Below are 70751 nucleotides of genomic sequence, written 5' to 3'. Positions count from 1 at the left end.
TTGAGGGGCAATTGGGCCCCCTGTTGGAATAAAAAGACCACCCTTCGGCATAGAATTCAAGGGGTTCCAACCCATTTCGAAACCTCTTTCGACACCAATTTCTCCCTCTGTGGCCAATTTGGGGGAACCACTAACAATTTCTCTCATGGCTGTGGCATTAAGACTAGAGCTACTGGTTTGCAAGCTGTTTTCATGGAATGTCAGATTGTGTGCCATTGTAGAGTGAGAATCCCATATGTGGGGGTTATCAGAGGAGACCATGTTTAAAGGTGGGATTGGGAATCTCCACATAGGAGGAGCTGTGGAGCTTGGATAGTCCAAGTGATCAGTGTTTCCCTTGTCTAACCCAAATTTATCTTTATCACTTGAATCCATGTTCCTCTTAGAAACAATGGCAAGAATACCAGTTCAAATCAACTAGTTTTTAGCAAAGATCACAGTCTTTTAACACACCAACAAATGACAATAAGGACTTAATGGCATTCAATTCAGCTATGCAACTCAAGAATGTAAGGGTTCATCAGGGGTGCTGTTCTGACTTGATCAAGAGATGAATTTTTGTGGTAACCACGAGGAGAGAGAAAGGTGACCATAGTTTTTTAACCTCGTTTAGGAGAGTTTAGATTCAGAACAGTGAAAAGAAACAACCAGAGAATCTATCGTCTTGAATATCTAGAGAGAGAGACAGGAGAGGGGAGGAGAAAGAAGGTGAGTGCAGTGCAGATTATGAATTATTGCAGTAATGAGCAGAAGAGAGAAAGCGTTTAACCTCACTGAAAAGCGTAAGAATCAAACCTCAGCAAGGTAAAACAACAAATATGTTGCTTGGAAGCGATAACTGACCCTAGAGAGAGAAAGAGAGAGGAGGTAGGAGAGAGAGAGAGAGCTATTGCACAGTAATAGGATGATGAATTCTTGAAGCAATCAACAAGGAGAGAGAAACCCAATTGTTGTAAGAACCAAAATCAGTTAAAGAGCCTTTCAAGGAATGAATACAACAAGTCACATAGAATGGAAAGAGAGAGAGAAAGAGATAAGTCAGTAAAAGTGGCAAGAGAAAACCAAGTAACAGGGAGAATGAGGAATGAAATAGAGCATAGCGATAAGAGACTTGATCCTATATTCAGTACTAACCTCCATTGGAGCTTTACTTGAAGTGGTTTGATTGGGGTTTTGTAATGGATTCAGGGGCTACCATTTCTGGGGCTCTGAAGCAGAGAATCAAATCATATAAGGGCTCTGGCCATTGGAACCAGAAAGCTGAAAACTTTGGGGAAAAAAGAGAGAGAAAATAGCAAAGGTTTCGTATTTATATCCACGCCTGCATCAGTAACCGAGCCCTTGAATGATTAACCACCGCCACTGCCTCTGTAAAATATTCGTCAAAACACCAGCTTTACTCACTTTCTCTCTCTAAAAATAGACGAGCGAGAAAACCCATCTCCCCGTTTTCCCTTTTCCCTTTTCCAGCGTTGATCCTTAGTTTTCTTTATTAGTGTTTCATCCTTTCTCTCTCTAGGTTCCCTAACATTTTCCTGGTTCTGTCAAGTTTTTGCTTCACTTTTTTTCTCCAGGTTTCTTTACCAAATCTGATAATTAAATTTTTCCACAGTTTCTCTCTCTCTAGAATTGTTCCCCATTCCTTGACTTATTTCCCCAAGCTTTTATTTTAACTTCTCTCTTTCTCTCTCTAGCTGTCTTCTTCAACAGTCGGCCTTTTCCTGTGTTTTTTAAACTTCTCTCTCTTCGATGTTTGTGATTTGAGGGATTGGCAGTGGCAAGTGACAGAGAATTCAGGGATTCATGGGAGCGAAAGTGATCTTTCAGAGTCCTAGAGAGAGAAAGCATTGAATTTTTGAGAGCTTAACTTTGGTCAAGATCCGGGAGAAGGGATCTCCAGCTGCCAATACCATGTACGGCACACACACTATGAGGCCATTTTCATTCTTTACAAAGAGAGGGGTTTATGCTCCATGCGCACTATTCGATCCCTCTCTCTCTCTCTACAATAACCTCTACAATTAGGGGTGGCAATGGATCGGGTCGGATCGAAGCAGACCTAGATCTAAATCCAGGTTTTTGACCCAGATTTAACTTGTTAGGTTCGCAAGTTAAACCCATGCCTGTGCCCGTTGGGTCTTGGGTCTATCTTGTTTGGCCTTAGGTCTAGTCGGGTCAATCGCCATCGAGTTTTTGCTTTTTACCTTCATATATTTACAATGAATCCGTTTGCCCTATATATTTTTTTGTGAAATTCATTTATCTTTTATACAAAGCGGTCACAATTATGTCCAACCATCCGATGTGAAATATGATAGCTTGGATGTATCAAAAAGTTCGAAAAGATTTTTTTTGAAGTTTGAGTTTGGTCCATGGAATAAGTTCAACAATTTAATTTTATATACAATGACAAATATTAATTATAAACACCTTGTACAAAAGATAAATGGTCTCATTGTATATTTTTTTTATCTATCGTATTGGCTACAAGGTCACAATCACTTGCCATTATATTTCAAGTTGATATGTCGTTTGATAGCTAAAAATAACTACGAGTTCTTATTATGTACGATCCTTAATAAACCCAAACAAATAGGACTTGAAGTATTTTATCCCTAACAGTTTACAAGTATAGGTACGGGTCCAAACGGTCGGGATCTATACCAAAGTAGTGTTCAAGTTAAAAAACTCTGAACCCAACCCATGAATCCAAATGTTGAACCCATACCTAAACTTGTGTCGGATATACCCGGGTGGGTTTTGGATCTATTGCCCCCTATCTAACACCCATTTGCATTGTAGCCCTTACGACTTGGCATTCAACTTCTTGTGGTTCAAATTTTTGTTCTCTCTCTCATCGACTCGTTGTGGTTTGAAATTTTTTGGTTCAAATTTTTGTTCTCTCTCATCTACTCGCTGTGGTTTGAAATTTTTTGGTCCCTTTGTGGTTCAAAAATTTGTGCTATCTCTTGAATTTCTTGTGCCTCAAAATGTTGTTTCCTTATAAAATGGTTGTGATCCAAATTTTTACTCTCTCTCTCTAAAATATCAGTTTCAAAGGTGGGCCCAAGACTTTTCCAAGGCCCCCATTACTCAACTCTCTCTCTACATGCTTATAAAATTTTATGCTCTCTTCCAATAGGCCTCAATTTTATGCTCTCTCTCTCTCTCTTTAAAATTTTACTTTCTCTCTCTCTCTGAAATTTTACTCTCTCTCTCTAAAATTTTGCTCTCCCTTACGTGGATATTTGTATCCGGTTGCGGGCCATGCAGGAGGGTGACATGCCGGGCACGAGAGGCTGTTGCCCATTTTGCATTGCAACCTTTCATAAAATATCTTCCTATATTTTGCACGGCCCCATCTACTCTCTTTCTCTCTCTAAAATATCCACTACCATCGTTATCACACACTCTCTCTCTCTAGCAGAATGAAAATTCATTTTAATGGTGGTCCCATTGCCTTTTCCTTCTTTTCTTTGCCTATTCCAAGCTTTGTGTTCTTGACTAAATAAGTTCTCAACTCTCTCTCTCTAAACAATTTATCAACTCTCTCTCTCTCTAAACAAGTTTATCAAATCTCTCTCTCTATCTTTGTGGTCCTCAAGGATTTTTTTTTCCTTATCAAACTTTAAAGAAAGCATTTCAAATCTTGTGTAGATGGGCCCATTAAAAAATCTCTCTCTTTCTCTCTCTAAACATTATTGGTTGGCATCCTAAATGGCAATTAGAAACCCACCCTTAGAAAAATCAGAATATCACAGGCTTTCACTTATAGAAAAATGGGTGCGGTTTGTATAGAGCCGAGGCTCTAAAAAATCATAGTAGAACGCCCCTTGAAATAGTTTCAAAAAATGTGTTTTCAATGTTGGAAATCTTTGTAATAATAGCCTTAAAATATATTTTCGTATCTAATTATAAAATTTAAAGCTTAAAAAATAGTATATATCCAACAGATTTATGAAAACTTAAAAATTGACTGTAAAAAAATGCGTTACAAGATACACTATTTTTAGAACTTGAAATCTATTTTTTTCTCACATCCAACATCTTGATGTTGAGATGATCAATTTGAAGATATTTAAGCATCAAAACAACATATTCCAAAAATTTTTGAGGTAGACTTCAATTTCATTGCTTAGAGCCTCAGCTTTATATAAAGTTATTCCTAAAAAAAAAAATAGGTATATAAGAGAGCAAAAATGATTATTGTTGATTGGGAGTTGTTTCCTAGGTAGTTTTGTGGGGTTCCATGACTCCCTCTTTCTCTCTCTACAACTTCCAATCCCCTCCTCTTTCTCTCTCTAAAAAAATCTCTCTCTCTCTCTCTAAAAAAAATGCCCCCATGGAGAGGAGAGTCCAAGGTAGGAGACAGTGGGCACAACCTAATCTTCACTAAACAAAGGGAGGTTAGATTCCTATTGAACCTTTTCCTCCAATAGACTATCTGGAGGTCTCATCTCTGTCCAATCAGAGACCAACACGTGGGAAAATGCTCATCGATTGGTGACGAGTTGCAGAGAAAATTAAACATAATATGGGTTGTCATGCCTATGCTTTTGGGAAAGCTAAAAAAAAATAAAAATTATTAAGCAAAGTATAGATTATATAATGGAAATAAAATGAAAGTCAGTATTAAAAAATGAAAAAAAAACAAAGCAATGTGTGGATTATATAATGGAAATGAAAGCTAGCATTGCATATAAGCACTGGATGGGGGCTTGGGATTCGAGAATAGAGAGAGAGAGGGAGGTTCAGAGAGTTAGAGAGAGAGAAAGAGATAAATTTAGAGAGAGAATGAGATTTTAGAGAGAAAGAGTGGGGTAATTGTTAACTGGAACCAAGGAATGCATCATTGACGAGGGGGAGACATTCATAATGTGATTGAATGCAGGGCTTGTGAGAGAAGGAAATTGAAGGATGTGGGGTTGGGATTCATTGTTCCCACAAAATGGACAGATTTTAACTCATTTACTTCAAAGTTGGTGTAACTACTTGATGCATGTTTGTCTCTCCTAGAGAGAGAGAGAGAGATCATCAACTCTTTACTCCCAAACACTGTAGGATTACAGGACCCGGCTGCGGAACCCGGCCATGGACCGGTTCCACGTAACCCGGAACTAGATTGGGTAACTGGCTTGAGTCGGGCAGGTACCCGCTATATATCAAACAAAACACATGTAAATGGGGTTTAAAAAAGTAGTGAAAAAATATATTTTAAAAAATTAATTTATGATAAGGGGTATTTTAAAAATAATTCAAAAATAAGAGAAGATGTAAAAATGAGTATTAATGGCTAAAATACTGTATAATTTTTGTCAAAATAATAGAAAACATATAAAAACACATTACGTATGAATTTTATTTTTTATTTTTTTTATTTTTTGTGATTTTTTTCAAACTTGAAAACTTGACCACCAAAACTTGGCTTAACTGGACCTGGCTATGGGCCGGTTCTAGGTAAATATGTCTGGATCCGTCCGACCCGGGCCGGTTTGTCTAACACTGTTCCCAAGGAGCATCTTGCAACTAGGTTAGGTTAGTGTTGAGAGAGAGGGGATCGAGCATTATACTCCTTTACTCTAAATATCATCAACTATCCATATCTGTAGAGAGAGAGAGATTTAAGTCCTTACTTTCTAGAGAGAGAGAGAGAGGTGTCAACTTGCTTAGGTGAGAGAGAATTCATTCGATTCTTTTACTCCAGGCATCATCTACCAAAAGTATTAATATTTTACAACAAACACATACACATTTCATAAAGTTTGGGAGCACTCCTATATGTGAAAATTGCTTTTCAAATGGGACCACGATAAAGGATCGGATGGGGCTCCAAAATGGGAGTAGGAGAGCAATTAATTTGGAGGTCGACACAATGTCACAATTTTATGTTTTCGAATAGTTAAAATCGAGGTATTAAAAATTGTCGAGCTAACTCAGAGTCCCCCGATTTGGCTTGAAATTGAAAGGTGGGAGATTCTAATTTGAGAAACGCTCCTGGTATTATCAAGAATGGACAGAACACCTAGCCAGTAAGGGGTTCAGTGAGCCAAAATCGGTCAGACAGCCGAAGGAACAAGTTCAACCAAAATTTAAGAAACAAAAGAAATAGGGAGAATAATTTAAAATATGAAATATATTTTCTACCCAACTTTATTTAACCAGTTGAATCGGGGAAAATACTCAAACGAATCCATAAAAGAGGACAAAACCAGTCACGAATTAATTGCGTTTTTTTATTTTAGATCAAACTAACCAAAACATGGTATGAAGTTTTTAAATTTTTAGCTATCAAACTAGCATGGTGGGGCGAGCTGAAATTGTAAAGAAAGAGATTAAATGGAAAACGTTGCATTGCATTAGTGCATATCTGTAATTGAGAGGACAAAAAATGTTTGATAGAGAGAGAGGGCTTCTTTAAGAAATGAGTTCATAACAGCTGATAGGTATGAAACTGAACGAATTGATCAAAAAGAATTAGTCCAACTGGTCAACACCAGCCACATATAAATTGGTTAACCAGCCACGTATAAATTTTAACCAATTTTCGATGAAATCCCGTTTTTATTTTAGACCAAACCAACCAAAACACCTATCTAAAGCTTTAGATATCAAATCCCCATGATGGGACAAGATGAAATTGAAAGAAAGAGATTAAACAAAAAATATCACACTACATTAGCGCTTATATGCGATTGTGGGGACGGAACGAAATCGTATCCGACAGAACAAAAATATCTTAGAGAGAGAAAGTGAGAGTGAGAGCATAGGTTGAGAAAGAGAGAGAGAGATGTTGATTTAAAAAATCAGTTCATAATAACACATGGGTATGAAAATTGATAGCATGGTTTGGTGAGAGATTGTGAGCAGTGGGCCTTAGTAAAGACTTTGCTAAAGACATGGCCGCCTGCATTAGATTAATAGATTTTTACAGGGAGAAACATGGCTCCACATCATGAGATTGTGGTGAATAATCCCTTGAAGACTTTGTATCATCTTTTAGGCTACTTTCCTCGAAAGGTAATTCTCAAGGGCACACACTCCCATCAAAAAGGTTGTTTTTCTCTCTAAAATATACTGTTTCTCTCTCTAAAATATACGTGGACTTGGTACGCTTTTGATTTCATCTCCTGCAAAAATAAAAAAGAGAAGTTGATTCCTATGTCAAGTGAGAGAAAGTTGGTTAAGGTAAAGTTGATAGGTCCACCACAAGTATGCAAGAAAAAGAGGTCCCTTGCATAAACAAACAACCAATGAATGCCCCACGCTAGGACCTATCCTTCAATATGTGGGGTAGGATGACCCTTAATTATGGTGTCCTCAATTATGCATAAAGAGTAGGGTATTCCATATTTTTGAAGGTCCGTTCTTATCATTAGAGCCTTTTTCTCAACATTTTTGAAAGTAAATGATAATTTGGGTAACATATGAGGGAGGTGAGGAGTGTATAGGGCTGGCAATAGGTCCTGGACCCGACCGGACCCAACTCAAAAATCAAAATATCTATATCTTTAAATATGTTTTGTAATTTGAGAATAAAAAATGTAATGTGGGACTCAGACCTGGATCCGGATGCAGACTTGGACCCAATCGAACCCAGACCTAGATAGTGTTCGCTCCAAGATTTGGAACCAAACCCGTCGGCTCCAATTGTTGCACCCATACCGAGACCTACATTGGGTCTACATGACGGGTCCAGGTCCGTTACTACCGCTAGGAGTGTAAGTACTTGTTTCAAGTTCAAGAACACGTTGCGTTCTTTTTGAGCCCTCGATCCTTCATTGTTGGTGCGCGTATGGCCATGGGGCATCACATATGCCACATATTTCATTGATTTACCTTAAATTAATGTTTTTTTCCAAAATATTATCTATTATTTATTATTTATATTTAAAGGGGATTTTAAGGAGAGGAAATATATTCTCAAAAAATTAGTGGATAACTCCCCTATCTTTCAAATTTGAAGAGTCACTTCTCATATATTTCAGAAAGAAAAGTCCAACAAGTCAAACATTGGAGAATGATCTCCCGGCCATAAGTAAAACACCAAAAAAACAATTTTTGATAAGTAAAACACCAAGAACACAATTTTTGATCGTTATGTGATATACAATCTAATGACACTGCCCCATCAAAATCTGGAAGACCATCACTCTTTTTCAAATCGTGGTTGTCATAAATTAATAAAATAAATAAAATTACAGTGGTTACTCTAAGAGGGAGAGAGTCACTTGTGGTACACACATAGTTGTGATGGTTTGGAGCATTTTCATGGGATTTCTACTCCTGCAATTCAATGCAATGTTATTAAATTTGCTTAGGATGCTTTGTTTTGGCTGGTAAAAATATTTCTTTGGATGCAATTTTAAAAATAAAAAAACTGAAATAATATTTAAAACATGGAACTTTTGAAAATTTTAAATATAGAGGTATACCTTATAAAATCATGAATATTAAGGAGTTAATTTTTTTGAACTCGTTTGTAATTTGTGTCCAATTTCATGAAATTTCAAATATATAGGGGCATTTTTAAAAATTGTATATTCATTTTAATAGGAGAGTGAATCACTTTGTTTCAGTTTAGGGCCTGAAGTAGAAGGTCATCAGTTGGTATTGTTAAAGGAAAAGGGTTCATTTTTTTGAAAGATTTAGGGCCACTTTCATAGGAACAAAAAGGGACAGCTTTCCCTTAAGATAGAAAAACAATTTACTATTTATTTATTGGATGGGCAAAGACTCCCAAATATGCGTATTAGACATCAATACAAACTAGTGACAAGAAAGCGACATTTAACTTAAGCCAGTTAGGGGTGGCAATGGACCCGACACGAGGGGAAGACCTGATCTAGGTTTGAATATGGGTTAAAAAATTGGACCAGATGAGTCAGGCCTGGGTCTAGGTATGATATATGGTCTCAATATATGAAGCATTTTTAAATATACTTGAATATATAAATATTTTAATTTTTGGTTCGGGTTCTATCAGGTATGTTGCCACCCCTAAAGCTGGTAGACCCTGAGAAAAAAATGCACAAAAATTAAGCAAGTGGTCGAAATATGTAATTTCTTTTCGAACTGGGTTAGCATATCACTCATGATCTGAAGCCAAATTTTCTCCATATTTCTAAATCAAAAGTAACTTTCGTATGATTGAAATAACCATCATTAGCTCTAGACCCAAAACCATGAAATGGAGACCCTTCAATCGGGTTACCCCAAAAGGATGAGATCCAAATGTTAGAGTTGTAAATACTTTTTAATCCAGTTTTACCCGAAGGTCATGATACTTGTGTCAATTAGTCTGAAGTACGTAGATGGAACCTCAACAAATATTCAATTTCAAATAAGTGAAGTTTTCACGACATTGTGGTTTTCATTCTTACCACCAAGACCACTTCACTAATACTTACAAAAGTCTAACTCCAAATCTACTTAAAAAATGGATAGGGGTCTGTTTTCCCATTAAATTACCCAAAAAAAAAAAAAGATTTTAAGAGGCAAGTGATCTTGCTTTCAAAGTGTTGAATGCCGTAGACTAAATAAAAGCAATAGGATTCAGATAAGCACACTCCCATGATACAACCATCTAATTAATCATCAACCAGTCTTAGAGTTGTACTCTCAGGAAAGCTACTATATCACTATTTTTGTCTAAAAATCGATAATTCTTACCGCAACAGATCCCCAAGCTTACCCTTTCTTACTTTTTTTTTATGTATACAGTTAAATCTCAAGTGATTGATGTTTGAAATTTGACTGATGGATAATGCGACTGCTGTCAGGTCGGTCGATCAGAGAAGGTGTGAATCAAAAACAAAAACACCAATTCTCGAGTCAGTAAAAGGTGGGCCTTTTTATGGGTGGGAATCGGCCTGACACCCAAGGGGTGGACCCGATATGAGTTCAGGTATGAAATTGGATCCGGCGTATCGGGTCTGGGTCCAAATCTTTCACCCCAAATACTATTCGGGTCCCGGTTTGGTTTCATTAATATTTTTCGTTTCTCAATATATGAAATATATTTAAATATAGTTAAATACATAGGTATTTTAATTTTCGGATCTGATGGTCGGGTCTGGGTCCCATGCCATTTTTATGGGCCTAACCCGACAGGACTTGTTGCCACCCCTGGGCTTTTATGGAGATGAAAGAGGTGGGCATGTGTCAACTTTATGTCGACATTTGTCATGGTAAAGGGTCTCCACTTGTCCGGTCCATTTGATCCAAATACGAGGCTGTTTGACATGGTGCACAAATGAGTAACATGCTCCTTATTATGAAATTGAGCAATGTCATCTAAAGAAAACTTTAGAAGATGGGTTGTTTTGAAACGTCGTTTTTCATAAAGTAATAATGGGTGCGATTTGTATAGAGCCGAGGCTCTAATGATCAAATTTGAGCCCACCTTCAAATAGTATTGAGAAGTATGGTTTCAATGAGGAAAAATTTTATGATAGTCTTAAATTATATTTTCATCTTTAGTTTTAAAATTTAAAGCTTCAAAAATAGTGTAGATCGATTAGATCTATGAAAAATTGAAAATCTTAAAAATTAACGGTCGAAAAATACGTTATAAGATGCACTATTTTTAAAACTTGAAATTCATTTTTTTCTCATGTCCATGCATCTTGATGTCAAGATGATCAATTTGATGATATTCGGACATCAAAATAACCTCTTGTAGTGAATGTTTTGAAGTAGGCTCTAATTTGATTGTTAAGAGCCTAGGCTCTATATAAACTTTTCCCATTAATAATTCCCTATATGTTTTAAAAAAGCTTAATTCTAAATAATCTCCTCAACTCGCATATCAAAAAAGACGACTTCAAACTTGAACCTCCATATAGTATTATACATAATGTTTACTAGGGGAATGAGCATACCACCCTCGAATTGTGTTTAATGTCCGGTTCTCATAGAAAGTAGCTTTAACTTCTATACTCATACAAGTGCATACATAAAGGACATGTGCAACTCAATAACTTAACCTAGGCTTTACATCATCTAGACAAATGGATTCATTAAAAGCATAGCTCAACCTCTATATTTGTTGCAAACCGCCCAACGAAGGATAAAGCAGAAATACACAAGTTTCCATGTAATAAAGTTTATGGTACATTACATCTCAACATCTTGGAAGTAACTAATTTTTTCCTTTTTAGCCTATAACTTGTGATCTCTTTGTCCATTTGGGTTTTCATCAGTCTGTGTCATATATCTTATGAGGGCTTCAATCTCATCCCACTAGCTAATTTTTAGACTCTGTTCTCTGCAAGGTCTCTTGATAATAATTTAGTCGAGTTTTAAATAGATCTTACAAGGAGGATTGAAATTAATAATTGTCTTAGATGATTGTGCTTCAAGTGAATATGTGTTATTCTTCGCTCAGTATATCGCAACTTCATGATCACTATATATGGAAGCTGCAAGTACAAGCCTGTTACAAGAGGTATCTACTAGAGGCTACCAAGACTATTAGCTCCAATTCAATATTGGATGTTGAAAAAACGTTTGTTTATTGGAACCCCATGCAGTAGCACCACCACCATAAGTGACTATCCATTTGCTTATAGACCGGGATTTATTAGAATCTATATATCCAATTTGCTTTCTTGTATCCTTCCAATACAGCAGATTCGCCCACATATAGCTTTTATTTTGATGCTCATGTCCTTAGTTGTTGGTAAACCTACTCTGAATACCACAACATAGGTAATTTATAATCCATTACATGTCATGGCCAACAATAAGTTTTGAACTTGTTTTCTGAGGTGCAACCCATGTCAACAAAAGCACCATTCTTGTTGTACTTGAGCTTGAATTCCCCCTAATTAAACACATCTCTTAAGATGCTATTTGTCCAAATCGAGCATTGTTAATCTCAACTGCTAATCACTTAAGCCCAAGCCCAGTTCCTACCAAACAAGTACATATTGTCAAGTCATGTCCAGTTGCTCCTGAGTCTAGCCACTGTTTGCTAACGCTTCCTACTAGATTTACCTTAGACATCACATTGGCTTAAGTCGACTGCTTCTTTTAAATTATGCAGAATTGTTGCATGTGACCGATATTGCCACAAAAGTAGCTTACAAGTATTTGCTTTCCTTTGAGTTCCTTTTACTAAAGATGCTCCATTGTACTTCTCATTGACCATGACTCCTTCCTCCTCTTCCCATTGTTGGGCTTCAGTAGGTTGGTCGTGACTGGATGATGGTTCAAGAGTTTGTTTATCCCTAATTAAAGTGTGTGTAATGCCTTAGGAGTCACAAATTAAGGTGGCAACATCAGTACTGGCCAATATATTATCGACCCTCAAGGTCTACGACAGAAAATAGACATTGGACTCTAACGTTCTAAAATTTACACCTTCAAAATGTTCTTAGCCCTTACAAAATCTTGGCTCATAGCTTTCAGTAATTTAGCAGTATCCATATCGTCCTTAAGCATTTCGACGCTTCGAAATTGTAAGTTTTGTAATCTTCCTTAGAAACAATTATGCATAGTCCCCCCTAGACCGAATCTAATTTTGGGCCTGACATTTCAAATTTCTGAATTGGAGTCGAGTTTTCTGTGATCTAGAGAACTAAAAGAATCCTCATCCATCAATCCTAGAACTGGAGAAATGAAATCCCTACAGTTTGGTTTCCCAAAAAGGATGAGATCCATGTATTACACTTAGAAACACCCTTTGACCCGATATTGCTTGCAGGTGAGGATACCAGAGTTGGAGAGTTTGAAGTCTGTAGACGGCACAAAAAAATCTTCAAATTTGAAATTGTTATTCATCTCGTCAATGCAAATTCAAAAAAGGTTTGATATCCGGATTTCCAAGATAATTGCCTTGCCGGTCAAGGTCGTCAATCCATATTCAAATAAGGTTCACTATTTGGATATATGAGAAATAAAGGGGAACAGTGCCAAATGAAATAGTGATTATCATCACACTCTTCAAGAGACTTGAAGGCACGAGACGATATCGCTTTCTTCAAAGTGTTGAATACCCTAATTATGTAAGAATACTAAGGTACAAGTAGGTTCAAGTGAGCACTCTCAAGATACAACCATCGGATCAATCATCCTCGGTTTTATGAGTTGCACGACGTGGAAGCCTTTGAAATCACATCTCTTTCTCAGACTTCATCGACGAATCAGTAGCTGTCATTTTGAACTTCAGTTTGCAACCATTGCATGGAAAACATAGGGTTAAATCTCAAGAGGTCACAGTCACAAATTTGACAGTTGAATAGATTCGACTTAGCTTTCAGTAGGTTCAATGAGAGCTGTGATTCAAACAAAAACAACTGCCAAATAGGAAAAAGATGGGGCTTTTATAGAGATGAAGGTAGTAGATTTGTCGATGATATGTTGACAGTGACACTGGTCATATTACTCAAGCGAGTCCTGGAGTCTCCTAAGTAACTTGGCTTGGGCCAGGACCAAGTCCTCGGCTTGAACCGAGCTCTAACACACTACTTTCTACTATTCATTATCATTGTAACCTTTTCTCAATTAATTGGGGTCGGCTATATTATTTTCTACTAATCATTTTAATTATTCAAAGATTATCCGTCTACATTGTTTTTAGCTCCAAATTCATGGACTTGAAGTGAAAATACACTAGCCGTAAATTGAGAAATGTTTCCTATCCTTAATTCTCTGAAAACCAGGATGGATGCATGAGCTTGCCTAGGGGTGGTAATGGACCTGGACCCGAGCCTAAGGATCGGACCTGATCCGGGTCCAAGTATGGGTCCAAAAATTGGACCTAGAGCCTGAATCCAAAACATGGACCCGAACACTGGACCCGACTCGGCCCAAATAATATTAATATTTAAATAATATTTAATATATAATTTTTAAATAACAATACCTATCTATATTGAATATAATATTTATTTTTATTTTTTTCCTATTTTTGGGTAGGGTCCAATAGGGTCTGGTCAGGTTCGGGTCCGGCCCGAACCCGGCCTATTGCCACCCCTTTGCCTAACCACATACATTAGCTTTAATATATTTTTTCTTTTATCAGGGCTTGAAAATGTGCAATATGCATTTCATCACATATGAATGCCTTACTATGGCGGGGATATGTAAAATATGGCATCGATACCCTCAAAACATTCATGTGCAAGAGGATCCATGACATGGCCCTTGGAGGAGAGAGCAAACTCCAAGCAAAGAATATACAATACATCAGTGGTGCATGGTATGTTACTGATGAAGTATGAAGAGAAGTGGAATGGTAACCCCTGATGATGGATGGTGCACCATACGTTATATGCTGACCACTGGTGTAAGGTGCACTCTCCCTTTTGGAGGGCGCATGCTTCCTTGTATGATAAAAAGTCATTTGCTTTATGAAAAGGTAAAGGCGTTAGTCACTTCCATCTATGTATTTGTGGTGTGTACTTTCATGGGAAAAGAACCATTGGTTTCCGGACCCACCAAAATGCACATTGATCATGGTTAGGGTTGGTCCGGCTCATTGTCAGCCCTATTAAGTCGTAATGTTCTGCATCATTCTTTTTAGTTGGACAATATAGATCTCAAATATCTTTCAAAATAGAGTTAAAAAATAATGGATTTTTTATGATAATATTGAATCTACATTGTCCAAATAAAATAAATAATGTAGATTACTGCAAATTTACTTGTACAAATAAAGTTCCAACCTTATGCGAACTTTTTTAAATCATAACATGTTTTTGGAACACTATAGCACCCTCTTAGGTGCTACAACACTTTTTCATGAAACTTAAAAGCGCTTTCTCATGAAAATACACTATCAACATGTTTTTAGCACACTGTAGCTCACTCTTAGGTGCTAAGGTGTTACCACTGTCTCATGAAACTTGAAAGGTGCCCTCTTGGGTGCTGCAATGTTACCACTTTCTCATGAAACTGAAAGGGCTTTCTCATGGAGATGTATTACTAACATGTGCAATGTTACCACTTTCTCATGAAACTTTAAAGGGCCTTCTCATGACCATATATTACCAACATGCTTTTGGCACACTGTAGTGCCCTCTTAGGTGGGTGCTATGGTGTTACCACTTTCTCATGAAACAAAGATGAAAAGATTGTGTGGAAAATAGCTTTCTTGCCAAACAACTTTACCAATAAGCTTTACTACCAAGGAGAAATTGGCAAGTTTTGTAGTACTTCCCCACATTTGAGATAAATTTCAACAAGAAAAGGAGATTTTATCAAAAATCGACTCATGTTATGGACCCCATATAGTAAACTAAAAAAAAATAGGGCGACTTTTGGGTTACTCAAACCTCCTTATCCCAATCAGGCAGCAATATTTTATTACTCTTTGCTCTAACTAAGTGTGTTTCCCTGAGAATTTTACAAATTAAAATAATTATCCTTGTGCCCATTTTGATTTTATGCGCGCTCCAATCAGTCATTGTTGAGAAGAATGATTGCATTACCAAAATTGAGCTGGAAGAAGATCTAAGTAACATAAATGGTTTTAGGGAGTTCTAATTTCCAAATAAGAAATATTTTTTGCCTAAGAAATTTAATAAGAGATATTGGGGTATTATTCTTATGTCTATTGTAGGGATTGAATTTTTTTTGCTGGGTTATAGGTTGGCAATACTTTAATGGTGGAAAGTGATTCACAGAACACAATCCAATGGTGTCGCAATGAGTAAAAAATTCCTTAAAAACTTAGATTCATATGGCTGCAAAATAATAGTTTCAAGAATCCTTTTATTTCTCATTCACACATGTAAACAGGGAGGCGAATCCGATCAATTAGCAACTAAACAAGGTACATTCCACTTTGAGTTATTAGCAAAGTTTTACGTCAGCTGTCTATCTAATACAACCCACTACTTTTACTCCGGTTTGGATAGAGTTGAGAGAAAGTTTAAACTCATCACCCTTAATAAATCATGTTGTTATAATTCTATAAGATTAATAAATTAAATAATAGGTGAGGTTTGTATAAGGTATCAACCTTATACTATTGTAGCAAGGTGTACCTCAAAACTATATTGAAATGCAATTTTGGTATCGCAGAGCGTTGCGATGATATGAAAATTTATTGTTGTTTTCAATTATAAAATTTGAAGTTTCATAAATGGTGACGATTAAACAAATCTATAAATACTTAAAAATCTTGAAAATAGACGGTCTAGATAATGTGTTAAAAGTTGAACTATTTTTAGAATTACAAATCCCCTTTTTTCATGTCAATGAATCTCGAAGACGAGATGATCAATTTTCCAGCATATATATAAACTTTTTCCTTAAAATAATTCCTATAGAGACGTAGATTGAACAAGGGAAAAGATGAATACCTAATAGGGGTATTTAAGTAACTTAATAGGAATGAGAACGATCTGGGGCTTCTAAAACAGGTAAGGGGCCTCTTGGTCATTTCAATGTCCCATGTCATAGCATCTCTATTAAGGGCGTGTTTGATAACTGAAGTTGAAACCAGGACTTTCAACGGTGACGACTATACGCAAGGTATGAAAAAAAAACAAAATTGTTTTTTAATTTTCCTTTTTTTATGACATTTTCTGCATTATGGATCGTAGTGCCTGCAAGTTCAATATAATAAAGCAATTAGGTTTTTCTTTTAATGTCTGGTTTCCTCTTCTTCTTGAAACTTGAAAGCTGAATCTGTGAATTCTTAATGTTTATTATTATTTTATGGATTTAGGTTGTTGGGAAATATTGTTAGAGTTTCTTGCTTAATTTTGATAACTGGTGTTTGTGCTGAATTTAATGTGATGACTGCTCTTTAGTGGGTCGATTTATTGGGAATAAGTTTCATTTCACCATTAAATCCATTTAGAACAAACGGTGGTTGGATGGTTCTCGTATAAGAACTCACAGGTCGCTTATTTAGTCTAATTTTATTTTCTTTTTTCTTTTTTTTAGCGAGATGAAGTGTAATTTTTTTCTTCAAATGGGATGTTTTGATTGAAAATTTTCAAAAGAATTATTTTTGGGTAAATCAGTGAGGGAGAAGGCCCTCTACGCATTTTTCATTAATAAAAGATAGGGAAAATTACACGATACTATTTTACAGCCCTACAATAGGGTAATTGCGCCACATCATGAAGTAACGGAAGGTTAAGAAAATATGGGTGCCTGGAGCGCCAAATGGTGGCCTCCGTAAAAACTATAGCCTTTTTAGCAAGAACATCGCCCACCATATTAGCCTTACGATAAACATGGCAAATAGACCACGATTGATTCTGAAGTTTGAACTTGCAATTAGCAGCTATGGTATGAAGAGCCCAAGGAGCTTTACGTCTGCCCCGAATGACTTGGACAGGTAAAGAAGAATTGCTCTCAATTTGTAGGGGAAAGCAGTCCATTTGAAAGGATAAATCAACACCCTCTTGTAAACCTCGAAATTCAGCATTATTATTGGTAGCAATTCCAAGATGAACCGAAAAAGCGGCAACGAAAGACCCATCATCCCGTCTGATGATGCCTCCACAACTAGCTCGACCTGGATTATGAATAAAAGACCCATCAACATTTAACTTAACATGATGTGACTATGGAACTGTTATGGGTAGCTTGCTCCTTTGCTACCGCCATGTAAGACGTAAGTTCTCAATAACAGCCTTTTTTGAGATATTGTAAGTCCATGCCTTAACATCTGCCAGATCATGAACATGGCAAGCAATCCTTCGAATCAACTTCTCATGAGTGAGTGTTCTCCCTTGAAACATATGTTGGTTAAGCTCCTCCCAAATCATCCATATGGTTGTGAAGAAAAGAGAATGCCAAATGTTAAAAATACCATCAGACTTGAACCTGAATGCTAACTATTTCCTCAGTGTAGCTGCAATAGAATAATCCGTAGTAAAGCGTTTACCACAACTCCATGCTATCGACCTCCAAATCCCCTGTGAGAAAATACATTCAAGCAAATATTGTCATTATTAGAATGACAAAAATGGCACACAAGAAACAAGGTTGATTCCCTTCTGTTGCATGAGAGAAGAGGTAGCAAGACATTGATGGGGGCTCAACCAAGAGAACCATTAGCCCTTGGATGACACTTAGATGACCATAATGCTAAGATCGGCTGAGAAGAATCCTTATGACGGATGAAATCCCATACCTCTTTAGTATAAAATATTCCATTTGAAAAGTGAATCCACACCAGAAAATCAGGTTGGGGTTTCAGAGGAATTGAAGCAACCTCCACTTCCTTCCAAATTCTAACCCATTGATTCCGGGTTCTAAGTGCAGGGCCTGATGTGGGGGTGGGGAAATACCAGGATTGTGGAGAACCATTTAAGTAGTTTGCAACGTGGTTCGTGAATTTAGGTATGTGTTTGTTAGCTACCAACTTATCTAGTTTTGCAAATATGTTTAGAAGTATATCTACTAGACGGGAAGGTAGAATTGATCATATATGGCTTTTAGAAGAGATATTGATGTCGTAGAAAGTGGAGGAAGAATTAGTGTTACTCAGATTTTAACGAAATAGCCACTAATGGGTAGATCTAGTTTCTAGGGGAATATCTGGGTAGAAAGTGGAGGAAGAATTGTTATTGCACTGTATATTAGTGTATATATCCTGAAACTTCTTTTGGGTCTCTAGCATATTGGCTTAGGAACTAGTAACCCATTTGATGGCTGTCTGTGTAACAATATCCGAAAATGGCAGATGATGGTTTCTATCATGCCTGTGACAATAGAGGAGGAGCTGAACTTGGAACTAGTTTCTATTGATATAACGTGATTCTATAGAATATGTACATTACTCATAACTCATATTTGGAACGCTTCTTTTACATTGCTGATAATAAAAATGATAACGAAAGATGTTCAAACTGATATATAGACCCATTGCACAATTTTGTGGGGTTTTGTGCAAGCAAAGTTTCATTATACATATAATATCATGGGCTCTGGCCATAGGGCTCTATGCTGGTTCATAGTAGAAATATTTTTGAAGGTTTTCTCTCCCTGCACTTCAAAAGAGAAGCGAACATAAAATTACTTCAGATTGTGGATAAGCATCTTGAACCCTTGCATAATACCTCAATTGTGCCTCAATTAGTGTTTTCAGATTCGGCCAAGTTACTTGGTCTCGGGCAGATTCTGAGTATATTGCACTCCTCCCTGGAAAATGGGATGTGTACCGTACCACTCTCTTTTACTAAGCGAGAAATCTCTCTCTCTCTCTCTCTATATATATATATATATATATATATATATATATATATATATATATATGAGAAAGTATATGATGAGACCATTTACCTTTTGTACAATGTGGTCACAATTAATCTTGACCATTGGATGTGAAATTGGGTGGCTGCATTTATTTCATCGACCAAGCTCAAAGTTCAAAAGAAATTTTCATGAACTTTGTGACCCACCCAAGCTATTAGATTTCATATCGGATGGTTGTAAGTAATTGTGACCTCCATATACTAAAGGGAAATGGTCTCATTGTATACAATCTATCTATATATATATATATAAACTCATACTGCTTACCTCCTCCCTCTCTTTCCCCTCTCATCCCTCTCATTCATCAAACCCCTTTTTGGACCCTTGACTGTCCTGTCCAGAAAGCCCTCCAGTCCTACCCTTCTCTCTCTAGGGCGCATGAGATCATCTTCCCCCTTTTAGTACTCTTTTCTTACTCTATGCCTCCCCCCCTCTCTCTCTCTCTCTCTCTCTCTAAACTCTTCAGCATCTACCTCTCTCTGAAAGAGGGGTTAAAAAGAGAGAGAAATTGATGATAGGAAGTGTAGCGAGTGAAGCCTTCAGCATAGGAGTATAGTGTGCAGTGAGTCAGCAGCCATGGAGATTCGAGATTTAGTGAATTCGATTGGCTTGGGTAGCATTTTTTCCTCAATTTTCTTTATGTTAAACTCCAATTGTACTTTATAATTCAAAGATTTCAAGAAATTTTGAATTTTTTTTTTTTTTTTTCAGGATTTTCCAATTTCTCTTATTTTCCTAAGCCCATATGGGACTTGGGTGAGTCCACTTAGACTCTCCCAAGCAACTTGCCTAGGGCTGAGTCCGAGGATAAAACATTGGTCTCATTACAACACGAGACATCACTCAAAGATGAACAAATTACATATATGGTTTCTTTTGTTGAGAATATTGAAATTTAATCTTTCCCCATAGAGATTACATTTGAACCTTTAGTGAGTTAAGAGAGTTCTAAAGAATAAGTGTCTCTAGGTAAGAGTCACATGTGAACCTAAAGGAAGGTGATATGAAAATTATATTTGCACTAGATTGCTTCCTGAGTAACAATATGGTTTGCTTAAATATCAATTGTAGAAATGCATCTAGAACCTAAACATAGTTCGGCCGCTATTTCTATTATAGTCGGTTGTTAAAAGTATTGTATGGAGCTGGTATCAGTTGTGTACTAGTACCTGTTTTATTTAGCTTAGGTATGTTTTTGCTTAACTTGTGATTGCTTGGTTATGCGCTACTTTTTTTTTATTCCCTATGAAAGGAACAAATGGGGTATTGTTTCACCAAGTGAAAGAACAGTTTCAATCAGTTGTAATATGTCAAGATATAGAGAAAAACAGAAAAAATGCTCTAAAAAAATATCAAAGCCCAATGTTTCTTTTTTTAAAATAACCCATGGTTGCCAATTTGTGACTTTTGAATATGCTTCTCTGGGAATATGGTTGTTATCAACAATCTCAATAACGTTCACATCGTTGGTAATTTGTTAACCACTGCATCTTTCTTATGTGCCCTCCTACAAACATGAACTTCATCTCCAAAGTCAAAGTATAGATCATGAGGCATCACTATTCACTGATCAATGTAAAGCTGATTGGAAGAGGCCCGGAGGGGGATGCTCTTATCTTTAGATTTCAAGTTAGGTATATTCAGTTAGTTGTGGCAACTTTTGTGTTATCATCTTGGCCTCTGTGGATTGTATAATACACTTCTCTTAACTGTATCACTTTTTATTTGTTGAAGGAGCCACTTGACTGTAGTGCTCTTTGCTCTAAAATTTGTTTTTGGTTCTAATAAAGGCATTTTGATCTGATTTAGGCTAAACAGGCGATTGGATAAGGCTCAACCAACATTATTATCTAATGGATCAACTCGTGCTTATGTCATATTGTAACTGAGTGGTGACGTGAACTTATATTTGGTACCAAGGTGGTCAAATTACTGTTTGTGTTTTGTGACTTTTATCCATGACTTATGTCTTGTTACCCACTGAAGTGACTGTTATGGGTCCCAGGCCCATTAAGAAACTTGAATTGGCCTCATGCCCATTACAGAAACCTGTATGTGGTGATAATGTGTGTAATATTCCACCATATTTGGGTGATTTTCGTGATGTGACAGTTTTCATATTTGGGTGATTTTCCTGCTGTAACAGTTACCATATTTGGGTGATTTCATGTTGTAACAGTTATGTATAATGGATGTAACTCCTATGCATGTTGACCTACTGATATTCTAACTTCCATAGGGAGCTTTATGTATATTCGTGGTGTAATAGTTATGTGTAATAGATGTAACTCCTATGCATGTTGACGTACCTATATTGTAACTCCTATAGGGATCTTTGTGTATATATAGGGCACATTTCCCCACCATCTGTATAGAATGAAAAAGTTATCTATATTTACTTTATGTTGTGCTTGAATATTATTCTCTCGCTAATCTCTAAACCTTAACATGGTGTTAGAACAGGGCTTGAAACCCTAATCCATTACTTTTTGCGATATTATAATCATGATTTTTCTTTGTTACTTGGGCTTGAAGCTGAAGTATATTGGCAACCTCATATTTCCAGCAAAATCATCTCGCTTTTCTTTTAACAATAAGTAATTTTTTATCCCAAATTTTTTCTATTTCCAGCGAACAATTATCCCAAACTCATCTATTTCTTGTAGAAAACCCTAGAGCTTTCTTACTCCACACAAAAATCACATAAATATGTTCCATACCTTTCTTGCCCAAACAAACCAGATAAAGAGGATCTTTGCAAACTTTGAAACTAAATTATTAGTTCCTTGGAAAAAAAAGAAAAGAAAAGAAAAACTTAGGGTTTCGAGTTCAGGAGAGAAATTTCAGAAATCAAGCACAATAGTTTACTAGGAAATAATCAATTTGACCACCCACGATTGATGATCACTATAGTTAAACTAGATGGAACAAACTATTAAAAATGGTTCCAATATACCAAAATATTCATAGGAGACCAGAGGAAATTGGGTTATATCACAGGAAAAGTGAAAGAGCCTCCCATAAATGATCCATCTCATGATGAATGGGAAAGTGAGAATTTGAGTAATGGCATGCCGCCTCCCTCATGCAACCAACTAGCAATAGGGGACTGTTGTTCTTAAGACTGCAAAGGATATACGGTAGGCAGTAACAAAGACATACTCGCAACGAGATGATATGGCTAGGATTTACATACTCACAACGAGATGATATGGCTAGGATTTACATACTCGCAACGAGATGATATGGCTAGGATTTACATACTCACAACGAGATGATATGGCTAGGATTTACATACTCGCAACGAGATAATATGGCTAGGATTTACCAATTGCATCTTGAAATAACGAATTTGTAGCAAGGGGAAATGACAGTACTTTGGGTTACTAAGGCATAAGTTGGAAGAACTAGACCACTATCCGCCTATTAATCCCACTATTGATGACATTAAAAAATAGGATGAGCAACGAAGGATCTTTGGGTTCTTAGTGCATCTACATCTTGACTTTGAACTTCAGAGAGTACAGGTTCTAGAAAAGGACAAATTTCCCACTCTTGAATCGGTCTATAGTTATGTTAAGGGGGAGGCTAATAGAAAGCCTATTGTAGAAGGACAAAACTCAAGCATCTATCCTGAACGATCAGCCTTTGCAACAAGCTTTAAGAAAGGAAAAATGGGTACAAATGGATCAAATCATGCCACACTTTCTCTTGTCGAAAAGGAGAAACTCACATGCTTCCATTGTGGGAACAAGAGACACACCCGAGAGCACTATTTGGACTTGCATCCACACTTGAGACCAAAACCAAGGAATGCAAGCGCCCATATTGCTTCAAGTGAGGGGGAGGAAACCTCAACCACACAACCCAATGTATCTGATCCAAGAGATTAGGTCATCAAATATTTACAGCACCAGTGGACTGCTTCCAAGGCTTTACTCAGCTTTAAGACACCTGTAGAGCAAACAGGTACGTAGACAACTGCAAAGCATGCCTCAAACTCCACCTCTTCTACATCTTAGATCTTTGATTTGGGGGCTACTAATCATATTACCGCAAGAAAGTTGGTATCTTGTGCTTCTATCCTGCTTCTAATGAAGTTAAACTTGTTTATGGATCTATGACCAGTGTATCTTGACGTGGAACAGATAACATTTCATCATCCTTGTCCTTATCCTCTGTAATACATGTGCCTTCGTTTCTTTCAAATCTTCTCTCTGTTAGCAACCTGACAAAACAACTAAACTATATTGTCACATTCTATCCTTCGCATTGTATTTTGCAAGACCTAGATACGAGAAAGGCGATTGGTGGTGGTTGTGAAGACAGTGGGTTGTACCTATTCAACACAGATGCACTTCTAGTACTCTTAAGTCTCAACTTTGAGTGTAGAAGTCATGAGCAAGTACTTTTGTGGCGCACCCTCTAAGGCCACATGTCTCTGAAATCTTTAAAATTATTGTTTACAAATAAGTTTGTTTCTTTGAGTGTTCCTCAATTACAATGTGAGACTTGTCAATTGTCTAAACATTATAGAACCTTTTTTTCTTCTAATGAAAATAAAAGTTTTTAGCCATTCCATCTTGTTCATCTGATGTTTGGGGGGCTGCTTCAGTTATTTTGTATTTTGAAATTGGTATTTTATCTCATTCATTGATGACTCCTCTCTTTATGCTTGGATCTATCTTATGAAAGTTAGAGATTAATTACTTTCAATAGTTAAAATATATCATAAAATGGTTCAGGCCCAATTTGAGACCCAAATGAAAATTTTCTGTTCCAATAATGCATGAGAGATCTATACAGTGGCTTAAAGAATTATTTTCTTGAACATGGTAACTTAAACATCATGCTCCTTTACAACACAACATAATGACGCAGCAGCATGAAAAAATAAACACTTGTTAGAAGTGTTGAGAGGCATCTTGATGGGAATGAAGCTTCCTATGACATATTGGGATGAAGCAGTTCTTACTGCTGCCTATATGATGAATAGCATGCCTACACATGTTCCCAATGGTGCTTATCCTTTCAAACTTCTCCTCCATGCGCTTCCTTTGTTTCCTCTCCACCAAAAACCTTGTGTTTGCTTTGTGTATACCCTGGGGCTGGCTAATTGTAAACCAGGACCTCAATCTACTAGATGTGTTTCCTAGGATACTCGAACTCTCAGAAAGGATACAAGTATTATTGCCCGGAAACTAAAAGAAAATATGTCCCAAATGATGTTACCTTCTTTGAGAATATACCCTATTTCTCTTCTGAAAGATATTTGTTACCTATTATGCCACCTGACCATCCTATTCCTCTTCTAGTGATCACAAATAGTTCTAGTAATGCAACCATGGAGCAAGTGGAGTCCATTGAGAAACTGATTTAGGAAGAAAGGTGGGAAATTAAATCCACATTTTTCCCGAACTTCAAACAAGTAAAAAATCGCATAAATAGAGAAAAAACATGGTTGTAAATCAAACCAAGAAAAGATCTTTCTTTTTTCGTAATATAAAATTCATTCCTATAACATAAGCCCTCTCTAGTGGGGACATTCCCTTTTTATATACCACCATAAAAATATAAAAAAAATAAATTAAAAGAACAAAAGTAAAAAATATCTTCTTTCTCAAAATCAGGCACCAACGAATTATCATATATTATTTTTGGACTTCACATTCCTCATCCTTTTCTCTCTTTAAAACACCTACTTTTTCTCCCTCTAGATTCACCAATCAAGGAAATATTCTCTTTCTAACTAACATATTCTCTATAAAATCTCATAAAACTAGGAAATCACTAAATCTTATTAAAATAGTAATGAGTCCCACCATAATTGGATCTCTATGCCATCATACTGCGACCCCCCCCCCCCCTCCCCCAGCACCCATGTGATCTACCTCCAATTCCCATCTAAAAACTAGGAAACCGATTAACTAAATCTTAAATAAAAACTCGTTCTAAGCATATCATTTAAAAAACTAACCAGTAATAAAATATAAAAAATAACACCCACATCTCTAAAAATAAAAATAAAATTTTCCAGCTCTGGATCCCCATCATTCTCCTCTGAAACTCGTTGTCGTGTTTTGAAATAGGTTAATACAAATCCTTCTTTAAACACGTGGTCTCTCTCAACCTGAATATTGCGCATTGAAATTAGGGTTTGATCTTGGGACCCGTGGGTTGTGGGCCCAATTAAAATATCCTCAAACCAATTACTGAAGGTTTTGGTGCAACCAACTATGTAACATGCAACTATGGGGTGGCATCTGCAAATTGGAAATAGGAGAGGTCAATCCCACCATTGGCATGAGGAAATAGCTCTTTGCTCTTTATGGTCGCTGCCCTCAATTGCCTCCTCTTTGACCTCTTCACTACTACTATCCACATCATTGCCATAATCACCATGCTTGTAACTTGGCCTTCATTATAGATTAGATCTCCAAACTCTTCGTCTTCACCATCAAAGATAGGATCACCTTGTTTTTTATCTAAAATAGGACAAGTATCAAAGATAGGCACCTGGTTCTTTGTCAAAAATAGGACCACTATCAACGGTAGGATCACCTTCAAAGATAGGACCATCCACTTAGGCAAAGAATATTGAATCTGATTGAAGATTGGATCCTAGTTGTTCTCATTCAAAACTATGCATCAGTTGATGCAATCACGTATCAAACCCATCTTCGTAACTTAACACATCATCAGTCCATTCTCTCTCAGACTTGGACTCTAATTCACTTCAATCTCCATAAAAACCCTCATGATCTATGCCTTTAGATTCCTCTTCATTTGAGTCATGTTGTTGCTGACATCGCTTGTGTAATAGCTATTCAATCCACTTCATCAAGTTGTTGAGTTCCTTGTGCAATCGGATCAGATCGGTATCCCTACAGATAAGATGTCCACGACCAGCTATTGCAATCTCTAACCTTCTTCAAATTGAGCTCAATACCACGTGATGTAGGAAGGAAAGGTGAGAAATTAAATCCACTTTTCTCCCAAACCTTAAACAAGTAAAAATCATCACTAATGGAGAAAAAACATGGTTGTAAATCAAGCCATGAAAGAAGAACTTTCTTTTTTCATATAATATTTCAATAACATAAGCCACCTCTCTAATGGGGGAATTCCCCTTTTATGAGCCATAATAAAAATGAAAAATAAAAAATAAAAAGAACAAAATTAAAAAAAATATCCTCTCTGAAAAAGACACACTAACAAATTTTCCTATTTTTTTTTTGGACTTCATTTGACTCATCCCTCTTTCTCTCTTTGAAACACCTACTTTCTCTCCCTCTAGATACACTATTCAGGGAAATATTCCTTCTTTCTCTCTAACTAACATATTCTCTATAGAATCCCATAAAACTAGGAAATCACTAAATCTCATAAAAAAGTAATGAGTCCCAGCATAATAGGATCGGGTAGGATTGGACCCCCCCTGCCTTTCAGCACCCACATGATCTACCCCCAAGTCGCAACTAAAAACTAGGAAAGTAATTAAGAAACTAACCGCTAATAAAAACTAAATATAACACCCATATCTTTAAAAATGAAAATTTTGAATTAACCAGCTTATTTCCATAAAAAACTGCTGAATGTGTGCACCCGTGAAAAGAATAGGGGAAATTCTTATGTAAGCAATCAACCCTAGCTCATTGACTCGTCAGGTACTTCTTCTTCTTCTATCCTTATACTTCTCAGCTCAATTTACCTATTGCCATAAGAAAAGAAAAAGGACTTGTACTTCTCATCTGATCAGTAAGTTTGTTTCTTATGCTACACTTTCACCTTCCTTTCATGCGTGCCTTTACGCTACTTCCTTTGTTCCTATTCCCACTGAATTGCAGATATATTGGCTCGTCGATAATGGACAGTAGCCATGATTGAGGAAATGATTACCTTAAAGAAGCAGCGAACTTGAGATGTAATTGATTGGTCAGAAGGACGTGTAGTTGGATGCAGGTGGATGAATCTTCGAAGCACAAACCAGATGGTTTGGTTGACAGATACAAAGCTCATCTGGTGGCTAAGGGTTTTACACAGTCCTATGGGGCTGACCATAAGGAGACTTTTGCTCCTTTAGGAAAATTAAAATAAATACGTGTATTTTTTATCTATTGCATTAAAGTCTATTACATTAAACAGGAAATAGCCACCCCACCAATGAGATATTAAGAATAACTTTCTTCATGGAGATCTGCAGAGGAAATGTATATGGCATTACCACTTGGGTTTTATTGTCTTGGGGGGGGGGGGGAGGGGAAGGTCTGCAGGTTAAGGAAAGCGATATATGGATTGAAACAATCACCTCAGCCTTTAGTTCACAAATTTTAGTATGGCAATGTTAGTTCGGATTTTAGAGAAGCGTTTTTTATCATTCTATATTTTTTAAAAGAGATTCTTTTCTACCACAGTACTGATAATGTATGTGGATAATCTAGTACTCACAAGAAATAATGATCACGGGTTTCAATAAGTGAAATTTCTAGGGGGTGTTTTTGGCATCAAGGATCTTGGTCCATTGAAATACTTCCTTGGATTGGAGGTGGCTAGGTCTAGCAAGGAATTTTTTTGTCAAAGGAAGTATACTCTTGATAATACTTGAGCCAAATCAGCAGAATCTCCCAATAGAGGTTAATCATAAACTGTATGATCAGCGGTTAGAGCCTCTGACAAACTTTGGTGTATATCTGAGATTAGTGGGGTAGACTTATTTATTTGACTGTCTCTCGGACAGACATTGAATATGCTTTAAGCTTGGCAAGTTAGTTTATGCACGCACCATACTTCCTTGGACACCATTTATAGCATCACGTTGATTTACAAGGTTTATGCGATGCAGATTTGGGCTAGATGTTCACCTGATCGACAATTTACCAGTAAAAAGCAAAATGATGTAGCTTAATCTTCAGTAGAAGCCGCAATGGCATGTGCTACATGTGAAGTAATTGGTTGTTAATGTATTAGCTTCTATTCCTCCACAATGTGATAATCAAGCAGCAATTTATTTTGTCTCAAATCTTGTATTTCATGAAAGAATCAAGCACATAGAGGTCGACTATTGCTTTGTCAGAGAAAAGGTCTCTTCAAAGGCAATATGAACTCCATTTGTTCTCTCCGAGAATCAATTGGCAGACATAGTTACCAAGGCCTCTAATCAAGTTCAACTAATGGATAATGATGCAGCCCAGAATACAACTCTCGAGTATCAAGATAAGAGATACAAGAGGAATCTTAGAAGGGCAAAATAGTAATTGAATCTATCCTTTTATGTCTTTTATTTATTTCTTGAGTTACTTTATTCACTTAGAGGCATAAATAATAATTTTTAAAATATTTTGTCTTTTTATTCACTTAAAGCTTTTTATAATAAATGGCCCTGATTAGATAAGTTGGATGGCCAAGATTAAGTCTTGGTTAGTGTTTTTTATATAAGAGATGTACTCAAGCATAATGATGCATTCTGTTATGGACTTTATTCAAAACCATAGAGCAGCAAGTGCTCCTTCTTTTATCTCTAGTTTTTAAATCTCTCTCTAATTTTGGTTCTTTCCTATCTTCTTCTTTGCTAAAACCTAGGTCCAAGTTACTAGGTCTGCCCCAGATACTTTGGACAAATTGGACATCTATAATATATATGCTCCAGCTTGAGGGGGAGTAGGCCCCATGCCCATTAAAGAAACCTACATAGATCTCATTGTCCATTATGGAAACCTGCATGCGATAATGAGTATAATGACTGTTATAGGCCCCATGCCCATTAAAGAAACCTACATAGACCTCATTGCCCATTATGGAAACCTGCATGCAGTGATAATGTGTATAATTTCCTTAAAAACTTAGATTGATATGGCTACAAAATAATAGTTTCAAGAATCCTTTCTGATACAACAATTAACTTCATCAAAAAAAAATGTGTACAATTTCTACCATATTTGCGTGCTTTTCCCATGACTTTCCTCAATAATTATCACATTTAGGCAATTTTCTTGCTTCAACAGTTATCATATTTGGGTGATTTGCTACTGTAACAATTATGCATATTGGCTACGACGCCTATGCTTATTGACCTACCTATATTGTAGCTCCTATAGGGATCTATGTGTCTATATAGGGCACAATTCCCCATTATTTGTATAGAGTGAAAAATACATTTACAGTTACATTATCTTATTCTTGAATTGTACTCTCTCCTTTTCTCTCTCCATCTTAAGACCCATGAATGTACTAACGAAAAACTTGGTTAGCACACATGTTTATTCATCCAGTTTTGTAAATTCAGTGAAACTCAACATTGCAAGCCAGAAGATTATGATGTGGTTCAACACAGAAGAAAAGTGTCCACTTTGATTTTAAATCTTTTGAAAAAGGGAATAACACTTTTTATTTATGATTATGCCAAGCCCTTCCCAGCCCTTTCCAGGCCTTCCCATTACAATAGATTCTCTTTATGAAAATTGCCACTTCACATAAACTGCAAGGTCCATATTAATTCCTATATGCCTTATTGTTGTCAGTTCTGTTTGTTCTTCTTTCACTATTTTTTTCTTCAGGTATCAATTATGCTAAACATTTTTACTAGGCATACAGAGGTCACATTGTGAGGGAAATGGTTTATGGAATTTTTACAAGTGGTACATATTTCTAGGGTTATTGCCTACATATCTGGGGAAATTAAGCCTGTAGAACTTGTTATTCAGGTTTCAACAAGACTATATCCTTGGAATCAGAAGCCCATGAGACATTGCCCAAAGAAACATTCAAAGAGATGGAAAGTGGCCAAAGTAATAATGCAAGAGAACTTCTGACAAGAGTAGAATTAGATGTAGCATGTTCTTCAGAGAAAGTGCAGAATTTGGAGATATTTTTTATTCATGTGGCAGCCAGAGCTGGAGAGTATGAAGATTTTGCAACAAGGAAGGAAGATATCCTCGAAGACTCAGTCGAAAAGGCACTGGAGTTCGATATTCTCTCTGGAATCTTAGATTCGGAGATGGGAGAACTTGATCGCTTCACAGCTTCTCTCCAGGAAGAGATTACTGACCTTCGTGAGAAGAAACTGTTTGAGGATACAAAAACTGAAGAGATGCATGAGTTAGAGGAAGCTTTGAAGCAGTTACGAGTCCAGGTTACTGATATGAGAATGCAATCAGCCAAGTTCCAGAACACCTTGTCTTATGGTGGGCAGGATATCCGTGAGTCATGAATTTCTTATAGTCTTTCTCTTTTTCTCTTTATCTTCACTGGGATAAAAAGTTATATAAAAAAGAAGGTAAAAGTGCATCAATAAGACAAAATGTCAAAGTGTATTTAAAATCTTTGTTTTTGAAAGTATACTTTGTAGTGCGAGTTGGCCCTTCAGTCCCAAGGCTTAATACTTGGGGCAAACAGTTCCAACTACCGGGCTATGGTTCTCCACATCTTTTTTATTTCTCGTAAAAATCTTGCAAAAATATAATCCATGAGAATCTGTACAAGAGGAATTTCATTTGGGCTTGGAATCTGAAATTAGTTATATGAATTAGATGTTAAAGCAGCATGAAATTGCTCAAATAGGAAGTTCTTAGGAAGTCTCCGAGTGGTAGATTTGGGGCCAATTTGCTAATCATTATTATAATCTATTGTGTTTCATTGGAAAATTATACACAGTCAAACAATGTCACTTCCAGCCCAATTTTCAAGTCCCAACTTCATATGGAAATTGGATTTATCGCTTTCCCATGTTTGTTGCATAGGAAGTGGCGTGTGTGAAAGCGCCCAAGGTTCGTGCCGCTATACAAAATAAAAATAGTGGCTTTTCATGGGATGGCAGCTTCATAACTTGGGAGTTATGAGCCAATTTCCCATCTCATGGGAAATCTCTCTCCCGGAGAGAAAGTCCCATGAACTAAATGTGCTCGAGCTTATTTCCATGCTCCTTAAACATTTTTTGGGGATTTTGTACTCATATCAGACGTGGAATTTGCAGGGAATGGCTTGGATGCAGAGACTATAGAGAGCCCATTTTCTCCAATGAGTGGAGGCATAAGAAAGGCGCATACTCCTGAGCAACAAATGCATGTATTAAGAATGTTAGAGAAATCCCTAAAGAGAGATCTTGATCTTGAAAGTAAACTAACCGTTACCAGACATAATGAAGAAGAGCTTAAACAAAGATTGCATGATGTTGAAGAGGAAAACTCCATCATGGAAACAATGGCAAGGGCTCTGCTTCAGAGGTCATTTGAGGCTGAAAACTTGGTTAGTGTTTTATCGGGTGTCTCAAAGGAACTGATAGGGAAGATCCAACTTCTTAATTTCAACTTGAATAGTTCTCTCTGTCGAGAAACAGACCTGAGATCCAAGCTGCAAGGGACCCAGATAAAACTATCAGAAGATGAAGGTACTTTACTAAAGTTGACTACTAGATGCCAGAAACTCGAGAATTTGCTTCTTTTGCAGGTGAAGGAATCAGAAGCAAAGGTTCAAGATTCTGAAGAGAAGTTCAATCTTGCCAATTCTGATGCCCAAAGTCTAAGAGAGAAAGCAAGTTCTCTTGAAGGCAGGCTTAGACAATCTGAGACTCAGTGGCAGCAGGCTTTGGCCTCTGTTGAGGCAAGCCATGAGAGAGAAACACTGTTATCTTCAAGTCTCATTGATATGGAAAACGTAATTCAGAACCTCAAAGCAAAGGTTATCTATATGGAAAACAGAGCAGAAAATGCAGAATTGCAGTGCTCCTTGTTAATGGACAATAACTCAGAATTGAATGAAGAACTGAAGTTGCTACGGGGTACAGTGGAGAGCCTGCAGGCATCTTTGGTTCGAACTGAAAATGACAAAGCGAAGGCTGCAAAAGATGTGAACTTTAGAGCTAAATTAATCAATGACCTCATCATGAAGCTTGCAACTGAGAGGGAGTGTCTTCAGAAACAGGTATGGCTTTGTATACTGTTTTCTGTGACTGCTTTGAGTTTTTACCTTTTCACTGAAGGCCTTATACTGATTCATACCCAAGAGAGAACTTGGGACATTATATCAGATCAAAACTCAACTGGCTTTCCTTGATGGCTTTTTCATGAAAAGTATCCTTTTTCGGTCATCTAAGCTTTTAAGCATATCCACCACCTCCCCAATCCCCCCACCCAAAAAAAAAAACCACAAGAAAGGGGTGAAAAATAAGAAGGAAAAGTGAGGGGTGGAACTGAAAACTTGTCCTAAACTCTGACCAGCCAGTTTACCAGTTTTGAGTGGCTTCATTTATAAGTTTAATGTGGGTCCATGTAAGCACGGGTGTATGTGTTTTTGGAGATAGAAAATATTTGTAGTATATAGGTATGTTTAGACTTTAAATTCCTTTTGAATAATTTCACCTATAGAGCTCAGCTTTGGTTACTTGCACACACACACACACACACACACATATACTACTTGAGATTGGTTCGTTTTTTTTATCTGAAAGCATTTGTATATATTGATAGGCAAGAAAGAAAATTACTGCTTTAGTGGGGATGTTAGTATGGTAAATGATGGTGTTCTTTTCCTGGAGCGCACTCACTGGTGCTCCCCCCACCTCAAAACCATTTGAGGTGTGCAAGGAACCGCAAAAAGTTCCCAAATAGTCACATCCACTCCAACAACAGTCTCATATGAAAACAATTCACTTTGAAGCTCTAAGCATTGCTCCAAATTGTGCCCAAAAGTGAGTTCTAAACCATCTCTTTGAATGACCTGTAGATCTACGGGATTGGGAGCCTTTATGGGGCTTCAAATCAAATATTATTAAGAGGAGAATGATTTGGAGGGCATATGGATTTCTTTCAGGTCCCCTGTACACTTCCAGAATGGTTTCTGAAGTGGGGGGCACGAACCGGATTGCTCGTGGCCGTGGGGATGGCACGCCATCATTTCCCAATAAGTATAAATGTATGTCCACAATAATAATAGTTTAAATTGTGAATGGATGGTAGCTCAGTTGCTTCTCTTTCTTTTTCAGCATCTTACCTCTCATTTAAATCGTCAACGTGAGGCTCAGAAGTAAAGTGCTGTTAACGCACCTCTTAAGAAAAAGGCCTCTTCTTGAAAGTGACTCGGTCGATGCTCAGTTGCTTGTCCATATCAAACAACTTATTAAATCTACTTTCTTGATCACTTTAGGCTTAAGAAAATAAACTTGAGAAATTAGATCATCAACAATTATAGCGGAATTCTAAAGAAAAAACTACTCTTTTTATTTGGTTTCTAATCTCTTGATTAGTTTTGGGAATCCCACGTTCTCCTTCTTTAGTGGCAATTGTAAAATTTTATTTTGCATGTAAGCTAGGTTATATGAAACTAAATTATTCCAAAGTTTACCACTGGTTGATTGGAACTTTGAGTGCATCCTTTTGCAGATCTTTTCATTGATGGAGGAGAACAGGCTTCTAGGGGAGTATTCTAGCGATGAGGCCTCTGGCTTGATGAGCCACTATGGGAATAAACAAGCAATAGAGTACGTCCCTGAAAAAGACAATGGGGATATTAAGGCTAATTTAACTAATCCTGTGGACTTGGAATCTGAACCAACCTTAGGACATATGTATTTGGAAACGCAGGTAAGCTCTTTTCTTTTATCTGTTCTTCCTTTTGTCCCTTTTTTTTTGTATCTCTGTGTGTGTGTGTGGTAGTTGAAATGCAGTTTTCCTCTTGTTTTTTCCTTGTTTATTTTCATAGACCAAGTATGTTGAGGTTCTTTTCACATGTTGAAGTAATAAGCCAGAATGAAAATATAAATGAATCATCTGCTGAATTTGAAACTTTTACTTGCTTCTATCTGTGTCTTTCCTTCATCTACTTTTTAATATTCGAGGGAAAGGGTGCGAGTGTTAAGGGGGAAGGTTCCATTGCGAGTCAAAACTAGTGAGGGTGACATTTTGAGATAAAATATGAATATTCCTTATTAGAAGGTTTACTTAACTGTTTTCTACTTTATGTTTGTAAAAAGGATCATAATAAGTTTTGGCATTAATGATCTGATTGGATGACTCCTGCCAATTGCCTGCTGAATTGCCAATTGATTCATGAAGTATGACTCTTTTCTTCTTGTTCTGATGCACTCTGTTGTGAACTTCGAAACTGGAAATGTAGACTTCATTGTGAACTAGGTGGTATGAGCTCCGTACATAACTTGCTAGAAGTGACATTTAAGAACATTGACAAAGTTCATAAGCCAAAAAAGGAATGTGTAGAGATGCATTCAGCAAAGCAGGAAATCAAGCAGGCATCTTTGAGTATCATGGTATGAATAGATGTGCCTTTCCCCCATTTATCTACTATTTCTCCATTTATCTACTATATGCTAAGGGGTATCATGATATGCGCATAGGTGGAACATGTATAAAAAAAACACATTGGTGCTCGTAAACATGATACATTTGCGGCACTTCCCCTAATATTGGATGTGGTGGAACTGCCCAAAAGAGAATAATCCTGTGTAGATAGATTTTTCCTGAAGAGCGCATGAGAATATTTGCTGGTTGATTTTTTTAATATATTGCTTATTTCTAGCATCCTTGTTATTCATACCATATTTCTTTTTCTTATCTTTATTGCTACAGTGTCCTCCTTGCTCAAAACCATTGTTATGGGGACCATAAACCTTATTTATCCTAGCGCCCAAGCCAAAACAATAAATAAATATGCCCTGAGCACAGACCATCGAGTTTTTTGGACAGTCTGTTCTGGGTCTTAGAGAACTCAAGTTCAGATTTTTTTTTTCTTAATTTCATTGTTTATCTCATGATGATGATGCAATCGAAAAAATTTAGGTTCAGACACATTCCCCTAAGGCCTTGATCTAGCATCATTTTAGAACACCTGAAATGGATGGCGGTATTCACTGCATTTCCAGTCACCTAATGAAAAACCATTTTCTGTTTTTCTTTTTCACAATCTTGTTTGTCAGATCCCGAATAGTGTGTGTGTGTGTGTGCAAAATATGGGCTGCAAAAAATGTCGTTCAAGGTCCTAAAATATGATATAGGATGAACCAAATCCTGTGTGTGCATGCATGCATGCATGTGTGTGTGCGTGTGTGGAGAGAGAGAGAGAGAGAGAGAGAGAGAGAGAGAGAGAGAGAGATGTAACATTTGAATAGATATACATAGATTTCTTAACATTGTTAAAATGTGGTATTCCTCTACATGAAATTCCTCAAAGTGACAAATAAATAAAAAGAATAGATAGTTAACAATGTTGAATTGAATTAAATTGACATGGAACTAAGTTGTTGTTGTCTGCCTCTAGGTCGAGACATCAGTCAAATCTGTTGCTTCATGTGTGAGCATGGAGGGACCTACTGTGTCTGGTTCTGATGGCCATGGATTAGGGGCAGAAGAAGTGGTTGATATGGATTCGTCTTCTCAATTTGAAACTGTGGTGACAATAGAAGCAGGCCAGCTCAAGGCAAAGTATGTCTTTGGTGCAATTGCCATTTCATTGATATCCGTGCTCATTGTATATATATTTCAGCAAGAACACTGTCCTTTCTGATTTTGAATGGTTTTCTTTTCTTACTTTACCTGATGTTGTACTTCTTATGTTACTTAGTTGTTCTTGAGAAAGAAAAGAGATTTGAATGCAAGGTTGTCTTCCGTGATCTTTCTCGTGAGTCTCTTCTCATGTTAGTTAGCAGATCTCTTTGTTCCTTTTTGTGCACTTCAATTTTATTTTTAGTGTTACAATCTCCCTCCCCCCCATCCCCCCCACCCCCGCATCTCTCTCTCTCTTATTTCACACTTTTACAGTTTCTTATAGTTTATTCATCTGAGCAATAGATTTCTTTTCAAATAAGGCAAAATTAGCAAGGAACATTAGTTTGAACCAAAATTTTCTAGCATGTGTAGGGATATTAGGGATGAAAATAAAAACCTGAGAAGAATGCATAAGTCTATGTAAAATATAAAAAAGTTGACTCTTTGATAGGAAACATATGCGTAATGTAAAAATATAGAATTATACTGCTGTCTCTTGGGACCAAACTTTTGTTTCCCTCTGAAATTAGTGTTGTTTTCCATCTCAAAACATACAAGGGCTGTATGCATCTCAGCAGCCAAACGACTGAGGACAATGCATTCAAGGAGGAGCTCCCTCACCAGTTTCCAACTAAAGTCTTCATCCTGAACTCCATTTTGTTAAACATTGTCAGAGAAAGAAACTCATATCCCATTCTGGGAAATTAGTAAGAGCGGAAGCTCTGAAGTCTCAACCGTCCTCTATTGTGGAGCAGAACTTTGATGTTGACATTCTTCGCACATATTACTCTTTCCCTAATTCCACCCATTGTATGTGGTGAAAGTCCACAATTTAGAGATCTACTCACTCTTGACCCATCTGAACTTTACCAACTTTCAGGTCCTGCATATATCGCTGAGAAGAATAATGTGCAGATAACTGGTTTGGATATGTGACTTAGATTCATCATTCAATACAGAATCAAAAAGGTCCCCTACAGATTATGAGTGATATGATAAACTTTTCCTTGATGAACCATGGCGAGCTACTGGCTAGAGTAAAGAAAGGATTGCACCTAGTTGGCTACTTACCCATGAGACAAATATGCCTAGTCAATTTAGAGTGACCAAATAACTCATTATGTAGCTGACCCCAATTAATTGGGAAAAGGCTATAATGATGATGATGATGATGAAATAACTCTTTATGTGCCTGGGACACCAAACTCTTAGGTCCTGATAGAGGAGTTCTTCTTTCTATAATAATCTCAATTGTATGATTTCCTTAACAAGAGTGAGACCATATGGGAGAGAGAGAATCCCTTCCATTTATCTCCAAAAATAGAGAGCCCTTTACTTCCAAATGGGTGCCTGCTTGGTGGCAAATGTAGTGGAGCAAATGAGAGATGATGCACTGGTCATGAAATATTGAAATTCCCTTTTCAGTTACTAACACGTAGTTTTTTACCAATAGAGCAAATCATCATTTCATTGAATCTACTCAAATTAGCAATCCAGGAGAACTTGGCTGCTTTTATTGCTGATAATACAAGATTTTTAGATAATTGAGAAGGGCAAGAATATGACAACTTTGATCTGCTACAAACCTTGGATTCGAGTTTACAATTGGGTGTTGTATCAAGAAAAGAATGAAAGGATACAAACCTGCTGATAATTAGGATAAACTTCAAGAAATCCACATGCTGAAAATTCCAATTCATTAATTTCTGTATGGTGTCACAGCCCCATTTAAGATACCCCTTAGGGACACCTCAACCATCAATGGAGTCCACATCAAGATCAGAATCAGGCACATAACCATCAAGCTTCATCTCTCTAATGAGCTCATCTAATACGTCATAAATCTCATCACATCTCGGGTGAGATTTATCCCCCACAATAAATGCATGGACCTCATCTCTCACCTCAATCCAGCTACAACCTGGTTCTTTCTTCAAACCACTCTCTCTCATCAGCTTCCTCATTCTCGAGACCTCCTGCCACCTCCCATCTGCTGCATATATGTTAGACATCAGCACATATGCTCCTGAGTCTTTTGGGTCTAGCTCTAGGATACAAGTAGCTGCCCTTTCAGCTACCCTAATGTTTTTATAGATCAAACAAACACTAAGCAATGTGCGCCATATCACTATGTCTGGTTCAAAAGGCATGGTATCAATGAGCCTCTCAGCCGCCTCAATTTTCCCTGATCGACCAACTATATCTACCAAGCAAGCATAATGCTCTAGTTGTGGGCTCAACCCATGGTCTCGAACCATCGAATCAAAGTAACCCAGGCCTCCTTCAGTGAGGCCAACATAGCCACAAGCCCTGAGCACCGATACAAATGTAGCGTGGTTTGGTTTCACATTTTCCCTCTTCATTCTTTCAAATATCTCCAAGGCCTCTTTCCCTCTACCATGATGAGCATAGCCTGTGATCACGGCATTCCATGATATGAAATCTCTCTTTTCCATCTTCTCAAACATTTTCAATGAGTCATCCATATCCCCACACTTACAATACATGTCTATAAGTGTGCTTCCTATGTACACATCCTTGTGCAGGTCTTCTTTGATGATCTGAGCATGGATTTGTTTGCCTAACCCCACTGTGGCAAGATTTGCACATGTATCAAGTACTGTAGCATAAGTAAAGTTATCAGGTTTTAAACCAAGGTCCAGCATTTCTGAGAAGAGTTTCTGAGACTCCTCACTCTGTTTTTGCTGAGAAAAGCCTGAAATCATAGCGTTCCATGACACAATTTGCTTCTCTATTCTTCCATGAAGGTTCTCAGCATCTTCTAAAGACCCACATTTACAGTACATATCGACTAGAGCACTCCCCACAAATGGGTCTAGCTCTAAACCAGATTTGATCACCCTGGTGTGAATTTCCATTCCCAGTTTCAGTGTTTGAAGCCCAGAGCAGGCCTTAAGAACACTTCCATAAGTGAATTCATCAGGCTTCATGGCATAAGAAAGCATCAGGTTGTAGTGTGAGAGAGTCTCCATATCATCTCCATTCTGTTCGTAACCTGTGATTATAGCATTCCATGAGACAGAATCCCTGTAAACCATTTCGCCAAAGACCTTGCAGGCCTCTTCTAAGCTCTTGCATTTTGCGTACATGTCCAAGAGTGCATTGGAAACGCATATATCGGATCCATAACTAGTTTTTAGAGAGAGAGTATGAATCTGTGAACCCTGAGAAAGGGCCTCTAAAGTTGCACAAGCACTAAGAACACCAGATAAAGTGATCGCATCAGCCTTGAACCCATCTCTCTTCAATAATCTAAAGAATTTTAGAGCCTCAAATCCTTGTTTGCTTCGTGCAAAGCCCACAATCAAAGCATTCCATGACTGCAAATTCTTTTGGGGTAGCAATTCGAACACTAGTTTAGCAATGTCCAACCTCTCGCACTTGGCATACATATCCAAAATAGAAGTACCCACAATAGTATCTTGAAAGAATCCGGTTTTTATGGCATGACCATGAAACTGGAAGCCTAAATTTAGCATCAATAAACCTGCAATCGATCGGAAAACACTAGCATAAACGGATTGGCTAACCCCAATTTCTTCCCTTTGCATCTCTAAGAACAATTCCAGCCCATTAAGCCCTTGCTCGTTGAGAACATAACCTGCAATCATAGCACTCCAAGACACCCAATTCCTTTCTGGCAATTCCTCGAAAAGCCTCCTTGCAAAAACCAATTTTCCACACTTCGCATACATACCTATCAATGCACTACCAGTAACCACATCCCTGTTGAAACCCATTTGTATGGCACAGCCATGAACCTGAATTCCCTGCTCAAATCCCTCCAGAGTTGCACAGGCCTTCAATACTATGGCAAAAGATGTGTGATCGGGTCCAACATCCGTTTCTAGCATCTGTTTAAAGAGAAAGAGAGGCTTGAAGTGATCACCATTTTGTGAATAGCCTGCCATTAATGAGTTCCACGAGATTGCATCTTTGATGGGCATGGAATTGAAGAGAGAGAGAGCAGAGGGCATAGAATTAGTGAAAGAGTATTGATAGATCATGGAATTGTAAGAGACTAGATCTTTATGTGGCATTTGTTTGAACACATTGAGAGCATCGTGGGTGTTTGAGGATTTCAGGTACATGTTGATGAGGCAGTTGAAGACAAAGATAGAAGGTTTGAAGCCTGATGTGATCATGTGGGCATGGGCCTCTCGGCCAGCTTCCGACCGTCGGATGGCACATTCTTGTAGGATATGGGAGTAGGTTTTTCTTAATGGGGTTGGAATGGAGGATCTTTGGAAGGGTATTTTGGTCATTTGTGGATGGAGTTCTTTGGAAGGGTATTTTTGTCATTTATTGGTGAATTGGGGGTTGGGTTCGTCCTGGTTGGGGATTTGTTAATGGTATTATCATGATACCTTTGAGGTTATGGGGTAGTGGTTCATGGAAGGGTATCATGGTCATTTTTAGGGGGACGGAGGGTAGTGGGTTTTCCTTTTGGAAAATATGCGGAAGGGCATTGTGATCATTTATGGGGGAATCTTCCAAGGGCCTTTGCACTATTCTTGGGTCTGATCCAAATAGAGGTGGTGAACGGTTAGGGTAGCTTTACTCGTAATATCATATGTAACGGGAGGTTTATATTAAGGAAAATTGTTTCATACGGCGGGGACTGCATCCCCGAGGTATAAAACATCCATCCTAAAGATAGATGCAAATAGGTAGTCCACATAAATATAATTGAAACTAATGGTCCAAATGTTTTTTTAATAGAACTGTTATTTTTCATATTCTTAATCTTCGTATTAGAGATTACATGTCCTTAAAAATTAGGTCAAAAAATCCATTTCAAAAATAGATTTTTAAGAGGTGACTACAACTCATAAAAAAAAGTGCCGTTATATTAATATATTTTCTTTTAGGAATAGAAAATCTATCTTGAATATGTTGTGATTTTAGGAATAAAAAATCTATCTCGAGTATGTTGTGATTTATGCTCACTCTAATTATAAAATTTTAAACTTTGAAAATGATCTATAAACACATGAAAATCTTGAAAATAGATGGTCTAGATAATGTGTTGTAAGATGCATTATTTTGCGGATTCGAAATCTTTTTTTCTTTTCATATTCATACATCTTGATCAATTAGATGGTTTTCCAACATCCAAACAACTTTTTATGATGTATTTTTTAGGTGCATTTTTAATTCTATATTTTAAGATTGCAACCTTATATAAATATTTTTCTTTTTTAAATACTACTATTTCTATCCAAAATGTCATTGGTTAGGACTTTCTAAAGCACAACTAAAAGTATTAATAAGATAAGTTTGAAAATTGTAATTTCGAAATGAGTTTTTACCTTCAAGATTGGATTTTCAAAATCTAAAGCCAAACACCCTGCATGACTCGTCTTTTCTCCCCATCTCTAGTTTTTTTCTCTTTCTAAAGTCTTATCCACAATGTGGATATTGGCGATCACATTTTCTAAACCTATTTGTTAATACTTTTTGTTGAGAATTTTGAAAGTCCCAAATTTTTGGCATTTTGAAAAAAAAAAAGCCAGAAAATGGGGAGAGTATAAATGACAATACAATAGGATGCTAGTTTTACTCAAACTATTAAATTCTGGAATACCTTTTGGTTGGTGATAAAATTTATAATAGAGAAAATATTACTTAAAAGGTGTGGTTTCTATAAGGTTGCAACTTTAAATAATCCAATTAAGGTGTACCTCCAAATTTTTTTATAACATGTAATTTTGGTGAAAAAAACTATTAGGATTATCTCAACATCTATTTTTATATCTAATTATAAAATTTTAAATTCTAAAAATGGTTAAAATCAAGTGGATTTATAAACATATTAAAATCCTGAAAATTGATGGTCTAGATAATGTAAGGCAAGATCCACTATTTTTGGGACTCAAAATTTTTTTTTTTTCATACATCTCGATTTCGAAATGATCAATTAGAGGCTTTTTCAACATTAAAATAACCTTTTTCGATCGATTTTTGAGGTGCATATGTAATTCTACATTTAAAGTTGCAACTTTATATAAACTTTTTCCTTACTTAAATATTCAAATTAGAGTTCAAACCCGGGTGTGGACCTAAATCGAGAGCTCAGGATTAACTGCGCATGAGCCCTGACTTAGACTAGAGAAGAGGGCCTAAGTTCAGACCTGGTTGTGAACCCGATTCGAACCTGAGCTAGGTCGGGCACAAGGCCATATTTGGACCTAGAAGGACTCAATTTTTTCAAATTGGGCGTCGATCCGAATTGGGATCTAGGTCATGTTGGGTGTGAGTCTTGGCTTGGACCAAGAGGGCCTAGGCCTTGACCTGGGCATGAAGATGGTTCGAACCTAGGCTACGATGGGTGCAAACCTAGGATTGGACTCATAAGGACTCAATTTCAAACCGTGGTGGACCCAAACCTAGACTCAAACTGACGAACCAAAATGTAAGCACAACAATTCGCAAAATGTCATGTCTAGGAACAAATTGAAAAAAAATTCATGGTACACCGTGAACTCAGTGGCGTGCTTTTTCATAAATCACATTATTTAATACCATCCTTCGCATAAGTGACGATATCTGATACTGTGATTGTTTCCTACCATGCTATCAGCTACCGTGTCTTTCGCAAATCGTTGTTTTAAATTATGTTATTTTCCATCCTATCATTTAGCTGGGCTTAGAAACGAATTTTGCTGGACCTATACTAAACACGGGTTAAACCGAGGCCTAAGCATGGTGAGCCTTGCTCATGACAGACTTGAGCTCAAACCTGCGTGTGGACCTAAATAAAGAGCTCGGGATTAACAGGGCGTAAGCGCTGACTTCGACTAGAGAAGAGGGCCTAGGTTCAGACCTGGTCGTGAACTCGATTCGAACCTGGGTTACGTTGGGCACAAATCTAAGGTTGGACTTAGAAGAACTCAATTTGTGGACCCGGACTAGGATCTGGGTCATATGGGGCATAAGTCTTGGCTTGGATCAAGGGGGCCTAGTCTCGGATTTGGGCGTGAGGACGGTTCAAACTTGGGCTAGGCTGGACACAAACCTAGGATTGAACCCAGAATAGCTCAATTTCAGAACGTGTGTGGACCGACTTAAACCGACAAACCAAAATGTAAGCACAACAATCCATAAAATTTCATTTCGTGGAACATAATGAAATCCATAAAATTTCATTTCGTGGAACATAATGAAATTCATGAGATACCATGAACTCAGTCGCGTGCTTTCATAGCTCACATTATTTAAGACCGTCTTTCGCATAAGTAATGGTATCCGATACCGTGATTGTTTCCTACCACGGTATCAACTACGGTGTCCTTTGCAAATCGCCATATCAAATACCGTTATTTTCCAACACTATTTCAAGAAAGGTATTTTTGAAATTCGAAGGAATAAATGTCGTTTTTTAAAAAGTATGCAATTTCTACATGGCCGAAGTTTTATGAAAATAAAGTCAAGCCCCTGTCAAATCTTCACTAAAAAAAGCACTTCGAGTTTTGGAAATCTCCACGAAAGCTCTAAAATCAATTTTCACCACTAGTTATGAAATTTGAAACTAAAAAATACTACAAATCTTGCAAATTCCTAAACACCTATTTTCATTGCGAAACGGAAAATTTAGATATTTTGTTATAATATACGATATTTTAAAAACTTGATATCCTATTTCTCTGTTTTTACGACTATAACGATCTAGGCTGAAATAATTGAATTGAAGATTTCTCAACACTAGAACTATAATTTTTTTTTTCAATCAGTTTCGAGGTGACGCCTTACTTAATTTTGATACAGCTGCATCCGAGTCAAAACATATTCGTTCTGAAAATTTTAAGAGGGTGAAGCGGGTGAAAAACTGTCTCCCGCCAAATGAACGATCCCTCGCGCCAAATCTTTTCCTATAGTTCCAAAACCATCCCTCCATTTGGTGCTATAATAAAACCCTAAATAGATGGATGTGCAGTAAAACCCTAGATACTGTACAGACAGAGAGAGATCAGTACTATGTAGGCGCCATGAACGCACGATAGTGGATGCTTAGTAACCCTAGAAAGCAAACAGAAGTTGAGAGAGAGAGAGAGAGAGAGTGAGAGAGAGAGAGAAGAGAGAGACTGAGAGAGCGGGAGGGAGGCAGGTAGAGAAATCAGAATCTCTGAGCCGAGAAGAAACAATGAAAGGAAGATCCATTGAATTGATAGAAGCCCACAAACCCATCACCAATTCGTCTTCTTCTTCTGGTAATGATTTCTTTCCATGCTCGATTATATGGGATTCAAAATTGGATCGTATAATCACTGCTGGTTCAGATTCTCTTGTGAAATTGTACCATGGTTCTTCTTCTTCGAAGCCTCATATGATTCTTAGGCAGCATAAAGGGAGAGTTACAGGGATTGCTCTTAGCCCTAATTTTGATTGCCTTGCTTCTGGATCCATTGATCATTCCGTGAAGTTCTATGGTTATCCCGGTATGCTCTTTGATTACCATGTTGATTGGTTTACTTCTCCGAGAGAGAGAGAGAGAGAGAGAGAGAGAGAGAGAGAGAGAGAGAGAGAGAGAGAGAGAGAGAGAGAGAGAGAGAGAGAGAGAGAGAGAGAGAGAGAGAGAGAGAGAGAGAGAGAGAGAGAGAGAGAGAGAGAGAGAGAGAGAGAGAGAGAGAGAGAGAGAGAGAGAGAGAGTTAAATCAAACTACATTGCATTTTTTCACCAGATGATGTCATTTCAATAAATAATGTGACTGTTGGGTTACAACCTATATATTTATTTTGCAGTTTGACTGATATCCATTTCCTACAATTTGCTATTTTGTATTCAGCTGGCGAGTTTCAAAGCAATGTAACTCGGTTTACCCTCCCGATTCGCTGCATTGCTTTCAACAAATCAGGCAGCCTCTTAGCAGCTGCAGGAGATGATGAAGGCATCAAATTGATAGCCACTATAGACAGTTCAATATCAAGGGTTCTCAAGGGTCACAAAGGCTCCATAACCAGCGTGTCTTTTGACCCAAAGGATGAATATTTAGCTTCTATAGATGAATTTGGAACTGTAATTTATTGGGACCTCTCTACAGGCAAATCTATACATAACCTCCCAAAAATATCCCCGACTTCAATTCCAGACATGGGTTCTTTGAATGTTATTAGCTGGAGCCCTGATGGTGAAATGCTTGCTGTTCCTGGTGTGAAAAATGATGTGGTAATGTATGATCGGGACACATCTGAGAAGCTCTTTTCGCTTAAAGGTGGCCACCTTAAACCTGTGTGTTTCATTTCGTGGTCCCCAAACGGGAAATACATGGCAACCTCTGGTTTAGATTCTCAGGTCTTGTTATGGGAAGTGGAAAACAAACAGGACATTGATAGACAAAAATTTGAATACCAAGTTTGTGGGTTGAGTTGGAAGCCAGAAGGAAATGCTTTGGCAGTTATCGATGTCATGGGTCGTTATGGGATCTGGGACTCTGTTATTCCTTCGCACATGAAGTCCCCTTCTGATGGTGCTCCAAAATTTAGAGTGAGAATTTCAGATGGGTTTTTGTTGAATGATGAGGAGAGGCTAGAACAAGCCAATTCTGGTTGTTCTGACCAAATTGGAGAAGATAGCAATGGTGAATTGGTTCCCAATGGTTTGAGTCGTTTGCGTAGAGAGGGTTTGGTTGGGAGTGATTCAGATGAAGAAAGTGATGGTGAGGTGGGTTTAATTTCTCTGCGCAAGACTAGGAAGAAGACCCTTATTAAGCATCGGGAAAGTTCAGTGGATGGTGGGGAATTTGTGAGTGTAAATAAACCAGAGCGATCAAAATCCTCGATGCAAGAGGCTTTTCAGTCTGGCTCCACTCCAATACAGGCTGGGACACGTTGTTTTCTCTGCTATAATATGCTTGGAAGCATCACCAGTCTTAAGAATGATGGGTTCTCTCATATCGAGGTAAGTTTTCCAATAGTTTTGTTGTTTTCTAAGTTTGACAATTTTTAATTATTTATAAAAAAGTTGTCCATCAAAGTCTGAATTTTTGTCATATATATAGCAACCATTTTACTCAATAGAAAGTTAGTTATGACTGTCTAAAGTATTATTCTGAGCAGTTTGAGCGTTGCTTTCATTTGTTCTCAAATTTGTAAATACTTGAGGAACTGTGGTATACTATTTTTCCTCTTTTCTTTGCATTCCACATTTATCCTTTTTGGATAAATAACATCAAGTCTCTGATAAATAATACGAGTACAACAGTGATATTCATATTTTGCAGGTTGATTTCCATGATACAGGGAGGAGTTCTAGGATACCTTCATTGACTGACTATTTTGGTTTTACCATGGCTTCACTTAATGAGAATGGGAGTGTTTTTGCTAATGGTCGCAAGATTGGGAAAAATATAAGCACGCTCATGTATCGGCCATTCGCTAGCTGGGCAAATAACAGCGAGGTCTGTAGTCCTTAACTTTGGAGAGGATGTCAGATCCTTTTGTGCAATACAAAGTTGCTTGCTTTGCTAATGACAAAAAATGTTTCAGTGGGACTTCTACTAAATTGATTTTATGCTTATTTTGTGAACACAGTGGTCTATGCGGTTTGAGGGTGATGAAGAAGTGAAGGCTGTTGCACTTGGTTCAGGTTGGGTCGCAGCTGTGACCAACCTTAATTATCTTCGCATATTCAGTGAGGGCGGCTTGCAGGTATACTATAATACTAACATTAACATATTTATAATTGTTTGCATTGCTGCAATTTTTGGAAAATGAATCTTATTTTTATTCGGGAGCATTGTACCTGAGATGCGGTAAGTTCATGACCTGCTGTATTTTTATTGGGGCACAAAATATTTGAATTTGAAGGTTATTTTATTTCTTTGTTCTTTATGTTTGTTTCATTCTTGGTATCCACGAATGATACCTGGAGAGTGCATTTACTGCCAGGTATCCACGAATGATACCTGGAGAGTGCATTTATTGCCATCAAATAACAGATGTTGTGTACTCCTTAAATGTTCACCTGTCTGTTTGATCAAAACGTGTGATAGTTTAGGAGGTGGAAGTGTTGATAGTATCATATATTGAGCAGGAAAGAAGGCTACGAAATGGAAAGTGAATAGTTTTAACGCTCTTGGATGACAATAACTTCATTGAAGCTTTTTGAAAGAATAACTTGATTGGTGCTAAAGTAGGGAACTGGAAGTTGGTTGATGGTTGGAAAGTCTCGTATAATTAGGCTATGGTGTTGTTGGTGGTGGTAGCCGTCGTGGTGGTGTAAGTCATTTAAGACTTCACCAATACTCTGTGTGTGTGTGTTGAGAAAAGTTTATATAAGGTGCTAAACACATGCTATAGAAGTAAGGTGCACCACAATAGTCCCTTGAAAATGGTTGTTCTGATGTTGAAAATCTCTCCAATTGATAATATTGGCCTCAAATGTATGATATGATAAAAAAATGATTTTAACCAATAATTATGCAGAATTTCGAGGTTTACAAGAGGGTGTTGATTTAGCCACTTAATGGAATGCCTCCCACTGCAAATTGAGAGTGATTCTTCCTTATTTGTTCAGGTCATACAAGGTAGGTGTAAAGCTCCATGAGCTCTTAATACCATTGCTGCTAATTGCAAGTCTAGACTTGAGAATCATTCATGATCCATTTTTCATGTTTATCGTGAAGCTAATATGGTGGTCAATGTTATTGCCAAAAAGGCTACAGTTTTTGTAGAGGCCACTATTTGGTGCTCTAGGCTTTCAGATTTTTTTAACCTTCCTTCATGATGTGGCACAATTACCTTATTGTAGGGTTGTAAGATAGTACAATGTGTTTTTTTCTATCTTTTATTAATGAAAAACGGGTAGAGGGCATCTCCTTCACTGATTTACCCAAAAAACTATTGGAAATAGAGATATCTAGACTGTCCATTTTATAGATTTTTAACCATTTATAGATTTGCTTGATTTGTACCATCTCGGAGCTTAAGTTTTATAATTTTTGAGAAATGTTGGCTATAATTGTATTACTGAGCAATAAAATGTATGCAAAATGGGGGCCCTCTTAGAGGGCATCCTATACAACCCCACAGGGTTACAAAAATGGAACAAATGAAATTACTCGAAATAGGTGGAAGATAGCTTTGCAAAAATCTAAGACCCCGTTGGGGTGTTAGAATTAGCTCCCAAGCTGGTCAGTGTTGGAGTCAGCTTCTCGAAAACTATGGCGCCCAGCGATTGAGATATCCCAAGTCAAGTGGGATATCTCATCAAATGTGTCATCTTGACGCCACGGTCAAAAGGAGAGTCCTGATGCCCACAAGATGATGTTTTTGGAGTCTCCTTCCATCACCATGGTGGGACCCCAGGTGGTTTGAAATCTACAAAGGCCTTCTAGTAGGGCACTTGCTTCAGCTTGAGTTGAATCTGTGAAGCCTATGGGGCAGGAATAAGCTTGCAAGATCTGTCCATCAGTGGAACGAAAGAGACCCCTTACTCCAGAGGGTCCCGGGTTGCCAAGGGAGCACCTGTCAAAATTCAGCTTGATGGAGCCTGGCTCTGGTGGTATCCAGAGAGATGCTCTCGAGATCTTAGCGCTGGCTACCTGAAGTAAGTTGTCCCAGTTCCTATAGAAATCAGTGTAGGGGCAATTCTTGAACAATATATGATTTGTGGCCCAAAATGCCACTAAGTTCCTAACTTTGTCAGCCAAAGCCACGACCAAAGATCTCTCTCTGAAAATTCTGCAGTTCCTTTCGATCCACAAACCCACATAGTGGCTGAGACAAATGCTTTCCATAGTTCTCTGCCTGCCTTTGGCCAGGGGGTATAGAGGAAAGCCTTTAACATGTGCTGAATGTAGATTGGAGTGACCCAAATCCACTGGAAAAAGTCCAAAATATAGGACCATAGGGCTCTAGAGAACTCACAATGGATAAATAAGTATGCATTTGATTCCTTAGCCTCGAATCTGTTAGGTCATTGCAGTCCTCTTATTTGAAGAAGATCAACCGTCAACACTCTCTCATGGAGTGCAATCAAGCAGAAAACCTGAATTAAGCTTTTGATAACAGTGACGGACTGGGATTGGCAGTGGTTTGGTTGGAGGTGAGGGAATTAAAGAATGAGGATACTTTGAAGATCCCCGAGGATGATGGCTGCCAAATGATCTTAAATTTTGTAATTAGTGGTGAAAATCGATTTTCAGGCGATCATAGGTGTTTCCGACATTGAAAATACATATTCCAACGTAATATGGAAATTCACCTTGTTTTGATTGCTTAAGGTTGAGGCCTTATATATATATATATACATACACACACACGTATATATATATATATATATATATATATATATATATATATATATATATATATATACACGCACATATTATATACACACACACACACACACACACATATATATATATATATACACACACACACACGCACATATAATATATATCATGGTGGTGGAACTTATTTAAGACCTTGCCAATAGTGGTCTGTGTATATTTTGTCAACATCATGCTAAGTCGTAAACTTCTCTCACAAGGTATCTTGAGACTCTAGCACATTATATATAGGTGCAGGCGTGGGAAATGTTTCCTGGACATGTCTAGACGAGACTACTAGATTCTCCTATAAGTGCTTTGGGATTTTAAACCTCTCAATTAATAGAAAACAGCCAATCTATTGATTACATAAGCTCCTTCTGTGGCATAGGTCCTAACGATATCCAATTGCATACTATAATCTTCCAAGAATAGAATGTCACTTCTATGATACAAGGACACAGACATCCTGTGTCTGACACAGCTCTCGTGAAGTGGCATGAAGCGGTGTGTAGAACATGGACATGTTTCGACAATGCTGTCTACATATATTTATCTATATTATAGATGACTACCCAAAAACAATATATACAGTTATACACTTAATTTGACTTTTAATAATAAAATTAACAAAAAATGACAAGTCTCAATCATAGACTTGTGTCTCCACTGTTCACTGTTGCAAAACATGTTTTCAGAGTTATTGGCACATGTTTTGATATTGGATGCATCAATTGGCCCATGTATAACAGACATTTTGTATTAGACATGAAGACATACCTGATCCGTCTGATGTCTCAGATGAGTCCATTTCGGACATGTCGAAATGTGCCCGAATATTACTTTCTGTGATAGATCGCATGCTTCAATTGCTGATGTGCATGGTATTTATGTATTACACCTTTGTTCCACATAGTTTGTTTTAAGTTTGATGTTTATATAAGATGAAGCGTGCAGAGTAGAAGTTCAAAACCAATCTCAGGGTTTGTACATTTTATGTCCGTGGTGGGCTTGTGTAGATGTAAACAATGCTTAAGGTTCTTAACTCACTTGTGATCACTCCACTTAGGCACATCATGATTTAGTAGGAGCAGTAGCTGAGTTAGTGTTTTCTCGCAAGTCTCATCTTACCTGAGTCGTACCGTATCCCACTGAAGTTCAGCTGAACTGATATGATATGCTCTGAAATATTTTATTTTCATTCCATAGGACTTGTCAAGCTGACATAGGCTTCGATGGGTTGATGTGGCTGGGAACTGGACCAAGTCCCAAGCTAAGTCTGATTTTTAAAACTATGCATTGGAAGTTCATTTTGTGACAAACTATGGTACATGAGTAAGTCATATGTCTTCAATAACATGTTTATTTCTATACAACTCTGGCAAATAAGGCACCAAGTAGCCCCTTGCTATCTTAAGTTTGGTTGCAAGGAAAACATCGAGAAATTGGTATGGTGGTGCTACATTTAATTATGGGCAATATTGGCAAAACATATGGGTGGATGAGGTTGCTTCACCTCTGGATGCTGTTAGTATTGCCAAAATTATTGACATGTTAGGCTTTCATATAGGTTGTGGAATTTGCTTATGTATTTGTCATTGGATTGTTTAAAACCTAACAGATAGGATAATTGATTTGTCCATTCTATGGTGCTGGGTAAATGGCATTAGTGTCTCTATTTGGCATTAAATTTTTAAAAGTCTATGTGGTAAACTTTGTCCAACAATTAGGGTTATTTTGAAAAAAAAAATGTAATTACATATTTGTGTTTTATTTTTTGGATAATTTAGTGGGGAAAACAGGCCCCTACCCATTTTTTCAAGTAGATTAGGAGTTAACTTTTTGAAAGTGTTATTGGGGTAGTGTTAGTGCTGGGAATGGAAACCAAAACGTGGTGACTAGGGTGTGGGGTGTTACCATCACAACCCCAGCCAATTTCTCAATTACATATTTGTGTTTCTCTCAAAATTGCACATTTTTCTCTGAAAATTGAAATATGGTTTTTATTGATCTGTACACTGTTGGAAGTCTGAAAATATATTGTATTAGGCTTTTATTTCTAGATTCTTTTCAATTTTGCCCATTTTATATGCCTAATTTTTGATGAAACTGCTAGTACTTTTAATATTATAATGAATTGATATTTTAATGTTTTACCCTTCTGTGAAAGTTCACTGCACGAGTATCCTGGGAATTTGACATACTATGGAAACCTTCAATTTCATCTTACCCTAAGCAATGTTTTCCGTCAAGACAGAGCAGTCAGTTCACCACTTCTTTTTTTTTTTTTGGGGGGGGGGGGGGTGCGGGGGTGGTTATGCTGAGTGCAGAGTCATATTTTATGTTCTTAACTTCTGCAAAATAAACTTTTACCCAAAAAAAAACTTCTGCAAAATAAACTCACTCCTGCAGTTGGTGACTTGCACAGTATAGAGAGAGATGCTAAACTCAGTCTTTTGCTAATTTTATCTATAAAAGTATGCATTTCATAAAATACAGTGATGCATGTAGTGATCTGTTTTTCTTTACAAGTTGTGGTGCACCCCTTTTGCACATCAGTTTCTGCTGATACTTCCTATAATAGCCATGTTATTTGTCAACTTGAGGCATTTGAAGATAAACCATTGAGTAAAATTTCTGAATTTTCGATGTAGAAACCATATGCTTGTCTTCAAAGTTCTCTGATTGCTTCAGTTAGAACATTGTTTCTGCTGCTTCCATTAAGGCATTATGTGCATACACACACATGCGTAATCTGAACTTCCGCTTTTGATGTAAAATTTGAACTTTTTGTTGTTCCATGTAACTTTTATTAACACACTTATGTAACTGAAGCAAAATGATGAGTTAAAGCTTCTGAATTTATGATGTTGAAATCGTACATAGGTCTTCAAAGTTCTCTGATTGCTTCGGTCAGAACATTAACTTTCACTCTACATACATGCGTCCACGTGGGTTTTTGATGTAGAATTTGAACTTTCTGTGTACCCATATAATTTTTATTTAACACCCCTAGTTCCCTATGTATTTGGACAATGCTATAACATGCTTATTTTTCAGCATGATATGACTGAAGGAAAATGATGAGTCAAAAGTTCTGAATTTATGATGCAAATTTCATATATAGGTACTTCAAAGTTCTCTGATTGCTTCAGTTAGCACCGGTGTTTAGAAGCCCCAAATCTGGTGTTGGATCTGGATTGGCAATTCTAATCTGGATTGGCTGGTTCTCTGGGTCAAAAATGTATTTAAGAAAAAAACATTTAGAAAATTAGATTAGGATTGGCAATTCCAATCTTAATCGGTTGATTCTCTGGGTAAAAAATGTATCTAACAACACAAGAATATTTAGAAAATCAGATTATGTGCGAATTGCCCTGTTCTATGATGTGGATCGCCAATTCTACTGACAGATTTGCCCGGGTCTCCAATAGAACCTTGCGATTCCGGCTGAGTTGGATTGGTTCCTAGTTTCGTAAAGAAACCAGTTTGTTCCCCTACCAAATTGGTTCTGGATTGGCGATTCCTATTCTTGATTGGCAGTTTTATGACACTTGTCAGAAATTTCAACTGTATCTCTCTTGGGGGGAGGAAGGGAGGGACTTTATTTTATTTGTTTTTCTACATTGCTTTGAGATGACACTCTTCTGTCTTCAATTATATTTTATGTTAGCTTATTTTTCAGCATGATGACTGAAGCAAAATGATGAGTTATGTTTCTGAGTATGTGATGTAGAAACCATATACAGGTCTTCAAAGTTCTCTGATTGCTTCAGTTAGGACAGTCTCTCTCTCTCTCTCTCTCTCTCTCTCTCTTCTTCTCTCTCTCTCTCTCTCTCTCGCTCTCGCTCTCGCTATGCATACACAGAGGCTCACACACATGGTCATCAATTAGTTGTGTTAGTTTTTCATACGATTGATTTTCATCTGATTTCATTTCATCTGATACTCCTACATCTTTAACTTTGAACGACCCTGTCATCATGGGGATGAGAAGGTGATTAAAAGTGAATTCATTTGGTTGATTGGGAATTTTGGAAAATACAGACTCAGTGGAGATGGCTCAGCTCTGTACATGATTGGGTTTTGTTTGAATTATTTTGGGACCCTGGCAGGCCAGTATTTTACAATATCTTTGGATAAGATCCAGCCGAATATCATCAAGTCATTGGATTTGGATGCTACTCAGTCCTGGCCTAAGTCCACATTTTTAATTCTTGAAATGTTCTACTGTGTATGCATGCAGGAACAGATTTCTCGCTCTCTCTCTCTCTAAGCTGTACACTTATAAAATGTCTAAGTGCATCTGAGGATCATTATACACTATTTTGATATCTTGCTAGGCTTTGCTTATGTTTTAACATTTCATATTTTACATTTTTCCTTGGACTTATGAAAGGAATAAAGTGTGGAGCAAAATGTTGGAGGTTAATGTTCTGAATCTGTGATTTTGATAACTGATGCAGTGGTCAGCAAAGTACCCTTATTGCTGTGCTGTAGTTGATACTTTTGATTTCTTAGTCTAAAGTCATTTGTTGTACATTTACATAGATTTTTTTTGTTCTTTTTCCTCTTAAAGGAGGTGTAAGGTTTCTTTTGTTACCAAGTTCATATTCTCATTTGTAAAGCAACTAAAAGGTTCCTTTAGAGATAATTCAGGGGAGAATGTATTAGTGCCTATCTTTCTATGGATATTTGTGTTTGGGAATACTTAGTTATATATGAAGCCATACGGAGGCAAATTCACCTGAGATGCCATGTGATACTGTTTTTTGGTAGAATATTCTTAGTTCTGGAACATTATTATTATTTTCTTGTTCTTCTTGATCTTTGACCCTTGTGTAATATAGTTATTTTTTTTTTGCCTTATTTCCTCTTTTCTTAACAGTAAAGTTCTGGGTTTAATTCTATTGCTTACAAAATCAGGTAAAATAGAACAAACAAAAACTGAAAAAGAACAGTTCTTAAAAGAATTGGATATTTGACATATTCTAGTGTTTAGACTATATCTAATCCTTTTGACTGTCAACTTAATCGGCGTTTTTGTTATCATTCCTGTTTCCTTGTAGAAATGCATTCTCTCTCTGGATGGTCCTGTAGTGACGGCTGCAGGCCTCAAGGATGAGCTTGCGATTGTCACACATGCCTCCCAAAGCCTTCCTTCTGGAGATCAGGTACATAGATTATTCTGGTGGTGTCAAATTTGGGAATTATGCTACAATCCAGCGGACTATATAGTAAAACCATAGTCACTAATGGAGTGGTAAAACCATAGTCCCGAGGGGTCATAACCATTTAATGATAAATGATTGCTTGAGGGATAGGATCCACCATTGGGGACATATCCTGTTTTGGTGGATCTCTCTCTCCATCTCTGTCCATTCATTGGACGATGATGACCCCAATGGCACGTATAATTTAAATAAATTATCTATCCTTCTACAGTTTCTGACGGTTGTTGGTAATGGTGGGATTTAAGCAGCTTTGCTTATTGGTTCAATGATTAGAAGTTCAAATGTAGTCAGCTTGGGTTTGGAGTTTGGACATTACTAATAGGCACTTTTTAACTCCCCAGAATTGTGCGCATTGATGGGTGAAACTGTTTCTCTTTGTTCTGCAGATGTTAGAAGTTCAAGTATTCAATGTAGCTAATAGCACGAAGGTTTTTGAAGGTCGGCTTCCACTAACTCCTGGTTCACATCTCACCTGGCTTGGGTTTAGTGAAGAAGGCTTCCTAAGTTCGTACGATTCCAAGGTCCACCATTTCTCAATACTCTTCCTTGTAAATATTGTCAGTTACTTTGGGGAATTACACACACCCACACACAGACATAGGTATACATTGATAAGTTGGAGAAACAGAAAATATGACATGCTGTGAGTACATCATGCAGGGGGTTCTTAAAGTCTTTACAAAACATCATGGAGGCAGTTGGATTCCACTCTTCAGGTATTTCATTTAGAGAGTTTGCATATTGTTTGTGGTTGATTGTCATCCTGTTCCTGATAGCTAAGATAAATTTGCACCATCTTTATTTAGTGCTGCTAAAGAGCGGAAGTCTGAGAAGGATTACTATTGGGTTGTTGGATTAAACGCAACGAAGGTGTTCTGTGTTGTCTGTAAATCACCTGAAACATATCCACAGGTAACATCCTTTAGCATAGTTTGGATCAAACCCCTCCTCTCTCTCTCTCTCTCTCTCCCAGCAGGGTGGTTGGGGCAGGGGGGACAACATGTGCACATGTTTTTTCTGTTTCCACCCCCGTGCATGAGCTGGATATTCTAGCTACCCATATCCCCACCTATGTATCCCACTAATGTTATCCAAACAAAAATTGCATATATGTATGTAGGAAAAAAGTTTATATAAGGCTAGATTGCAGTAATCTACATCATGAATTTCATTTAGAAAATGTAGATTTTACACTCTTAAAAGACATGTCACTTTTGATATCGTCCTAAAAGACGTGCCAAATCTACCCCATCCAATAAGAATGGACAATTTAAATTATTGCAACCTTACTTCTACATGTAAGGTTACAACCTTATGTAATATACATACATGTATCGATGCATATGCGTATATACACACTGCAACCGAACTACAGAAGTCACAAAATTGCTTTTGGGGAAATTCTTGTAGCCCAGATATATAGTTACAACTGCATGCCCATGTATTTGATGAATATGACCTGCATTATTCTGTTCACATCATATTTGTCATGATTGTTCAGGTGACACCCAAGCCTGTCCTTACACTCTTCAATGTGTCGTTTCCTTTGGCATCATCTGATCTTGGTGCCGAAGATCTTGAAAATGAGTTTATGATGCGTGGCTTCAATCTTTTACAGGTGGCAGTCGAGCTTTCCTTTCCTTGTATTATTGTAGCATTAGTTCTTCTCTTAGCTGAATCTTCTCTGTTATTTGAACTTCTCAGGCTCAGAGAATTCTTGAAGAAACAGCAGCTACAGGTCAAGACACCACGTCACTTGATGATGAAGTTTTCAATATGGAAGCTGCTCTTGACCGTTGTATATTAAGGCTTATAGCCAGCTGTTGCAAAGGTGATATGTTTTGGAAGATTTTGCAAAATTCTACTCTCTCTCTCTCAAGTTTAGATGAGCATGTAACTGATGTGAAGCTTATTTCAGGTGATAAGCTAGTGAGAGCTGCAGAACTGGCTGGGCTGCTATCACTGGAGAAATCTTTGAAGGGTGCAATAAAGCTTGCTACTGCCATGAAGCTTCCAATACTAGCTGAGCGATTTCATGGCATGGCGGAGGTAAGTACCGTTCATTTGTCCTTGAGCAGAGTTGTGCTGGGAGTAGCATTTGATTTGGCTTAGGAATAGGCAGAAATGGGTCTGCCGATTTATGTCAGACCTATGAGAGAGGAAGAGAGTAGACAACCTACTCAGAGAGAGAGAGAGAGAGAGAAAGAGATATTTGCTGCTGTCGCTGCCTGAAAACCAAACTTTATAAATTATAACTTGCTCATGGAGAGAGAGAGAGAGAGAGAGAGAGAGAGAGAGAGAGAGAGAGAGAGACCAATTCCATTAAAAATAACTGGAGATGTGCAAAAATATGCCCGAAAGCCAAATTTTATATCTAGTGAGTCATGGACCTTGTCTGTGCAGTGTTTTGTTTGTTGATTCATATGCATCCATGCCACAGGAAAAAATGCTTAGTGAGGCCCTGGCAGAAGACCATGTGACTGTGCATGGTAGCATTGAACCTAGTAGAAAATGTGTACCAAGTATTGCAAGGACTCTACCTCCACAGCCTGTAATATCATTACCTTCCCCGGTATTTTCACTGAAGGAGAAACCAGAAAAGAAGACTGCAACCGAATTTAAAACAATGGAAGCTAGTGGGAGGTCAGATGAAAATGGTTCCAAAATGAAATTCAGTAGCATGGTCAGTCGTAGGAATTTAAGTGTAAAGGATCCCAATATCAAATTCAAGAGCATGGAAAGTAGTGAGAATGCAAAGGTCAAAGATTTAAATCTTGGTGATGATCAAGCAAAGGTTCCCAAGCCCTCTAATCCGTTTGCCAAAGCACCCAGTGAGCAAGACAAGTCTTCGTTGTTTGATTCTATCAAGCAGATGAAGGTTGAGGATATGGGTAAAGAAGGCCAAAAAAGGAAAGAGAGGACTGTGTCTCTTGATCAATTATCTGTTGCCAAAAAAGCAAGATAGAAAAATGAAGGCAAATCCCATTTTATTGGTATTTGATTATTGTTAGAATCAAAGAGGCCTCATTGAGCTGAAAATAGGTGATGCTGTTGACGCTTGATGGGGGTATGATATGCGATCATGGTTAATTATCCAAATTGCCTCAAAAGAAAGGACCTCATTTTGTTTTCTCTGATTGTGGATGGTACCAGCATTGTAGTTCCTGCATCAAAATCTCTCATTTATGAGGTGGATTATGGTATTTGGTTGGAAATATTTCCATGAAGTTGAGCAGTGCTGTTATCCATAGTTTCATCACTGGAAATTCGATTCCCGGTTGTTATAGAATTCTGTGTAAATATGTTACCATTTGTTTTTCGTAATTGGTATCACCTGATTGTTTGTTACAAGGTGTGGTTAAGATCTTTAAAATTTCCAAAGTGAGCTAGTCTTGCAATTTTGCTAAGAAAGAATATTTGATATGCAAATGTACAACCCATGCTAAAAATCACCAATAGTCCAGACAAGAGCATGAACCAGCTATGAAATGATGGAATCGATTTAAGTCCCTCACAGTTATATCTCGACCATATAGCTTTGACAGATGCTTCAAAGCTGTGTGACAATCAGCGCACACTCTTAGGTTCTTCACAATCCTAATGGTAGTGCCTGGCCTTGTGCTAATGAACCCAAAAGCTATTGCCAGCTTCTCACTGTGATGGCCAAGAGAAGCCTCTTTAGCTTCTTCCTCTTCTATGTCAAGCAAAACCTCTTTGGTATCAGGCTTATACCCCTCTGATCTCAATCTCTTACTCATCTCGTCTAGCATTTTGTAAATCTCTCTCTTCTTCAGGTGTTTGGTATCGCCCACTACAAACTCGTGGACCACCCCATCTATCTCAATTGAGCTACAACCTGGCGTTTTCTTTATCCCTTTACCTCTCATCTTCTTCCTCACCCAATGCACCCGGTTCCAATTGTTTCCCATTGCATATATGTTTGATAGCAACACATAGCCTGCACTATCATAAGGAGCCAATTCAATGAGTTGCAGCCCAGCATTTTCTCCTAACACAAGATCACCATGGATTCTAGATGCAGCAATTAAGGCTTTCAACATGGGTGCATCAGGTTCTGTGGGCATGGATCTAATAGTCTCATTGGCTTTCTCTAGCATGCCAGCTCGACCAAAGAGATCTACCATGCACCCATAATGGGCTCGTTTTGGCTCGATTCCATATTCTTGGCTCATCATTGCAAAGTACTTGCACCCCTCTTCCACTAAACCTCCATGGCTACATGCATTTAAAACACAGGCAAAGCTTATGGCATTGGGCTTTACTCCTGAGGTCCCCATGTTTTCAAAAAGTCTAAGAGCCTTTGGGCCATGTCCATTCATTGCTAGCCCGGATATCATAGAATTCCATGTGTCGACCCCCTTTTGGGTCATCCCCTCGAAAACTGCATTAGCCAAATCCACATTCCCACACTTTGAATACATGTTAATAAGCGAGGAACCAAGACTCGAATCGAGCTTATATCCATGTTTTTCAATGTATGCATGGACCCATCGTCCTTGGTCGATGGCCCCCAGGTGAGAGACAGCCGACAAAATGCTCACCAGTGTGATGCTACTTGGTCTTTCTCTATCGTCCAACATAAGCCTGAACAGCCTTAGCGCCTCCTTGAACTCACATTTTTCCACGTGAAGTGCAATCATGGTGTTCCAAGAGACTACATCTCTGTTGGGCATTTCATCAAATAACCTTTGTGCCAATTCCCCCTCTCCACAAATAGCATAACCTTCTAACAAGCTGTTCCATGATACTATATCCAATTCCGAGTGATGGGTACCGTCAAACACCTTACGAGCATCCAAAACTCGCCCACTATTTGCATATAAATGAATTAGCTTACTTCTGATGAAAGGATCAGAGCAGAGACCAAATTTCACAATGTTTGAATGGAGTTGTTCTCCAAAGTAAGCTATTGATAGTTGGGTGCAGGCTTTGAGCAAGAAGGTGAAGGTGTAGTTATCTGGTTTGGGACCATAGGGTAGCATTTTATGGTACAAGTCCATGGCTTTCTCTGGGTTTTCTCTCTCTAGGTGTCCTCTTATTACGGTGTTCAAGATGAATGTGTTGGGTTCTCTGATATGGTTGATAATTTTCTCAGCATATGCAATGTTGCCGGGGTTTGAAATTGCGTAAAATTCAGCCATTTTACTTGCGTGAAATGTCTGGAGAATCTGGCCTGATTTGAATAATTGGGCATGGACTTGGGTAGCTTCATTTGTGCTTTTGCAGAGTTGGAGGAGGAAGAGAGTTTTGCTTTGGTGAGTTGAGATTTTGGGTTGGAGAGAGGGAGGGTTTGGGAGTGTTGAAGAAGACATGAGAGTGTTGGTTCAAATGAGGAAGAAGATCGTGATGACGGCCAAAAGTTTCTCTCTTCCCTTCTCTTCCCTCTCTAACATAGGTATTGATTAATGAGGAAGAAGATCAATATGGCCATAAGCGCAACCTCTCTCTCTCTCATGTACACACATATGCCATAGACAACATGGTTTTGTCATTTGGACCAAAGATGTCGGTATTTGAGAGGATTCTTGGTATTAGTAGCCTAATTGTGCCTTATTCACAATAAATCAAAATGAACTTAAAAATTTTCATCTCTCCCTCAAACAAAACAAGGCAAAAGGGAAACAAGATTCAAGAAACCTAGCATTTTTTTTTTCCTTAAAATGTCTAATCTGAACAGCTCCTTTTCGTTTACAAAAATGATTATTGTGCCCTGCAATTTCTCAAGTAAATTAATAAAACCAAGGAATAAGCTAGCAACATAAGAAAGTGATATTGACAATATACCATTAAGGGATTGCATTACAAGAAACTGTCAGCATCTGAGTAAAAATAATGTTTCAAGCGTTCACAGATCTCGGGCTGTTTAAGTTTACTGAGTGCCCCATTTTCAATCTGTCCAATCCTCTGTTTTGTTACTTTGAAAATCTCTCCAATCTCAGCCAATGTCATCCCCCTACCTCTCTCTAACCCATACCTGTAAATCAAGATATCTCTCTCGTTATCACTAACAATTTCCAAGAGCTTCTCCAGCTCCTGTCGAAGATGTTTCTTCATGATAATCTTGGCTTCTGAATCGTTACGGTCATCTACAACCGAATCCTGTAAAAGATCTAAAACAGTGATTACCTTGTTGAACAATTTGTATTAATGTAAACACAAGGTTTTCTTTCGTCATCAGAAAGAAACAAGTAACTGTGAACAAGTGAAGAATTTGATTAAAAATGCATTTTTTTTAAAAAAAATTTAAAGATGCTGACCCCATGATTTAGATAAGAGCCCTTTTGAATGGGGCGGTCCAAAGAAATAGGCTCTCTTGCAGCAAGCATGAGCAGCGACTTTTTCGCTGGTGTTAATCCTGCCAACCAGGTTGCTTCTTCTGGATTTTGGTTCATTTTGGGATCTTGACGTATCAATTTCCTTGCTCTTTGCACTCGAGAAAGAAGACCGTGGATGTGATGCTATCGAAGAAAAATAATGTAATCCATCATTATTCAGCAACCAGAAGTATGTGAATATGATGGGTGAAAGATGACATACAGGCAAGCGGATGAGCCTTGAATGCCTTATTATCGCCTTTGTTATGCCATGTTTGATCCACCAATATGCATATGTTGAGAACTTACAACCTTTTGTATGATCAAATTTCTCAACACCTCGCATTAAGGAGATGATGCCTGCCTGAAATAGGAAACTTAGCATTGAATTGTAGGAAAGAGAGGGAAATGTGTTTTAAAAGAATAAAAAAAAGAAGAGAATTTGTAAAAACAACTGCTAAGTAAGGCCCCGAATCCAAATAATGAAGTAGAGGATAACCTCATTCACAGGCTCTGGTATACAAATTTTACCTGAATGAGATCTTCAAGGGCCATTCCTCTGCCCCTATACTCGAAAGCAATGGAAATTACGAGACCGATGTTGTTACTTAACAATCTCTCTCTACTACGCGATCCTTCTATTAAGCGGGACTTTAATTCTTTCTCATCAATTCCAGTAGCCCTTGTTAATTCATTCATTGTTGGGTCACGCCCAAACTCTTCCTGCAGAGTTTTCTTTGTTTTCTCTAACATCAGAGTAACCTGAATCAGAAATAAAATCAATATAATACTATCCATTGCATTCATAAGAACAAATAAAATCATTCAAGTGCCACCAGTCATTAAACAGACGAACCAACTGAGAAAACAAATCGCTTTGATATGTAATTGTATATTTGGAATTTTCTGCATGATACAATTGAGATCCAAAAGTATTCAGATGAAGTAGCAACCCCAAAGTATTCATATCAAATATCTAAAGGAACAAACAGACTTAAGTTCAGAATCAAGTTCAAGTGGGGGACTTTGGAAAACAACCTCTCAAAGACACAAATTATAGAGCACAATTTATACTAAACTCTGGTCATCAACTACAAATTACAGTCGCAAAACAGAATCATACAGGCCACAAGGAAAAGTTGTTGAATTTTGAGGACAGGCTCTAAATGATTTTTCTTAAGATCAGGTTGTTTTAGAAAATGTAAATTATCATGGGACCCCACTTAATAACCATCATCTCATTACCAATGCTCGCATCAATTGACCATGGTATAGAGTACCTTTCCGATATGTAATCACAGCATGACCCATAATAGCATGCTCATCATAATTGGATCCAAAGGGTTTATGTATTTTCAAGCAGCCAAACAGATTCTATGTAGGCAAAGTCACACGAGGGAAAGAACAAGTAGAGAATGAGATACAAATGTCCATAAACAACGTTTTATTCAAGCTGGACTAATTTGCATTTTGATTATTGTTAAATGAATAGATAAATCACTGCCATTAACCCCATTGTTTGTCATTTGAACCTTTTTCCCTCACCTTGACTGCTAATGAGAGTTTAGCCTCTTCAATAGAAGACATGGGTCTGACTTGTGCTGAATCTCTGAAGTAACGAAAAACCTTTTGCTTAGAGGGACTCCTATTATCAACAATTCTCTTATGGCTTTGAGGTTCCTCAAGTACTTGGACATGGCCATTGGTTTTCCTTCTCTTCTTTTCCCTGTTATGTTTTCTTTCAAGGAGTTTCTTGGACCTGATTCTCACATTTAGCTCCATCTCATCCCCATTTGAAACATATTGCCTTTGAATCGTATCCTGTTAATAATGCTGAAATTTTATCTGAGTCCTTTAATTGGAAGAGAGTATATTATAATCCGATGGACTATCAAAAAGGCATGATCCATGGGGACATCACTGTTCATTGAGATATGGATGGTCAAGGAGAGAGTGACTCACCAGAATTAGAGACCAATGGTGGGCCCCATTAAAAAAAAATTCACCATCCATATCATCGATGGATGGTGTGATCCAATTTGCTTTGGCCTTGCCTTTCCTTAGTCCATGGGATTCTAGAGAACTCCCAAACAATAATTCTTCTAATAGATGGAATTACTTATGCAAAGAAATTAATGGGAGTAACCTGGTTGGGTGCTGATTGATTAGATTCATTATAGTGTCCCTTGCCATTATCCAATTCGAAAAAATCCCCAGAATAGCCAGCACATATCTTTCCGAAAAATCGCCAGCCAAAACTTCCCTTTGAACTAAGAGTATATCTGAGAAGCAAGCAAAGATTCTCATCTGTAGAGTCAATGTTGCGGTCAGCATGTTAAAGAAAAGTGCACACCCCCACTACAATGCAAAGGAACATTAAGCTATGGCCACATATAGATACTCATATGCTGAAGTCAGTGAGCTCTATACAGCAAAGGATTTATTTCTGTTGGGCAAAGCCCCAAGTTCTTAACAATTCACAAGGAACTTCTTTCAAAAGGATAAAAAGCTTTCTATTGCCAAAAAAGTGAATCTCTCTCTCTCTCTCACTATAACACACACACATACTTGTTTGAGATTGTTCTAGGTTGATTTAGAAACACAAAGGAATTACACAACATTAGTGATGCTTTATCTGTTAATTTACCTTGAGCCGAAATGGATAAATGAAACCTGAAAGGCTAACAGGCTTTTCAGCTAAAGGATTTGTCCTTATAATACAATTGATTTGTGAAAACAAAGTTTAAGTGCATACAAGCACACATTCACTCATATAAACAAGGCATATAACCAAGTTGGGTGCTTCAAAGCCTGAAACTTTTGAAAATTACCATGTTCTGATTGCAGTTCTGTGCAACAAACATTTAAGTTTGGTTCTCCGGGCACGCCATCAAATTATGAACAACAGAGTTTCAATAGTCCATAAACTATTGCACAACCTTAAACTGCATGGTCCTAGTTGCATGATTTTAAATTGCATAACCATGGTCTAGCTGTATGACCCTAATCTAGCTGTATGACCCTAAACTATAATGTATGTCATTGCCGCATGACGTTAAACTGCTTTGCCCAAGTTCAAGAAGCATGACCTTAAAGACACCCCCACATATGCGCATACACCTTTTACGTGTATCTTCACATACGTCTTCTCTAATCGACCCGTTCATGTCCGCATACCCCCTCCATTTTCTCCCTTGTGAGCCTGCCTACATACGTGCATATGCCCTTTATATGTATTTTCACCCACGCCTTCCTTAGCCGACCATTCGTGTGTGCACCGCCTTCACTATCATTACCATCTTTTCCTCCAGGGAGTCTTACACCAACTTTTTTCAATAGATTTGTAGAGGTGAACCTTAATTCTACATTTTATGGTGTGAACCTCATTTCTAATTTTATCAGATTTAAGTACCATCAGTGGCAGAAATTTTTGTCAGTGGGTGTCTGGAAAAAAAAAAAAAGAGATATAATGATGAATAATGATTATAAAACGTTTATTAAAAGGACTGGAGCTGCAAGTGTAGTACTATGTGTACTGTCACTACGGGAGATGACAACATGAAATGAATACATTCTTTGCATTAGTAATGAGAGAAAAGAATCAAACATGAAGACAAAACATTCACCGGTCATAAGCATAACCATTCAGGACAAGGGAGTTCAACAAATTTTCTGAATCATAAATCGGAGAGAGAGAGAGAGAGAGAGAGAGAGAGAGAGAGAGAGATGATGAGAGAGAAACAAGTATAATAGCATTACAAAGATAAACAAAATCTCTTCACCTATAAGGATGAGGGACTTTAAGATGGGCCAGGTACTATATTCAAGAATCAAGACAGAATGAACAGAGCTGGGGAACAGAAAACCCATATCAAATTGGCAAAAAAATGGAGAGAGAGAGAGTAAATATGAAGTGACAAAGCTAATAAATGGCTGCCCATGAGAGTAAAAACCCAACTGAATTTGAGGCAAATTTTTTTTTTTTAAAGGAATGTAGTGAGAGAAAAGGAGGGCAAAAACTATAGAGAAAAGAAACATTAAAAAACAAGTAGTAACTACCCATTCCAAATTGCGGAAAGAAAGTACCCCGAGATGCACAGTGGAGACCACTGAATGAGCCCAAATGCTTCCTCTCATTTTTGGGGGCGAGTACGTGTAAGTGATTAGCTGAGAGAATGGGAGATTGTGCTACAATTGCCATTGTTTTCAGATTTACACTGTAACGCAATACTTGGATTGTTCATAAAGCTTAAAATTAAGTGGGGAATTGAGTGTTTAGAGTGTGTCAATTCAAAGAAAAAGAATTGCAATAAATGAACGAAATTCTTGCTCAAATGGGTATTTCAAGAAATGAAAGTAGAAGAAGAAGGTGAGGAAGACGAAGCAGAAAAACTTTGAAGGAGAAAAGAACTGGAAAAAGCCAAGAAAGACCTTGTGGTTGAAGATTCGCATGCCTCTGCACCATGACATTTCCTCTCTCTCTCTCTCTCTCTCAATATGTGTGTTTTGTAAGGTGCCAAGTCAGCAGCCCCTGACTTTAGCTTACATGTGGCATTGCATGATGGTAAGTACCGCAAAGAAGCTGGGACTGAGAATTTAGCCGGTATGGATCGGATCGTGGGTATAAATCTAAAAACGACATGAAATTTGGATCCGGATCTAAAATCTAGATCCAAATAATAATTTGGATTAGATAAGGTATAGGTGGATCCGATCCAGATCTGTCACGATTCTTAAAATAATATATACACATATATATTATAAGAGTAATGATCCTATGAGACACTCTCACACCCATGAGAGTAGGACTCCGAATGATCGCTGTCAAATTTGACACAAATCTCTAAAAAAGTCAAAATCCCATCCCATTTTATAACTTTTCTAGAAACCTGTATCAAATTTAATGGTGATCTTTTGAGGTCCTACTCACATGGGTATGAGATGGTCTCATAGTGTCATTTCTCATATTATAATTTATATAAGAGCAATGATCCAATGCAACTGTTGTATCGTAGTATAATACAACGACACTTTTAGAAAACCATGTTTGTGGTATTTGTATAACTTCAAATTTTGCACGCACACTCTTTTCATCTCAATAATCAATCCCTCCAAAAAAAAAAAAAAGGTTCAGTTTGAAACCTAGATATGATCAAAATGAGTCTCCTCCAAAAATGAATCTAGACCATTCATTTTGTGAATTTCAAGATCTTAGCCTTTAAAAATTCAAAATCACTTTTTTCTTTTTTAACATTGTTCATTTAATGATAATAAAGCCACTCAAAAAAATTGAAAATGAAAAAATCCTTGTAAGGCCTAGATCTAAGCATCTCACCAAAATGAACGATCTATGTTAATTGGGCTAAAAAAATACTTTCTAAGTTGTGTTTTTAATTTTTTATTATTCATTAGAATGAAAAGAGTGATATTTCAAAATTTGGATCAAACAAATGGCCACAAGATGACTTCTTAAGGTTCTTGCATCATATTACTATACAACAATTGCATGGAATCATTGCTCTTTATAAAAAGGGAAAAATTTATACAAAGTTGCAACCTCAAAATGTAAAATCATAGATGTAACTAAAAATTTTATCGGAAATATTGTTTTAATGTTGAAAAAACCCTCTAATCGATCATCTCGACACTGAGATGTATTAATATAAAAAAAAAAAAAAAATTTGAATCCCGAAAATAGTGCATCTTACAACACATTATCTAGACTGTCCAATCAAGATTTTCATATATTATAAATCTACTTGATTTTAAGCATTTTGGAATTTAAAATTTTCTAATTAGGTATAAAAATAGATTTTAAGATAATACTAAGAATTTTTTATAACAAAATTATATGTTATGATAAAATTTTAATGTGCGCCTTAATTGGATTGTTTAATGTTGCATCTTTATAGAAACCGCACCCTTTATATATATAATATACATGATACATATTTATAAGAACAAATGAGACATACAGAATTGTGCAAACTATCGAGAGATTAAGCTAATGAGCCATACTATAAAGCTTTGGGAGAGAATCACTAGGCAACGATTAAGGCATGAAACGACTGTATGTGAAAACCAATTTGGTTTTGTACCAAGAAGATCAATAATTGAGGCTATTTTTCTACTTAGGCAACTGATTGAGAAGATTAGGGCGAAAAGAAAAAACTTCTATATAGTCTTTATTGATCTAGAGAAAGCTTATGATATAGTACATTATGATTTGATTTGGCGAGTATTCGAAAAGATAGGGGTCTCTAGACACGACATCGATTTGACGAGAGATATGTACGATGGAGCGCTAACTAGTGTACGAACAACTAGTAAAGAGACAAGTGAGTTTTCAGTGACAATAGGTCTACATCAAGGGTCAGCATTGAGCCTGTACCTCTTTGTCTTAGTTATGGACAACTTAACTAGGTACCTACATGATGATGTACCGTGATGCATGTTGTTCGTACATGACAATTTTGATTGGTGAGACCCGGAACAATGTCAACACAAAGTTAGAACTTTGGAGGAATGCTTTAAAGTCCAAATGTTCTAAAAATAATTGAACTAAGACAAAGTATATGGAGTGCAAGTTTAGTAATAGTAGGAATAGAGACGAGGAGTTAGTCAAGATTGATGACCACAAAATACAAAAAGACCGCACTTTCAATATCTTGGGTTGATAATCCAGGAAAATGGAGAGATTGAAGAAGATGTCGCACAAAGAATTAGAGCTGGGTGGGCAAAGTGGAGAGGTGTAATGATAAATTTATATGATTGCCGCGTACTAATGAGGTCGAAGGGCAAGTTCTATGGGACATTGGTGAGACCAGTTTTCGCTCTATGGGATGGAATATTAGGCAGACAAAAAACAATATACCTATAGAATGAGTATAGAGAAGATGCGTACGTTAAGATGGATGAGTGGCATTACTAGAAGGGATAAATTCAAAATGAATCTATTTGAGAGAATTTAGACGTGGCACCAATCGACGATAAAATGAGAGAAAGTAGACTTAGGTGGGCTGGCCATGTGTGGTATCCGCCAAGTAAAACACTTGTTAGGAGGTACAAGTTAGTTCAAGTGGAAAGACTGAAAAGCGCAAAGGGTAGGCCCAAAAAAGACGCAGTTGGAAGTAGTACGAAAAAAATATAGGGACTTATAGCTCCACTTACCATTAATAGAGCATAATCGAGAACCAAGATTAATGTAGCTAAAATTAATTAGAAAAAAGCTAAAATGATGATGATGCATATATACTCTCTCATGTTACAAGTTTCACTTATGATAATTTTTTTTTTTTTTTTAAATTTTTTTTTGAATTTTTGTAGCCAACTAAGAGTCACTAGATTATTATTTTCAAAACGAAAAATTTGAATTTTAGGTGTTTTAAGATCTCACCTTCTAGAAATTAGATATCATCCTTTCAATCTTGAGACTTTATTTTTTTAAATCAAGTAAAGATTTCAACTTAAAAATTTTGTCTATTAGGATTAGTATAAAAGTTGAAGAGGTTACGTATCCAAAATTTGAGATCTTAAAGTTACTTCTAGATTGAGTTTTACAAAAGGGAGTAAATAGACAAGATACCCTCGCGGGAGCATAATATTTTTTGGCGTATTGCAATCGATAGGAATAGTGAAATTTTGAGAGCCTTTACTCATGAGAGCAAGACCAGTATTACACTGGTGATGGGTGAATAAAAGCAAAGTGGGTCCCAAGACTTGGGCTTGTGAAAAGTTTCCATCAAAAGTAATAAAGTTTTGGCACTGTACGGAAAGAGTACATGAAGGCCAATGATTTTTATATCCCTCCAGCTGGTCACCTAAGCTAACATTATCTGGATTACACTAACATGGCCGGCCATAAAATATGGGAGAAGTTTATACTATGAATCAACTTTGTTTTATACAATTAAGGTCTCTCGAAATTGAGATGTATAAATATGAGAAAAAAAAGATTTTAATTTATAAAAAAAGTACATCTTGTAACATATTATATAAACGATCTATTTTTAAGATTTTCAAGTGTATGTAATTGTGCTCAATTTATTTTTAAGCTTTAAATTTTATAATTAGATATAGCAATAATTTTTTAAGTTATTGTAAGGGTTTTTATCTTCAAAACTGCATCTTCTAATAGGATTTCGAGGTGCTCCTTATTGCCATATTTTAAAGTTGGCGCCTTATATAAATTTCCTCCATGAAGCATTAAAAAAGAAATAAATCATAGGACAGATTTGAGATTCACAATTTAACATTGTATCTACTCTATTTGTCCTACTTTCAAAAAGCTTATTAAAGTACACCAAGTACACAAAATAAGGGGTGAAGTGATTAAAACGAATTGTTCTTGAGAGAGATACGCAAGATATTGGTATTTATGAATACCAAAATCTCATTCTAAACATTTTATGAAACATTGAGACCTACAAATACAAAATCTCATCGGTGACTTAGTGAGATAATGTTGTTTGAGAATATAAATATCCCATAGTTAACTCATTTGTTGAGACAATAGACTTCAAAAAACACTAATGTTTCACTAGGAGTTTGGGTGAAATATCAATATTGGAAAACTTTAATATCTTGTGAAATCTTAATCCATATTAGATGTTGGCATTAAAAAATACCAATATCTCACAAGTTGGCCTAGGGAGATATTCATGTTCATACTTACTAATATCACAGTAATTTTTTTAGTAAGATATTAGTTTTTGAAGATACTTATATCTCATAGATATTTTAGAGTGAGATATTAATATCTCGATCAATGTTATGAGATTTACTTTGGAGTCTTTTTCGGTTTGGTGATAAAAATGAAGCAATCCGGTGCTTCAACCGATTCGATGGAAGACTCTGGATTTTTTAATTTAATATAAATAGATTAGATATTTATATATAATAATATATAAAAATAATAAAAAAATTTAAAATTAAAATTTCAAAAAAATAAAAAAATACTATATAGTTATTTTTTTGCTTGGGCCAAAGAGGTCGAAGCTTCAACCGAATCTGCCCGAAGCAGAACCGAATTTGACTGAAGTGGCCTGAATTTAACAGAAGCTGCAACAACAATATATAAAAATAATAAAAAATTAAAAAAAAAAACTTTTATATTGATATTTTTTTGTTTGGGCTGAAGAGGCCGAAGCTTCAACCGAATCTTTTCGAAGCATGTCCAAATCTACCAAAGCGACCCGAATTTGACTGAACCGATAACACCAAGCTTCGCTTCACTTCGGTTTAGACCTAAAATCCTAAAGCTTCAACCACGTCGGCTGAAGCGAAGTGAATTTGAAAACATTGATCTCGATGTACCAATATCGTTTACTAAAGAGTGCTTTCATTGTGCTGGAGGGGCCAAAATTGAAAACAGCCCTTCTACCAATATCTAACGACATTATTGAAGTTGTCTTTTGACAAAAAAAATTATGAAAATATTTTTCCATGAAATGTTAGATAGTGCATATCTAAAGGAAGGTTTGATAAATTCGGCTGCGTTTGGGAAGGGGTCAAAATCCATTTTTTAGCAAATCAATGATAAATATATCGGGGTGAAACTTAAACTCCATTTTGCACCCATTCAGTGCAGTCATCCACCATGCAGCAAATAAGCAGTATTTTACATTCAATTTGGTGGAGGGTTTATATCCTTTCCCCAACTCTATTTTGCATTTCAGAATCGAGCACCAACACAAATCCATTGATTTCTTTAACATTTTCCGTTTCCAAACGAAGCCTTAACTACATAATTCAGCACTAAGGTTAATATTGAGGGTGTGGTTTTGTATAAGGTTGAGGTCCTCAAATAGTGTCGAAAAGTATTATTTCAGTATTGTAAATCTTTGTGATGGCCTAAATATTACTTTTTATATCTAATGTAGATCAAGCGTATCTATGAACACTTGAAAATCTTAAAAATTGACGGTCTAAAAAATACATTACAAGATGTATTATTTTCAAGACTTAAAATACATTTTTTCTCATATCTATATATCTTGAATACGAGATGAACAATTTGAGGGTATAGGGTTGAGGTTGAGGTTGAGGTTGAGGTTGTGGTGGTAGCACCACTTGAGCTCAACTACCGCTTTAGGTTTCCATTCTCACTTATGCATTCAAAAACCATTAATTATTTCTAAAAATGGGTAGGGGCCTCAACTCCCCATTGATCTACCA

At 37.2% G+C, this 70751-nt stretch overlaps 5 protein-coding genes and 4 non-coding genes across 53 annotated transcripts in view; 6 read left to right on the top strand and 3 right to left on the bottom strand.

Annotated features, from left to right (window-relative positions):
• The window catches only part of LOC18433984 (basic helix-loop-helix (bHLH) DNA-binding superfamily protein), a 6745-nt gene extending 4764 nt beyond the window's left edge, over nt 1–1981 (bottom strand). The window contains exon 1 of one of the 3 annotated variants that reach the window (XM_088848926.1): nt 1–1981. This exon is cut by the window's left edge and continues 474 nt beyond it. In XM_088848926.1, coding sequence (XP_088705052.1) covers nt 1–375 — 375 coding nt within the window. In that variant the 5' untranslated portion in view covers nt 376–1981. The other 2 variants (XM_088848927.1, XM_088848928.1) reach the window with 2 other exon arrangements.
• A 14412-nt stretch (nt 1982–16393) lies between these two features.
• Nucleotides 16394–35841, top strand: WIT2 (WPP domain-interacting protein 2). 35 transcript variants are annotated; one of them, XR_016042118.1, is made up of 7 exons: nt 16394–16482; nt 21043–21144; nt 29925–30404; nt 31193–32139; nt 33597–33797; nt 34330–34480; nt 35488–35841. XR_016042118.1 is itself a non-coding variant. In XM_088848914.1 (7 exons), exons 4-7 carry the CDS (start codon nt 29993–29995, stop codon nt 35731–35733), a joined length of 1806 nt encoding a protein of 601 aa, XP_088705040.1. In that variant the 5' UTR covers nt 16394–16482; nt 20759–20853; nt 21034–21144; nt 29925–29992; the 3' UTR covers nt 35734–35841. The 35 variants fall into 35 exon arrangements, 20 of the variants coding, with proteins under 20 accessions (XP_088705040.1, XP_088705041.1, XP_088705039.1 ...); XR_016042113.1 differs by having other exon boundaries at nt 29925–30419; XR_016042117.1 differs by having other exon boundaries at nt 21034–21144.
• A 1553-nt stretch (nt 35842–37394) lies between these two features.
• LOC105420639 (pentatricopeptide repeat-containing protein At3g02330, mitochondrial) lies at nt 37395–59706 on the bottom strand. Its single transcript, XM_011625021.3, has 2 exons — nt 57693–59706; nt 37395–40030 (listed from the first exon to the last, which is right to left on the bottom strand). Exons 1-2 carry the CDS (start codon nt 59571–59573, stop codon nt 37466–37468), a joined length of 4446 nt encoding a protein of 1481 aa, XP_011623323.3. The 5' UTR covers nt 59574–59706; the 3' UTR covers nt 37395–37465.
• On the top strand, nt 43668–57621 carry LOC18433987 (transducin family protein / WD-40 repeat family protein). The gene is made up of 12 exons (XM_088848901.1): nt 43668–44173; nt 44522–45633; nt 45956–46132; nt 46266–46382; nt 54076–54180; nt 54627–54761; nt 54901–54956; nt 55047–55152; nt 55742–55858; nt 55945–56071; nt 56159–56289; nt 56681–57621. Exons 1-12 carry the CDS (start codon nt 43879–43881, stop codon nt 57203–57205), a joined length of 3003 nt encoding a protein of 1000 aa, XP_088705027.1. The 5' UTR covers nt 43668–43878; the 3' UTR covers nt 57206–57621.
• On the top strand, nt 51840–51915 carry LOC148780233 (small nucleolar RNA R160). Its single transcript, XR_016043484.1, has one exon. It is a non-coding gene; the product is annotated as a small nucleolar RNA R160 (small nucleolar RNA).
• LOC148780232 (small nucleolar RNA R160) lies at nt 52081–52157 on the top strand. Its single transcript, XR_016043487.1, has one exon. It is a non-coding gene; the product is annotated as a small nucleolar RNA R160 (small nucleolar RNA).
• On the top strand, nt 52704–52778 carry LOC148780231 (small nucleolar RNA R160). The gene has a single exon (XR_016043486.1). It is a non-coding gene; the product is annotated as a small nucleolar RNA R160 (small nucleolar RNA).
• LOC148780230 (small nucleolar RNA R160) lies at nt 53419–53497 on the top strand. The gene has a single exon (XR_016043488.1). It is a non-coding gene; the product is annotated as a small nucleolar RNA R160 (small nucleolar RNA).
• Nucleotides 55385–65202, bottom strand: LOC18433989 (uncharacterized). 9 transcript variants are annotated; one of them, XM_088848919.1, is made up of 8 exons: nt 64662–65009; nt 62722–62882; nt 62121–62396; nt 61107–61337; nt 60799–60939; nt 60519–60719; nt 60046–60360; nt 55385–56468 (listed from the first exon to the last, which is right to left on the bottom strand). In XM_088848919.1, exons 1-7 carry the CDS (start codon nt 64774–64776, stop codon nt 60061–60063), a joined length of 1425 nt encoding a protein of 474 aa, XP_088705045.1. In that variant the 5' UTR covers nt 64777–65009; the 3' UTR covers nt 55385–56468; nt 60046–60060. The 9 variants fall into 9 exon arrangements, 7 of the variants coding, with proteins under 7 accessions (XP_088705045.1, XP_011623253.3, XP_088705046.1 ...); XM_011624951.3 differs by lacking the exon at nt 55385–56468 and having other exon boundaries at nt 59889–60360; nt 64662–64792; nt 65007–65202; XR_016042123.1 differs by lacking the exon at nt 55385–56468 and having other exon boundaries at nt 59889–60360; nt 60799–60935; nt 65007–65090.
• Nucleotides 65203–70751: the final 5549 nt, after the last annotated feature.

Source organism: Amborella trichopoda, chromosome 10 (genome assembly GCF_054954075.1).
Source record: "Amborella trichopoda isolate Santa Cruz 75 chromosome 10, AtrichopodaSantaCruz75HAP2 v2.0, whole genome shotgun sequence".
NCBI lineage: Eukaryota > Viridiplantae > Streptophyta > Magnoliopsida > Amborellales > Amborellaceae > Amborella > Amborella trichopoda.
Note: the sequence above shows the minus strand (reverse complement) of the source record. Positions and strands in the feature narration are given on the sequence as shown.

Coding starts and splice junctions, on each gene's coding strand:
- LOC105420639 (XM_011625021.3), bottom strand. CDS start 59,573: ATGTCTTCTTCAACACTCCCAAACCCTCCCTCTCTCCAACCCAAAATC. Junction 40,031..57,692: donor GCTCTTGTCTGGACTATTGG/TGATTTTTAGCA, acceptor AATAAATGACAA/AAATACCCTTCCAAAGAACT.
- LOC18433987 (XM_088848901.1), top strand. CDS start 43,879: ATGAAAGGAAGATCCATTGAATTGATAGAAGCCCACAAACCCATCACC. Junction 45,634..45,955: donor ATGGGTTCTCTCATATCGAG/GTAAGTTTTCCA, acceptor CATATTTTGCAG/GTTGATTTCCATGATACAGG. Junction 54,181..54,626: donor GCCTTCCTTCTGGAGATCAG/GTACATAGATTA, acceptor TTTGTTCTGCAG/ATGTTAGAAGTTCAAGTATT.
- LOC18433989 (XM_011624951.3), bottom strand. CDS start 64,776: ATGGCAATTGTAGCACAATCTCCCATTCTCTCAGCTAATCACTTACAC. Junction 62,883..64,661: donor TCTCCACTGTGCATCTCGGG/GTACTTTCTTTC, acceptor TTGACTCTACAG/ATGAGAATCTTTGCTTGCTT. Junction 62,397..62,721: donor ATCAATCAGCACCCAACCAG/GTTACTCCCATT, acceptor CATTATTAACAG/GATACGATTCAAAGGCAATA.
- WIT2 (XM_011624948.3), top strand. CDS start 16,395: ATGTCCCATGTCATAGCATCTCTATTAAGGGCGTGTTTGATAACTGAA. Junction 30,420..31,192: donor TTATGGTGGGCAGGATATCC/GTGAGTCATGAA, acceptor TGGAATTTGCAG/GGAATGGCTTGGATGCAGAG. Junction 33,798..35,487: donor ATATGTATTTGGAAACGCAG/GTAAGCTCTTTT, acceptor GTCTGCCTCTAG/GTCGAGACATCAGTCAAATC.